At 46.5% G+C, this 60,948-nt stretch overlaps 2 protein-coding genes across 5 annotated transcripts; one reads left to right on the forward strand and one right to left on the reverse strand.

The window, feature by feature from the left end:
* The first annotated feature begins 14,235 nt into the window (after positions 1-14,235).
* On the forward strand, positions 14,236-27,803 carry PPT1 (palmitoyl-protein thioesterase 1). The gene is made up of 9 exons (XM_054998806.1): positions 14,236-14,380; positions 17,746-17,855; positions 19,361-19,488; positions 20,440-20,510; positions 21,142-21,244; positions 21,352-21,442; positions 23,634-23,732; positions 25,047-25,118; positions 26,851-27,803. The coding sequence occupies exons 1-9, from the start codon at positions 14,272-14,274 to the stop codon at positions 26,971-26,973; spliced, it is 906 nt and encodes a 301-aa protein (XP_054854781.1). The 5' UTR covers positions 14,236-14,271; the 3' UTR covers positions 26,974-27,803.
* A 1,130-nt stretch (positions 27,804-28,933) lies between these two features.
* Positions 28,934-58,634, reverse strand: CAP1 (cyclase associated actin cytoskeleton regulatory protein 1). Of its 4 annotated transcripts, none has more exons than XM_054998802.1 (13): positions 58,557-58,634; positions 45,151-45,272; positions 44,261-44,361; positions 43,807-43,884; positions 41,823-41,966; positions 41,165-41,250; positions 40,386-40,491; positions 39,994-40,168; positions 37,208-37,398; positions 34,788-34,911; positions 32,106-32,188; positions 31,782-31,925; positions 28,934-30,383 (listed from the first exon to the last, which is right to left on the reverse strand). In XM_054998802.1, exons 2-13 carry the CDS (start codon positions 45,260-45,262, stop codon positions 30,300-30,302), a joined length of 1,428 nt encoding a protein of 475 aa, XP_054854777.1. In that variant the 5' UTR covers positions 45,263-45,272; positions 58,557-58,634; the 3' UTR covers positions 28,934-30,299. The 4 variants fall into 4 exon arrangements, with proteins under 4 accessions (XP_054854777.1, XP_054854780.1, XP_054854778.1 ...); XM_054998805.1 differs by having other exon boundaries at positions 45,151-45,275; positions 58,557-58,607; XM_054998803.1 differs by having other exon boundaries at positions 58,519-58,580.
* Between the last annotated feature and the right edge of the window lie 2,314 nt (positions 58,635-60,948).

The raw sequence follows: 60,948 nt of genomic DNA on the forward strand, positions 1-60,948 counted from the left end.
GGCTGCTGGCTCAGAAGGGGTGGGACAGCAAAGGTTCCTGGCAGTTTGCACAACTGGAATCTTTGTGCTCCAGTCACCTTCCAAGTATGCTTGCAAGCAACACGCATTCTTAAACTTCTGGCTCCCTTACAGGAGGATACTTGGCTTGCAGTCTTCCAACGTTTTGGGATTGCCCCCTAATACCCATGGCAGCCATGGCATTGGGCATGGCCCCCAAAAGCCCACCACTCCACCTTGGATGCCTCTTAAAGGACTTTCCCTTTCTCCCTATCACACAGCACTGCTGCAACATGATGCGGTAAACAAACTAAACACCTTTTCAAAGGTCTGAAGGGGAGGCACTTGTGGCCGTTAGTTCCTAACAGGCCACAGGCCATCCCTGTCCTGGTTATGGGGAAACATCCAGAGGAAAGTTCCAACCTCAGCTGCCTCCAAGCGCTACCAGAGTTCAGCTGCTTCAGTTAAAGTTAAAAGCAATGCCAAACAACCTTTTGCCCAAACTGAACATAAAAGCAGAAGACTCAATTTACATTCCTTTCTATGACATTCCTAGATTTTGTTATAATTAAAAGAAAAAGAGAGAATTTTTATTGCTGGTTGTTGAGATTTTGTTTGGCATTGTTTTTAGCTTCTCCCTCATGCAGCTGAACTCAGAGCTTCAGTTGCTAGTTTTAGCCAACTGGTGGAGCAGCTGAGCTCCTTTTACAGTAGAGATCTCAAAGAAGAAGGACAAGCTTCATAAAATAGAAAATGAAAAGTGACCTGAAGGAAATGAAACTGCCAGAAGGCTGATAAGATGGAAAAGTCAAGGGGAGAGGGGAGCAGAGGGGCAAAAATGATTGGGGAGATGAGATTGCCCCCTCTATCTAGTCCTCAAAGGTTCCCCTACTACTGTATCTCCTGAAGAGGCAGAGGTAACCCTGGAACTTCCAAAATTTTGGGGCTCCAAACGCAGCACAACTAGACCTCTGCCTCCATCTGCAGAAGGAATGTATGGGAGGAGTGGATTCAGTTTCAAAATAGGAAATAATATAACCAAGAGCCCTATTGAGCAGCCAGTGGGGAGCAGCTGGACCCTAGTCAAGCATTTCTGATCTCTGTAGTCTTTGCAGCTTCCTCCAACACTCACCATGACTGTCCATGCTCTTGGCCCCACAAAGCTTGCACCTTGCCCTTGCAAACATTGTGTTGCTGTTTGTCACTCACAACCAAACTGGAGTCAGCAGCAGTGGCAGCAGTGGAGGGGAACAAGGAAGAAGTGGAGGCCAGCGCTAACAGAGGTAATGGGAAAGTCCTCAGGGCATGTGCATCATTCTGCCAGTCCTGGAAGGTGCTGGTGGCAGTATCAACCCATGCTGAAGCATCTTCCGTCCCCCTGCTCCCCATCCTCAGAGGACCCTGAGGGCTGTGACAGCATTTGGTCTCCACTGTGCTTGAGGATTTGAGTTCAGCTCTTGCACGTGCCCAAAGCAGCCACGGATCACTCTTGCACCCCATCAAGTCCATCTTGTTGTACAAAAGACAGTCCAGCCTCTTGGACAGATAATGGAAACTGTGGTCGAGGCATGGCTTCGGGGCTTTGGGGCCATATGGAAGTTCAGAAATTGGACAAAGACCAACTAAGCAATGAGGCAAACACTGAACAAATAAACGATTTGGCCGTTAATACCAAATCTTTCCTTACAAAGAATATGCATATGTAAATGCAGTTCTGAAGGATCTTTGCCATTTCTTGACAGTAACGGGTGATCAGAAACTGGCAAATGTGGAAGGTGTCTTGAGCCATTCTGGGGCAGTCATTGTGGAGAACCTTTGCCGCCTTCCAGTGGTCACCGTGTCAACCCTTCCTTCTAGCAGAGGTGAGTCCCAGGAGTTCATGACCATGCCACACTAGTTCTGCAGCCAAATTTCGGTAAGAGATGGCTTAGATTTCAGTAAATGTCAAATATGCCCTTAAGTGTCAAGTGTCAGGTTCAAATACCAATATGCATCCGCCTTCCAAGATCCATACTGAAGCAAAGAGGAATGGATGTCAAATAGCATTAAAGATTAGATGGATGTTCAACCCAAATTTCAAGAAGAGCAGTTGAAAGGGGCCATATTTTTGGCTCTCTTCTTGGCTTTTATCACTCTTTCTGATAGCAAACCTCATGGGGATAGTTTTGGGTAGGTAGCCATGTTGGTCTGCAGTAGAACAGTAGGATTTGAGTCCAGCAGCACCTTAGAGACCAACAAGATTTTCAGGGTATAAGCTTGCAAAAGTCAAAGCTCCCTTCTTCAGATACAAAGAGGAATGGAGATCCCTGAGACTTTATATCTCAGTCAAGATATATATTCCAGTCAGGTGGGGTGAAGCAGAGAAGAGAGTCAAGATGAGAGAAGAGAGTCAGAAGGAAGTCAGGATAATTTGGATAGTAAGAAGCTGCATTGTAAAATGACATCCTGACTCCTTTCTTTGCTTCACTCTACCCACCTCCTGACTGGGATATGAAGTAAGGAGACCTGATGCAAGTGTAACACAGGAAGCTGAAATCCTGGTAATTCCCTCCACTATCTTTTAGTTTAGATCCCAGAGAAACCAGCCCATCTATTAACATTTTTTTCTGGGTAGCCCAGAGGGCAGCAACCAGGGAGAGAAAGGAATTTCTCTGTAGTGCTGTGTGCTATGGAACACCCTTCCCAGATTAGATCAGATTCGTTTTATTGTATATGGCCATTGGCCTTCACAATATCAAAACACTCTCGAATGTCAGTATAATACATAATCAAAATGATCAGGTAATCAAACACTTAAAAAACCACATAAAATGCCCTAATAAAAAAAACCTTTAAAATTAATAAAACCTTCTAAAAGCAATCACAGGGAATCAATGGCTGATTCCTTTGCTCTGATCTTCCTAGCAGCTAAAGCAAAAAGCGCCAGTCTTAGGGAAATAAAAGAATCCTTGTCGGAGAGCATCGTGACAATCTTATCAGAGACAGACGAGGGATGTAGAGCAAGCAAGATCTTAGCCAGGAATTTATTCCTAGGTTCTGCTTATAGAGGGCAAGCCAGGATATAATGAGGGAGGTCCTCCACTGAATGACCACATATACAGATGCGTTGGGTCAACTGGCGTCTTTTTATATCGACCCACTAGCATATCCGTAGGCATTGTTTGAAAGTGCAATGAAGTAAAGGTCCTCCTAAGATTATATGCAGTTATGTTGGTTAAGTAGGAGGCCGTATAATGATCTTTTAAAATCATATTAAACCAAGGGGCAAACCTTGATTGAGAAATCAGAGAAGCATCAATTAGGGCATCTTCTCTAAAGGCCCAATCACAAAGATCAAAGCTATTCCCTGAGGGCTGCAATAGATCATCAGGGATAGTATATCTGGCAACCATGTAGTTAATAAATTGAAGGCGAGCATTATCTTTGTTATTCAGTAGATGGAAACTAAGTTTACTGTATGAGCGTTCTTAGCTGGTTTTTTCCCCAAAAGTTTATAATCATCAGGTGGGCTCGAGCCCTCACTGAAGGGAGTCCCAACTCAGCTCGTAAATGGGCAGCCGGGGAACACCCTTCCCAGTCAAACTAGCTTGGCACCACCTTTGTGGAAAGCCAGTCCTGACTGCTACTATTTTTAATAACGTCTGCTTCTTTTATTGATTTGTTCTGATTTTCCTGACAGGTTTGTTTTCTATTTCCCATTCTGATTTCCATGGCTTGACATCATCTTATGGATTTGTGAATTGCCTTGATGGCTATTTTAGCAGAAAGGTGGGATAAAAAGCAAAGAAGCCCTAAAGCAGAGCAAATATGAATATTTGCAGTTTAGGGAAACTCATCTGGGAAAGTGTAGGCTAAATGATAATGGGAAGGTGCCACAACCATGCAGGATGTCAGGCTAGGAACTCTGTCCTAGCTGAGAAAATCAGCTTAAAATGCTCAAAATTCTAGCTACTCTGGCTGGAAAAGTTAGACCTCTTTAGGGCCAGCTGAATGCATTTGGTCACCCCAAGATCCCTTCCCTTGTTGTCCCCACCTGGCCCTAAGGTAGTGTGGTGCACAAGCTCTGTACAACCCATCTTGCAGCAGTAACAGGTGCAGGGTTGACTTGGGCATGCCTTGTGAAATTTCAGAAGTCGATGAGAGGAAGGAAGATGGCTGAAGGCAGAGCAGTGGCTGTGGGAACGATTCACAGGATGAAGTGGCAAGTGAGCAAAGAGGTTATGATGCAGAGTGCAACTGCTCATCCAGCTGAAGGTGAAGGCACAGCTCTCCTGCTGAGCAAATAAGTTGAGAGAAAGAGACTCATCTACTTGAATCTCCCTGCTCCCCAGGGGAGGGGAGGCGATGGATTGAGACAACCCGAGGAGCCCTCTTACCAAGCTTCCAACCATTCCCACGTTTTCCCAGTTATACTTCTATCTTTTTCGAGATTTGGAGCATGTTGATTTTCAACCTAAAACACCTATATAGCAATGATTATTGGACACAACTGTTGTGGAAATAGCTTGTGACATTCTTCAGACTCAATGAAATGGAAGCCTGTTCCAGGCATGATTGGGCCCTGACCTCTCTTCTAATCTAAAGGAAATATTTCTCAGAAAATCAGTAGTTGCAGCTAAGAAAGGGCCCAGGTTCTGACAGAATTGTTGCAGACACCTCCTCCACCCCCAATGTCAGCCAGAGTGAGACATCCTCACACATTGACCTGCCACCTCCACTGAACACAAACAACGGTAATCTATCTCTCTATCCATTTATTTTTATCCTGCCCTCCCTCTGAGGAACTCAGGGCAGAATGTATGGTTCTTCCTTATATATTTTATACTCCTTACAACAAGCTGGTAAGGTAGGATAGTCCGAGAGAGAACAGCTGGTGCTCGATCACCCTGAGAGTTTCACGGTCGAGTAGGGTTTTGAATGGGGTCTCCAAGGTCCTAATCTGACAAAGGAGTTAACAAGGAGCTGGGGAAGGGCTTTCATGCATTTAATTAGAAGAAATTAAGAGGTTTATGAGATTTAATATTCAAAGGAGGAATAAAATGCTACATGGAAAAATAAAAAAAAATTAGAAACTAGGTGGAGAGATGAACTGGATACACTGCAAACCAAGCAGCTGCAAAGCAAATAGTTATGGGCTATGGGGAAAAAAACTATGAACCAGCTTCTCAACAGGATTTTCTGTCTAATATTTAATTAGTATTTACTTGATTAATAGCTTGCCTTTCTCAATGAGACTCAAGACAGATATAAGTCAATACAATCAAAATCTGAAACAAAGCATAGCTATTAATATGACATGCACTGAGAACATTAACATACAATGCACTGAGAGCAAGAAAATGCACACAGCAACAGATAATATCTGTTACATACAATGGCATAGTCCACAGTCCCTTGCCATTGATTAAAACATCTTCCTGAACCATTCCTTTATGATATAGCCCTATTCAATTTGTAGGAATGCCCTCCTGAATCATTTTGTTTTATACTGTTTGTGCAATCACAGAAACTGCCTAAAATCTCACAGTTAGTAAGTACAATCGTGTTCCCTTTCTAAAAACGTCCTCCTGTATATTGAGTTTTGCATACATTGCAGAATGCCAGGAGAGTGGGAGCCCTCCTGACCTCATCAGGCGGGCGATTTCATACAGGGCCGGTGCCAGGGTTTCTGGTGCCTGAGGCTCCTACTTGTGCCCCCCCCCCCCACTAACCAATTTTTAAAACAAGAAATATAGGGAAAATGAAAAGCACAAAACTTGAAACTTTTTACACTTCTAATTTAATTTGCTTGATTTTCTGTTGGTTAATCTCATCAATTGTTTTTCCTTTAGATAAGCGGACATCAAGTTCTTGCCAGGTCTTGTAGGTTTCTAAATGGGCATTACTCTTCTCATGTGAAGACAGAACTCTTCCCACGTTCTTCCACTCTTTTGAACCTGCTTCTTGTAGAGATGATATTGCACCAGTTCTTTTGCCAAACAGCTTACAGCAAAAACAAAAAACCACATCTTTTGAGGTGGAATATAGCCATTCACAGAGCACTTGTTCACCGTCTGGCATCTTCCTCTTGTAGTGCATAGGAGAAAATCTTCTGTTTTGTGAGTCTCTGGGGAAAACGTATTTTACAACCTGCTTCGGTCCCTGTTGTACCATAAGCTGTCGCAAATTATCACTGCAGCTGTCAGGCCAGTTAGCAGGGACACTGTAGCCGGCAGGCGGAACATCATCTTCTTCTGCAGTCCTCTCACTTTCCTTTAAAACCCCTTTTTCATCACCTACAGTGGGAGTTTCAAGGGTAGTCAGAGGAGCAGTTGTAGTTGCAGCATGACTCCTAGAAGCATCACATCCGGGCTCAGCTCCCTCAGTGGGTGTTTCAAGGCTAGTCGGAGGATCACCAGTTGTAGTTGCAGCATAACTTGTACTTGGAGTTTCTTCAAGGGACTCACATCCTTGTTTTTCAATTGCTCTCCATTTACAAAGGTATTTCAGCAAGGCCCCCTGTTGCTTTGCTTGCTCCTTTTCTTTTTCTCTCCTTCGTTTGCGGAACCCAGCTCCAGAGAGCTTTTTTCTATCAGCCATAGCTCCCAAGAGAAATGAATATTTCACTATATATCTCAGTATTTTATATACTCATACTTTTCAAAGCACTGTATTTCAAACTACTTTTTCAGAGAAACATGCACCGATAAATGAATTACAAACTTTAAACAAAATGGTCTACTACTGCTCCAAACATAACATCCCAAATATGCAGTGAACTAGCAAAACGGCACGACAACCACTATAGAACCAAGAAATAGAGCAGGCATAGTGGCCAAGACCTTCCTCTGATGCTGTCTCCTAGCACTGGTATCCAGAGGTTTGCTACCTTGGTATATGGAGATTCCCTTTAGTCATCATGGCCAGATAAGAATATATAGAAAGCCTTCCCCCCCACACATACACACAGAAAAGCCAAGGTGCTCGTTGTGGGTTCCTTAGCTCAAATTATCAAGACCCACTATAGCACACAGACAGTGTAAATGTAAATCTCTTTTGGTCAAACTATCATTTTGAGGGCAAAAAACCTGTACAATTTGCCCAAATACCAGAGCATCCCAAGCGACATCAGTGACACAATGTATGTTTTCTTAACTACACTGCAAAAAATACATAAATTAATTCAAACGCACATTGGGATAATTAGAATTTTGAGCTGATTATAATAAGAAATCTAGTATGTTCCTTGCTATTTTGGACAACTGAAAAAATAATAATTACTAGCTTACTGGATCAGTAGCCAGGTCTAGACCAGGGAAATTTCAAACAGTTGAAAGAGTGTATGTATGCCTTTTTAAATGTCATGGATTTCAGTGGGATTTACTCCTAAGGCAGCTGTTAACTGTTAACTTGATATCGTAGGCTTAAAAATGAGGAATTTTAAACACACCTCCAAAATTATACCTTTTCCAGCTTTTCCAGCCTGCTTTCAGTATTCTTGGTGACTGGGAGGGGCAACAGAAGGGCGGTCATCGGTGTCGAGTTCCTTCTCCAAGAGGTGTTTAGCTGCGGCAGGCAGGAGGCAGTGTGCGTGCACATCCAGGGGGCGGGTGGGGCGGGGGAGACACACACAGGCAGCTGGGCGGGGAACTGCCAGGCGGCGCATGCGCATGAGGGGAAGCAACAGGCACAGCAAGTCCCACCGAGACTGCCCAGTTGCTTCTGTGCTGGTGCCGGGTCAGGAGTGGGGTCATCGGAGGCCGCCACGGCACCTCCTTCAGAGTTCACAGCTCGAGGTGGCTGCCGGCACCGCCTCCATGGACGCACCGGGCCTAATTTCATAAGGTGAGGGACACAACAGAGAGCACACATATATGGGCAGCTGCTGATTTTGTCAATTGCAGGGCGGCTCCTTCGGAAGGCCCTCTTCAGAAGACTGAAGCTGCCATGATGGAGCACAGGAAGAGAGGTGGTCCCACAGATCCGAGAGTCCAGGGCCATGAAGGGCTGTGTACATGATAGCCAGTTCCTTAAGTAAGGGCTGCTAAATAGAACCTCCATGTTTAGAAGCAGTGTATCTCTTGAGCACCAGTTTCTGCAGCGGGGCAGCATCAAGAGGCGGCGGCTTTTGTTCCTGTCTGTGGGCGTTTGGGGGAATCTGTCTGAACACTCTGTGCCGCAGGATGCTGAAGTTGCTGGATATTAAGCAAGATCTGTTCAGGCTACTCTTGATTTTGCTGGATCAACACTCAATATTATCATCATACTCATGAGTGGGGTTGCCGTTTTTTGCACTGTGTCTTTGAAGAACTGCCTTTGGGTAGGCAGAACTCAAAAGGGGCTGCTATTTACAGCAGAATACCATCAAGGATATCTGTCCCTATTGGACATTTGCCTACTGTGGTCATTAAAAGGATGCAGCCTCTGTCAGGAAGACACCTAGCAGCTAAGTGCACCTACATCAACAACAACAAGTAAGGAGCTTGCGAAGAATTAAAAAGGGGAGACAAGTCGGAAATTCCCTCACAAAAAAAATTCCCTCCCTCCAGGATTCTCTAAGCTGGAGGGATGAGAAAGTTGATTTCTCCTCCCATCCCCTTCCCCCCCTGAACTAGCTCTCAGTTCTTCCCAATATCCTACCCCAGATGGGCATGTGCAGCCTGTTTCTTTAATTTTAGTTGAATCATATTTATTTATACCCTGCCTATCTCCTCAGTGGCACGCCAAAACCACTTACACCACTCTTCTCGCCTCCATTTTATCTCTACAACAACCCTGTGAGGTAGGTCAGGCTGAGCATGTATGACTGGTCCAAGGCCACCCAGAAACCTTTTCCATTGCAATGGGGGAGATCCAACCTCAGTCTCCCAGATCATAGTCTGACATCTAACCACTATACAATGCTAGTTCTCTGCATACCTGCAGCAGGGAGGGGGGCACAGAGAGTCCTGTGGGTAGCTGCTTCTGTTACCCACTCAAGGATATTACCTTACACTGAGAATGGTGCCTTCCCTTTTCCAGCACGTGCTTAACGATCTAAACTGAATTTGCAACATTGAGTTCAATACCTCCCAATAACTACACACCTCCCATTCCCCTACCTCCCACCTCTCTCTCTCACATGCTCACTGGTTCCAGGGTCCATAGGAAAGCTAATATACAGGGTTGCACTTACATGTAACTGTTGTTAAGTGTTTTCTGTGCAGGCACACATTGGGACTGTGCAGTCACAGACTGGCTGCGGGGAGAGATTTTCTAGCTCTAAAAACCCACTGGGGGCACTCCACCTCTAAAACACATGCACAAGTGTTTTCCCAAAGAAAGAGGCATAGTCAGGAGAAGCACCCCCCATTCCCTCAGTTCTGAGCTATTGGAGGCAGATCTGAGCTGCCGGAGGCTAAGAGCTAAGGTGCACTCACAGTGGGATAGGAGGGAGGGAATGCGTGCCTGCCTGGAACTCAACAGACAACCATTACAGCTAAGTGCAACCCTGTTTTCTTTGTCACTAATCTGTGCAGTCCCACATTGGGAGTATAGCAAGCTACCTACCAATGGAGGCAGGTGTGTGGATCAGTTGAACAAAGAATGGAGGACAGCCATGCCAACTGCTGATACTTTTCGGGAATTTGTGTTGACAGAATAATGTTTGGTGAATGTCTCAGCTGATGACCAGGTGGCAGCACGGCAGATATCTCTCAGAGGAACTCCACGGAGGAAGGCAGCTAATGATGTGTGTACTCTGGTGAAGTGAGCTGTGAGCACCATTGGACAGCGAACACCAGCTTGGGCATAGCATAGCTTAATTGCAACAATGATCCATACACAGAAGGATAGGTTAGAGGTAGGGAGACCCTTATGGGGTTCAAAACAATAAAGAGAGCCTTGGAATTTCTAAAATTCTTTGTTCTGTGCAGATAATATAATAAAGCTCTTTTGACATCTAGTTTACGCAGTGTGCGTTCTGAGTCTGACACTGGGTTAGGGAAGAAAACAGGTAAGGTAACTCTGGAGCGAAACTTCGAGACCACTTTGGGTAGGAACTCTAAACTTCGACATAAAATCATCTTGTCAGGAAAAAATTGAATGAATGGTGGATCCACTCAGCAGGCTACCAGTTCCCCAACACTTCTTGTTGAAGTAGTAGCTACCAAGAAGGCAACTTTCCACTACAGTAGGGATAAAATACAAGATATCGTGGGTCTGAAAAGAGACAGCATGAGTTGTGCCAGGACCGAGAAGGCTCTACTGTGGAACCAGGATAGGTCCTGGAGAAAGGTGCTAAACATACCGTTTGGAAATATGAGGGGAGAAAACTGTTTTGCCATCTACCCATTTGTGGAATGAGGATGTGGCTGCTAGGTGAATCTTAAGGGATGAAGCAGATAAGCCCTGTCCTTGAAGTGACAGGAGGTATTTGGATACGAGAGGGAAGGGACATGAAAAAGGGGAGTATCCCTTGCTATTTATCCATGTTGCAAAGCAATTGCATTTGTGTCCATAAGATGTACACGCAGACAGCTTGTGGACGTTTAATATTATCTGAGTTACCTCCCTGGAGAAGGTGGAACTCCTGGGTTCATTCACCATGCAGTGAAGTTGAGGGTGACCCCCATTGTGATGCCAAATTTGACCTCGGTGCAGGAGTCTTGGTGCAGGTGGCAGGTGTATGACGCGACCCTGTGCCATGTCCTGTAGATTGGGGCACCATTCTCTGAATGGCCAAAAAGGAGCTATTAAAATAGAGTGTGTTTGGTAGCGGCGGATTCTGTGAAGAACCCTGGGGGTCAGGGGAGTTGAGGGAAATGTGTCGAAGAGGGCATGATCCCAAGGAATCTGGAAAGGATCTCCCAGGGAGTTGGGATTCCTGCCCACTAGGAAGCAAAACCTCATGGCGTTGGTTTTGGAGGAGGTTGCAAAACCTGCTGGAAAACCCCATAACTGGAATATGGGATGGAGGTATTTGAAGTTGAGCAACCACTCGTGGTGGGTGCGGAATGCTGTGCTGAGAGGGTCTGCTCTGTCATTTGTTGCACCTGCTATGTTTATAGCCTGTGGGTAGATGTTGTTCCTTATCACTCATTCCCAGAGTTCTGTAGCCTTGGCACAGAGTGACAGCAATGCCGTTCTCCCATGATTGTTCAGGTAGTGAAGGGCAGTGGTGTTGTCCATGTGTAACTGAACTCTTTTGTTGTGTAACAAACCTACAAAAGAAGTGAGCAATAGATTGCTCAAAGTTCTAAGTTAGTTACATGCATTCTAGATTCTGGCGGGGACCACGTGCCCTGAACGGAAAGGTCACCACAATATGCCCCCCAGCCTAGGAGGGAAGCGTCAGTGTGATGGAAATGTCTGGCTGCTGTATGCCAAAATAGCAACCCTGGAGCAAACTGGGCATAGAGGACCACTAGAGGAAGGACCTGCCCACTCATCTAGGGAAGGCAAGTCAGAAACAGATTATAGTGTTTGACAAACCAATTTTGTAAGGCCCACATGTGCAAAAGGAACAACATTGGCGGTGGATGCCAACCGTCCAAGATACTTTTGGATAGAAAGGGCAGACTGGAAATGGTCGGTTTGGAAATGTAGGGACAGAGAACAAAATGATTAAGCCCTGGCAGGTGACAAAAACACTCTTCCTTAGACAGAATCAACCATAGCCCCAATAAATTGAATACATCAGGTTGGAGTAAATGTTGACTTCTCCCAATTAATCATGAGACCTAGATGGTCTACGGTACGTATCGTGGTATAGCCCCCTTGGACTGCAGCTCTGAAACGGCGAAGTGGGGACCCTCAGAACAGGCTGTTGGGGCTGTGGGCAATACAGATAACTGGGGTAACTGTGAAAAATGCAAATGGTAGCAATATGTAATGATGGCCAGAACCATCTGAAGCAAATTAAAGGAGATTGAATGTACTGGCTGTGGGATAGTCAGTCAAAAAAGAGATTTCTGTCCCTACAAAGTCTTGGGAGACTGGCTAGGTTTGTTTAGGCCTTGGCTTGGACAGTCTTTTCCCTCCCAAACGATGGAGGGCCAAATAAGATCACTGTACCTGGTATGGTTGGTAGGTGTACCCAGTGGAGCGGTGTTTGTAAAGCTGGCAAGTCTGATAGTGGTACCTGAGTTGTTGCTGTGTGGATAGAGCAATGATACCATGGAATCTTGCAGTCTGATGGTTCTTCTTCATTTGAAGAAGGGATTCGTTGGTCTTTTCTGAAAAGAGCGACATGCCCTCAAATGGGAAGTCCTCCATCTTGTTATGCTTGTCCTGGGAAGCACGGTTGACTGTAACCATGAGTGACGTCACAGAACTATGGCTGATGCCATTGATCTTGCTGGGCAGTCTGCAGCAGGCTTTTCCGCTATCGTCTGCTGTTTGGCCAGTTTAGTCGCTTCCCCTTGCACATCGGCCCTTGGGTAGGTCCTCGATGTAATTAGAGTCTTTCCCAGAGGAAGAGGTTATAGGACCCCATTATGGCTTGGAAATTAGAAATCTAGAAATTGAGTACCACAGAAGAATAGATTTTTTGACTCCAAAGCATCCAACTTGCGTCCCTCACTGTCAGCAGGGGAAGACAGTGAGCCGAGGTGGCAATTGGATTGTACCTCTTCAGCCACTAGTGAGGATGGTTGTGGGTGGTTAAATAAAAGCACAGTCTTGTTGTCTCAATTTGTAGTAATCTTCAAACTTTTGGGAGGTGGCCTGGATGGATGCAGGCTGCTCCCAAATGCCATGTTTGATGACAAGAAGGTTCTCGATTGGATGGAAGGTGATAGAAGCTGGTGAATCTGAATAAAGCGCTTGGAGGCTCTCGCTCTTTGTCTTAGGTGTAGAGGCTGATACATTGATCTCAAGGGCCCTTGTGTGCTCCTGTGTTCTTCAGTCTTCGTTGTTGCGCCAGGAATGACGTCATTCCCAGAGTGACAACGAAGGGAAGGCACCTGCATGGCCAATTTTAAGGAAAATATCCCCATGCTCTGGAGCATGCATAAGTACCCTGCAGCATGCCCCACCCCCAGATACCTCCAGTCTCATGCTTTGGACCCTAGTGGATCTGGTAACACTAGATGGTGGTCCCAATGTACAGCGCTTAGAACAGGTCAGTTCCAGTAACTGATGTTTCAGTGTCTCGGGCATGTGATAGGGTTGCCAGCTCCAAATTCCTGGAGATCTGGGGGGTGAAAACTGGAGAAACCTGGAGAAAGTGGGGTTTGGGGAGGGAAAGGACCTTGGCATGGCATAATTCCATAGAGTCCACCCCCCCAAAGTAGGCATTTTCTCCAGCTGAACTGATCTCTGTGGCCTGGAGACGAGTTGTAATTCCAGATCTCCAGTCACTACCTGGAGGCTGGCAAGCCTTTGTGTCCTGCTTGGCAATCCGGTGCGGGGCTGCTGGAGGCCCAAGAAACTCTTACTTGGATCCGGGGTATGGGCCCTCGGAACCGACGTGGGTTGGACAGAATGGGGTGAAGGTTCATGCTCGGCAAATGACTTTGTTGCCGGTTTGTTGGAACCCAATAGCATCTTCTCCCACATGGCGGGAAGCCCGATCACACCTGGCCTAGAGAGTAAATCTTTGGCAGCGGAGGCAGGTTGCAAACATTCTGAGCCTCCCCAGGCAGAGTAAGCAACGGCAATGTTTGTCTGTGTGAGCAATTAAATATTTCTGAGACTTATTGTCCCCACTGATAAGAACAAGTAGAAAGAAAGCTGGAGCAAAGCGGAAAAAGTGAGGGAAGGTGAAAGACAATCGTAAGAACTAGGAAAACGACGGTGGCGAAAGAAGACGGAGGAAATGAGGGGAGGCACTCTTTTCGGTGGGAAAATGCTCGCTCATACCTTGTAGAGGCGGAGCACCACCTAGCAGGTTTCTAGAGGCAGAAAATCTCTCTCCACGGTCGGCCTGTGCAATCCCATTGTGGGATTGCACAGAAGAACAAACAATTGTTCCTAAAGTTTCATGCACCTTTAAAATAAAATCAAGCAAAAAGTTCAAAACTCTCCCTTTCCCTCCATTCTGAGAATAGCAAGTTTGCTTTGCATGCAGCATTTCTCACCCAAGGCCTACTGCAGCTGGTCTTTTGCTTTCCTTCGGAAGCGCCTTTGGAGGTTCGGGCTGGGGAGAAAACGCAGGGCTCAAGAGGATAACTACAGCCCCCAGAATTCTTTGAGGCAGAGGCCAGCTTTTCCAGCCCTCTTTCCTCGAAGGCGGGGATAGCCCCGCCCCTTTGTCACGTGGACCCCCCCTTGTCCTCGCCGGCCGTGGTTTGTGTGTCATATGATTTACCCAAGATGGCATCGATCGGCTTCCCGGTGACTTTGCTGCTGCTGGGCGGATCTTGCTGGCTGAGCTTAGGGAGCGCGGCGGGGCCAGTCCCGCTGGTAATATGGCATGGCATGGGTGAGTGGGAGCGTTGCATTTACAGCAGTCCTGTAATGGGAGGTGCCAGGGATTGACTGGGACCTTCTGCATGCAAAGCAGAGGTTCCGACACTGAGCCATGCCTCTCTTCTGGTTCTGTGAGTGGTGAGAAATTCCAGACGCGAGTGCCCCCTTCAGCTGGGTCCCTTGGGAGAAGGCAGTGCTGGTATCTTCTGCTATCTTTAGGATTTTGCATCATTTACCGATACACAGGTGGAGCACAGGTGGGAGATGCACTCTTGCTAGGCAACTGATCTGCTACTGCGCATCAGATACCCAGAGGCAAGAAGAGGGAGAGAGATGGCGCAGCCAACTAGCACTTCAGCCCGTTGCCCGGCAATGGCTGCCTCCTCTCACTTTCACTTTCTGAATCTTACTCAGAACCGGATAGTCCCTGTCCTTTGCCTGTGGCCTGCCAGCCTCTAGAACAGCGCGCTTTTGTTATTCCTAGCCTTGATGCGCATTTTGCAGTCTCCTTCTGGGTAAGCAAGACCAATTACGGTCATCTGCAGAGCTGAGACCCTTCAACCCCTTCCCCCACTGCTGTTGTCATGTTCGATAGACTGCGCCTCGGTGGTTGCATTTAGATCCACTGTTTAGAAATCCCTAGCAGAGGCTCATAGCTTGTCACAATACAGTTTGTATTGTGAAAGGTTTGTAGCCTGCTTTTCTGCCACAAAAAGCTCCTCAGAGTGGCCAGCAGCATGTTAAATCAGTTTTAAAAGCTAAAAAAATCTCCCCTCCGCACAGTACAAGAGGAGAGCAAATTAGCCTTAGAGAAATATGGAACATTTGCAAGCAACAGGGAACATTATTTTAAAAGCGCATTGAAACAACACTCTTCCCTGTTTTCCAGATCACTCAGGCACAGGGCATTGCACAGACATACCCGGGTTACCACAGAGAAGTTCGTCGCTTGCTGAACCACAGAAACCGGCAGCGGGCCCGTCTAGATGATCTCAGTGTCAGTTAGATTTGTGCTGGATGTTTACTTGTATTCATTGGGGCTCACAGCCAGTTGTGTAGGCATAGGTTGGCTACTAGGGAACCTTGTGACCAGGTGGTGAGCTTTCAGTCACCAACTCAGTATTCTCAACTTCTGCTTTGTGACTGCTCAGGAAGGACAGGTTTGTGGGCAGGTTCTTAATCTGATGTCAACAGGTTTCGACCTGGTAGGGAACTGGCCCAAATTCTTTTGCCCAAAAAAACCCTGGAGTGCTGCGCAGTGCTGGCTGAAGCAGATGGTAGTTGAATGTAGACTTGGGCTCACATCAAGAACTATCCAGTGAGCTCATCTGTCTCAGCCACCTAGCAGAGTTGTTTTGCAGATTCAGTGAGAGAACTCTATAAACTCCTGCCTTTGATTATCTTCAGTGAACAGCGGGATCGGAACATGGTGTAAGAGAGGCTTGGGGCCTGAAATGCCTCCAGTGTAAAATGTTGGCTTGTGATATTGTGAGGATTAAAGCAATGAGGATTGCGAGTGCTGGCTGCAAGGCAACACCAAACTATAGTCTGACATTCCCCAAACATGCCTCAGGCTCTTCCGGTGGTAGGCAGGGCATAAACTGCCTCCAGGTTCAGACCTTCAGCTTGTATTTCCTGGACTTCCTCTATTCCAGCTGCAAATTAAAGCAACACATTTGTGTGCAAAATGAGTCTACCAGGTTCTGTCGCCAGTTTTATTGACACCATCTGTCAGTGAGTTTTGATTGTGGTTAGAGTTATGTGAATGGAGAGCTAATAAAGAACCAGTCAACCTGCCAAAGTCATTTCTCCACCACCCTCAAAAGGGTTACACCAACCTACTACTGTTTGTCAAGCTCCCATGTCAAATGTTCACTTTCTCCCGGCTGGCCTTTTTGACTCTGGGATTTTCCAGGAATGATTCGATCTCTCTCCCTCCTTAAAGTGAAAAATTGTATAGGTATGTGCACTTCAAATACTTTTACCCCTCACTCTTACTGAAAAGTTCCCACCATGGCTTCTCTGCTTCTTTCACATTTATCTATTGCATTTTTATCCTTCCCTGTTTTGGAGGAATTTTAGGTGTCATTTCCAGAGCTCCAGGAGAGTTGGCTGAGAGGGCACCTAATCTGATGGCAGAGCAACTTGCCTATTAAGAAATCTTCCTCGGGGAAGGTTATACATATAGCCTACACCCTTCCTCTAGCTCAGCACCCCTCCTGCCTGGTCTTTTCCCAACTCCCCCTTTGATCCCATCCTGCTTCCCTATCTTCAGTGAAGTTTTAGCCTGGGGGACGGGTGGATAAGAATTCTTGTCTGAAAGACTGTTATTTCTTTGTGAAACTTGTTCTTTTTTGCATGTCTGAACACTACAATGCATGTCATGAGTTTGTCATTAATGAGGCCAAGGTTAGCTGACATTCTGGGCCTGTAAAAAGCAAATATGTTCTGAATGCCCTTTATGGAGGAGGGAACAAAATAACCTCCCCCCGCCCTCTGACGTGTTGCAATTCAGCTGAAGTCCTGCATTATCTTTATGGCTAACAGATAGTCCAAGAAACTCTTGAAAACCTCCAGGTTTGTTAGGTGAGGGGCTGGGGATGGATGGACTGGGGGAGGCACTCTGTTCTTCAGACACTGGTGTGTAGCTCAAAGTATGTTTTACCATACGGTCTGATGTTTTTGTGGCACGCCTATAATTAAGTGGTTTTTTCATTGTAGGCGTTTAAGCAAAAAACACACAGGAACAGCTATCTGGCCACAAATGTTCGTTCTCTTTAGGATATTATTTGCACTTTCAGAATTGTAAAAAGGTATGGAAGTTCTTGCAAAATGCTGATTTATTTTAATTGTAGTCAGCTGGTGCAACCTAGGTTATCACTGCAGGCTAACTGACCAAGAAGGAGTGCATTTGCTGCTGGCCACCCCAGGCAACCAGGGTTTGGGGTCTCCAAATGTTATTAATTGTGAATTTAATTAATTCAGAATTAATTGGAGGTAGTTGTGAATTTCCTGCATTGTGCAGGGGGTTGGACTAGATGACCCTAGAGATTCCTTGCAACTCTATGATTCTATAATTCTATGAATTGCAGTTTTATCCAGCCTTCCTTCAAGGAGTCCAGGATGGCATACTTGGTTCTCACAACAGCTCTGTGATGTAAGTTAGGCTGAGAAAGAGTGACTGGCCCCTGGTGGAGTAGAAGTCTAAACCGGGCCTGTAATATTCTTGTCAAATGTTGGAATTGCTACACCAAGTTGGTTTTTATGATTCCCATAATACGGTCTAAAAAAGAATGGCAGAGCAAAAGTTCAGTCACTAAAACAATGCTGATTCTGATTCTTACTCCTCTTCCCCCATCCTCCCTTTTTAAATCTTAGGAGATAGCTGCTGCAATCCCGAGAGTATAGGTTACATTAAAAAAATCGTGGAGGAGAAAATCCCAGGCATCTACATTCTATCTCTGATGATTGGCAAGAACTTAATTGAGGTAGGGTCAGCTGTTGCTGTTTGCTCTGTCCACAGGCAGAGGGGTGTGCAGTCCCTTCTTGTGGTGGGTCTCAAATTTAACCCCTTCTAAAATTCCTTTCTTTTCCTTTGCTGGGTACAAACCAGGGCTCATTTGGAGGGGGAACGTGCTGGAACGCCTTTCCAGCAGTTCCCCCAGCAGTCAGGTGGCCCCACCCACCTGACTTGAGGCCATTTGGGGGCATTTTACCCTCAATTAGCCATTTTGGGCCCGTTTTGGCCTGGATTGAGGCCAAAATGGCCTGGATTGGATCGGTGCCGAGTGGGGGAACCTTCCCCTGCCTGGCACTGACCCAATCCCGGCCATTTCGGCCCCGATCCAGGCCGAAATGGGCCTAAAATTGCCATTTTGGGCCTGTTCTGGCCTGGATTAGGGCCAAAATGGCCCAGATTGGGTCGATGCTGGGCGGGGAAACCCTCTCCTGCCTGGCACCAACCAGATCCCGGCTGTTTTGGCCCCGATCCTGGCCAAAATGGGCCCAAAATGGCCATTTTTGGCCTTTGGGGCCCATTTTGGTCTGGATCGGGGCCGAAATGGCCCGGAACTGGTCGGTGCTGGGTGGGGGAACACTCCCCCATGGTCAGCTGGTGCCGCTGCGGCCTGCAATGCCCATCCTCCCAGCCTGCAGGCTGGTCGAGGCGGTGCACGGCCCACGGCGGCCTCCAGAGCTGGCATCCGGCACCGCTGCGGCCTGTGCTGCCCATCATCCTGGCCTGCAGGCCGGTCGTGGCAGCCAGCGGCCCGTGGCAATCTCCGAAGCCCGACCTCCTGGCCGGCAAGCAGTGAGTATATCTTCCCTCCCCATCCCCTAGTGTATTTTGCTGGCTTTGTTGTCTATGTGGAGCTGCTTTAATCTGTCTAGAAAAGCATAGAAACACACTGTTCTTGAATGTTACTGTATGACCCCGCTCCCCAGATGTACAGAGTGCACTGGCAACATTAATTTTAATTTAAAAATCTGTGCTTTGCTGGCTTTGTTGTCTGTGTGGGTGTTGCCTTCAGACACACTTCTGGTGATGTCAGGGGGTGTGGCATATGCAAACCAGTTATGCCAATGGGCGTGGCAAATGCTAATCAGTTATGCTAATGAGTTCCTGCAGCTCTTTTCTACAACATGACCCCTGGTACAAACTATCTGTTTTGCCAGTGGGCATGCAGAAATCTTTATATAAGGTGGTATGTGTGCAGTGTGCAAAGATTGGGGCCCTTAGCCCACTGGAAGGCAGCAGGGGAGATTTCTGCCTGAGCCATTAGGAAGGCACATCAGCTGCATATTTCTTTCTGTGTATCTTCATATGTAAAGCTCTAGAAACTAAATTTTTTAGAGAGAGGTGAATATTCAGGTCCAGAGCGTCCCTGCTCCCACCCACCTTGGGCTTAAAGCAGGGTTGAGTGCACTGATGTGAAACCAATTTGGCATGTCTGTAACTTTCCGCGTGTCCTTCAACTCTCTGTTTCCCCGCCAGGATGTGGAGAACGGTTTCCTCATGAACGTGAACGACCAAGTGAAGCTGGTTTGCGGCATCCTTGCGAAAGACCCGAAGTTACAAGGCGGCTTCAATGCCATGGGCTTCTCGCAGGGAGGGCAGTTTCTGTAAGTGTGCAGGACTGGAAGGGGCAGAAACATTTGGGGCAAAGGTAGCCTTAAGCATAGTGGGCTAACGCCCTTCTCAGGCCAGAGAGTCGTTTTGAAATTCAGTTTGGCCCTCTGCCTTTTTTTTAAAAAATGAAGTTGAATTTAGTACCCATCTGCTGTCTTGGAGGGGAGATACGCTCATATCCCATATGCAAATCGCCTCTGCCCTCGTCAATCTGGACAAGTAGAGACAATAGAGCATGTTCTTTTATACTGTCAGTATTATCAGGAGATTCGAACAAAGCACATTTCACCAGTTATCGCGGCCCACCCAGGCAGACCAAGTCAGTTTTATTCTGCCCTCCTCTTAACTGATTGCTGCAAAGAAATTACTGCTAAGGTTGCAAGGTTCTGTGCTCTGGCTAGTGTAATCAGACAGAACGCTATTATTTCTTCTAGAAATTTTAATTAAGATTTTAATGATTTTATCCATTTTAGCACACCGCTGTACTTAATTCTTAGACATGTGTAAATTTTAAAATTAATGCACTTACTGCTTGTTGTATCTTACAGTTTATCTAGATACAAATATTTATCTTGGATTGTTCTAATAAGAGCAGCAGCGTATTGAACAGTATCGACAGTAGTAGTAAGCCGTTACTGAAGGAAGACACAAACAAGACGGCACAATTTTATGGGATAAGGCTGCTAAAACTATTACAACTTTTATTAGGAAATATTTATATAAAACTTTTAACCACGAATGTATATTGGTATCATATTTTAATCATATGCCAATTTTGTACTTTTGGATCATGATTTGGGGTGGTGCGCTTTCCTGTTTCTCTGCTGTGCTGGTCTTTGACTGTAACAATAAAAACTAACTAACTACCCTCAATACAACCAGCGGTTTTCAGGCCCCATAGCTTCTGGTTTGCCCTGAGTCTCATTTTTTTTCTCCTTTCCCAGGAGGGCAGTGGTACAGAGATGTCCTTCTCCCCCTATGCTCAATTTGGTATCTGTTGGGGGTCAGCACCAGGGTAAGCTCAGATCTACTGGTCACCTGTTTTCTAGGCAGTGGGTGTGGATTTATCCTGTGCACTGGGCAGGGGGGGGAGGCTTTAAGGAGCAGCCATGCACACTCCTTTTCCCTTCAAGGCTTACAAAATTTAATCCTCAGTTGCATGGAGGAGAGGAGCCCTTTCTTCATGGCGGGTGCATGCAGGCATGCAAATTCTTCAAGATGTCTTTGATTTAAGTGCTCACGAGCTCTGCAGGGCTGCTTTCGTACATTAACACACTGGTGACTCTGCCTTGTTCCCTCAAAGCCCCTATTCAGGAGAGGAGGGAAGTGGTATGGGGCTGGCCCTGAGCCCCTAAATAAACCTTTTAACTGGTGCAGTGGAGGCTTGTAGAAATAGTCACTTGCTTTGTCGCCTGTGGCAAGTAAGAGTTGCCTTTGGGTGACCAAGCAGAGATGTTTTAAGTAGCAGGAAGAGAGCTGACTCTGGGATTTGGGTCTTTGCTCCTCAGAAGGAACTGATGTAGGTTTTTGTGAGCAGGGGGGCCACCTTCACAAGTGATTTGGAAGTGGCTTGCAAGGCCAGAAGTTCTCCTTTTCTGGCTCACAGTGGTTGAGATTGCTTGTAAATGGCTCTTTTGGTGCCACAGGAGTGTACGGTTTCCCACGCTGCCCCGGGGAGAGTTCACGCCTCTGTGACTGGATCCGGAAGATGCTAGATCTTGGTGCTTACACCCAGGCTGTTCAGGAGCGGTGAGTTCCACCCAAGGAGAGAGACACTGCACAAGAGTGTGAATGGGACCAAACAAGGGCCCCATTGGCTTGTATGTTGAACATGAACTTTTTTTTTAAAACCACAGACTGGTTCAGGCCCAGTACTGGCATGATCCACTGAATGAGGAAGAATACCGGAAGAACAGCCTCTTCTTAGCTGATGTCAACCAGGAACGAGTAAGTCTGACTCCTAAGAATGTAAGACTGGTCTAGTTGGATCAGGCAACAGGTCCGCATCGCCCAACCTCCTGTCTCCAGGAGTGGACAGCTGGATGCTTCTGGAAAGCTCAAAGCCAGAATCCGACTTCCCTGATCTTTTTTCCTAGCATTTGGCATCCAAAAGTATACTACCTCTGAACATGGAAGTCCCATCCCAAATAGCTAATAAAACTGGACAATTCTAGCCCTTTCAGAAAAAGCTGTTTGCATTGGGGCCAAAACAGTAAATTCCACTGGAACTCTTCCGAGGATTTTTTTACTTTCTTTCTGGTTTTTTGAGATCCAGCTCCTTTGGTCTCTGTAAGTGGGATTGGCCAGAGTTAAGCAGCAAAAGTTTGCATGCTCAGGCCACTGTTGGTCTAGTCAAATGTGTTTAAGAACAAGACTGTGCTTAAGAGCATGCCTGTTGTAGGGATGTGGTATTGGCACTAGGATTCAGGTTCCCGTAAATGTCAGATTTAATTTTTTTTTTAATTTCTTGTTCTTTTGCCTGTAAATATATGCTTTGCAAGTATGTGTCCTGCCTTGAGCCTCATTGGGTAATAGGAAAGGAGGAGTAAATTTTTAATGTTTTAAAATGAACAGCAGGGTGGAGAATGAGCTTTCTCCTGCCTAGACAGCACAGCAAACACTCACAGCAAAGAATACATTATGCAGTCAAGGCAAGGTGCCGAGTTTGTCTGATGTATGCAAGCTATCTAATTTGTCATCTCTATGAAGTTGTAGCCGTGGCCTCCAAATGTCAGGTGTAGGCCCGGTTTTCACGGGAGTGGTTGGTCTTGAGTTGTGCCCCTTCAGAGGTTGGGTGGTGGCTCACACAATGGAATGTGCTTCTTTGGGAAGAAGCCCCAGGAGAACCAGGCTGCAGTCCTGTCTCATGAATATTCCAGGCCTGACCAGTACCGGATGGGAGGTGGCTGCTTGTCTGCTGTTCTGGGAATATGAGACAAGCATGGGACCTGCAAGAAACTGCATAGGGCCTCTCCCCCACGATCTCCTCTTTCCCCCAAAGCCTCCATAGCATCGCCCCTTTTCCACTTTCTTCTCTCCTTCCCACCCACCAGCCAACCTATCTTTATCTGCCTCCTTGTCTTCTGCTTTCCCTTTTCCCCCTCCCCATGGCAGCCTCTCCCCGGGAAAACTCTGATCAAGATGCATGGTATCAGCTGAGCTGGGCCCAGTTGAACGGCAGGGAACCTGAAAGGTTTGCACCGGATACTTCGGTATCCTCCCTGTATCCCCTCCCCACACTATTTCCTCTATCCCTTCTCCTGGTAGCCCCCATATCCTCACCTTTCTCTACCTCCTTTTCTCCTTCCCACCAACCAAACAACTTAACTTTGATCTGTACCCCCATCTTCAGCTATATTTATTATTTATTTCTGCCACATATCCTGCCTTTCTTCCCAGTGGGTACCCAGTGCAGCTTACATCATTCTCCTGTCCTCCAGTTTATCTTCACAACAATCCTGTGAGGTAGATTAGGCTGAGAATGTGTGACTACTCCAAAGTCATCCATTGAGCTTCCACAGCAGAGTGGAGATTCGAACCTGGGTCTTCCAGATCCAACTCTGAAATTCCAACCACCATCCAACACTGGCTTTCATGGGGAGGCTGCTGTTAAACAGTAGCAAGCAGCAGGGCCTGGATGAGTCATGCAAGTCAGGTGGTAGTAAATTGCCTGTTGGTGGCTGCCAGACCTGGCCCCAGTGAAGCCTCTTTCAAAGGCCAAAAGAGCCCTGGAAAGGGCCCTACCCCCTCTCCTTGTCTTTTACTGGCAGAAACTAAGCTTGAAGGCAGGCAATACTATTGCAGTTGCCTAGCAACAGCTACCAAGGGCATCTATTTCTTAAATCTTACAGGCACTCCTTCTTGTCATTTGGGGAATTTTTACAAATCCTCCTCCCCTCACCCCGAGTTTTTGTTTGTTTGTTTAGATCGCTCTGCAAATCTGGGGCTTTTCTTAGGTTTATAAAAAGGTCTGTTTTGTCCGTTCATGGCTCCAGTCTCTGGATTTAAGTATCTACACCTCCCTCCCATCAGGAACAGGACTTCGCTCTGGAGCCAGGAGCCAAAGGATTCTGGATTCTGCCGCATGGCTCTCACTCTCACTCTCTCTTTCTCTCCCCCTACCCATCCCCCTTTCTAGTGCATCAATCAAACTTACAAGAAAAATCTGATGTCTCTGAAAAAATTTGTGATGGTGAAGTTCCTCAATGATACCATGGTGGATCCTCCTGCCTCCGAGGTGAGCAGCTGAGGTCCAATCTCAGCATGACGATGGCAAGGCAGAAGATCTGGCTCGGCTGACTTGTCTGGCATCTTGTCCCACTTGGGCTGCAACCCGTGCGAAGAAGCATCTGCACTCTGGTGCCACAAGTGACAGCTCACCTTAGAGGTGGCAGTGGGCATAAGCATAATTGGGTGGGGCCAGATTTTTTGCCTTGCCAACATCCACTTTAAATCTGTGTGTGAGAAAATAATTGCCAGTACTGACATTGTGCTTTTGAGTGCTCAGAGTGCTTCATGGATGTATGCTTATCATTTGCATGACATGTCTGAGTAGAACACCTGCTTTGCAGGCAGGTACCCAGTTCAGTCTTCTGCATCTCCATTTAATGGAACTCTGGCCGTAGGTGCTGTGAAAGGCTCCGCCTAAGAGTCTGGAGAGTTCTGTCAGTCACAGTAGATAAACGAGCGTCCCTGGCAGACTCAGTTTATGGTAGTTTCATGTACGTAATGCTTCCACTGCTGTCTGAAGTGGTGCAGCCCGCTCTGCCACCGCAGGGCTTTACACCACTTCATCCTCCAATTATGTGTAAACTGGGCTTCTTTGTGGCCAGCTTGTGCCTCTGGGTGGCGCTGTCCTTTTGCAAAAGATGATGGAAGCCAGGCTGTGGAAGGGAGGAGATCCTGTTTCCCCAGGTGGCTTGACTCTGCATGGTCGCATCCAAAGGGAGAGGGAGGCAGCCCTGCCTTCCCCAGCTCTGGAGTGAGGGCTGGCAAACTGCCTCCCCTCTTCTTGCAGAAAAGCTTCACGGACTATCAAAGTGTCTCCATTGTCTCAAGAACTTTATTATTAGACAAGTGATATGTCTCCAGATATTGGGAACAAGTACAGTATATTTATGCTGATGGTTGCTCATATCTGTATGGCCACATTCTGCTAAATGTGACCTTCTTTAGTGTCAGATGTTTCAAGTTGCTATGCATGCAAATAGGTATGAGATGCAGGTGGAGACCATTGTTCATTTCACAAAAGGTACTGATGAGCTGTCTGAATGATGACGTTCTTCTGTGTAGAAGAATGTCTACATAGAAAAATACTGCTAACTTTTGCTCCATGTCTGCTCTCTAGCGACAGGGAATTATCCCTTTTCTTCCATGTGACCAAACAGCAGTGGGGGGAGGCATGTGATTTTTGAAGCAGACAGGCGGAGGCAAGAAAAACAATGACGGAACTGGATATAATGTGTCATTGGGCTCTTTATATGCTTGCCTAAACTGGCCCTGCCAACTGGGAGTTTCACTTAGGGCTTTCCCTGTTCTTTTTCCCCCGCAGTGGTTCGGTTATTATCGGAGTGGCCAAGCCAAAGAGACCATTCCCTTGAAGGAGACCTTGCTGTACACAGAGGTAACTATTTCAAGCAGCATGGTGGGAATGCTTCTTTTCCCCTCATACAGAATTTGCAACTGACCTAGTGATCAAAGGGCAACTTCCCCATTTCTTTTTACAACTGCCCAAGGTGTCTTGCACAATCCAGTTCTTATTGCCCAGGAAGGGAAGGAGCAGCATTGCTTTGCAGCCTGTTTGCAGAGTCTGAAATACTTTCAGAGTGAGAAGCAATTGATGGAAGGGTGACAAGAGATCAGGAAGGGGTGTTGAGCCCAGAAAAAGACCATGGAGGAAGGAGAGAATCTTCTATACTGTGAAGCAGTTCTGACTGCCGAGTGCCCTGAACTTAGAAGTTGGGACTTCTTTAAAACAATCAAGACTGCCCTTTTTCTCAGACTTTGGTAGCTTTGAAAAACAATCATGGATTGGATTCCCTGCATCTGTTCCACTAGTTGAGGCACTTTCCTCCTACAGAAGAGGCCTTCCACTGGAGAGAAGCCTCTCTGCAAGCAGAGTGAATATGCAGGATCCAACCCAATAAAAGACTTCAAAGCTATCAGAGGCTGATTCCGCACACATTGGATAATGCACTTTCAATGCACTTTATCAATCGTTTGAGGTGGATTTTTTGTTCCGCACACAAAAAAATCCATTCCAAATGATCTATAAAGAGGATTGGAAGTGCATTATCCAACGTGTGCGGAATCACTCAGAGAATGCACATTTAGATTTTTTCCTGCCTCATGTAGGGGGCAGACGACCTTTTATCCTCTGGAGCAATCTTTCCAGGGTAAGGGTATATGATTTTTGCTCTGCACCACTCAGGAGTTTGAAACTGGTTCTCTCAGGCCTGAATACACACTGGCTGACAACTTGGGTCACTGCAGCTCCCCTACCTGGCTGTGCTCCCAGACCTTTGTGTATAAATGAAACCTATCCCGGCTTAAACTACAACCATTTCCTCTTTAATGTAGTTGAATGTGTCATGTACCGTTCAGAAACTTCTCACTGCTCTAAACTGTTTCCCAGAGTGTTTAGAGGGATAAGCCACAGTTATCAGACTAATGTAAGGCCCAGTTTTTGATCGTCAAGATGCTTCCATTCAAATGTATCATGCTAGTTCCGAAGAAAGTCCCTGCCCCCCGCCCTCCGTCAGTGGGGTTTACTCCCAAGTCTGAAGCCAGTCTTGCCTTTTGATTTTGGGCTTAGACTAAAGCAGTTCCATATTGGAGTGCACATTTAATCTTTCTGTTTGGCAAAGTCTCTTAGTTTGACACGGCCTTTGCCAAACAGTGTCTGACACTGACAGTGTCTTAGCCAGTGAAAGACATGGGTGCACTTTAAACGTTGTGTAAAACCATGGCTTATTTAAAATAACTTTGGTACGATGCCTGTGTCTGAATGCAGGCTTGCTCTACCAACCGTAGTTGGTTTGGTTTAGGCAAACCAGGATCTGAAGTTAGTTTTAACAGCAGCTGGCCTTAACTATGCATGTGCACACAACATTGACATCATCCTGGTGTACTTGAGCTTTAATTCTGGTTTCTTCCTTGGCAACTCCCTCACAGGGTGCAACAAAATTGGCATTTGTTGAGAAAAGGGTTTGAGGTTATTATCTGTAAGATGCACCCTGGTACGCTAACCATGGTTGAAATAAACCATAGTATCACATGGAGGCCAGGTCGATCCTACATGTAGTTTTTTTCTGGTTAAGAGATTCCCCCCCCCTTGTGTGTGCCTCTTTTTTTAGGATCGTTTGGGACTGAAAGAAATGGACAAAGCAGGGAAACTGGTATACCTGGGAGCAGAAGGAGATCACCTCCACTTCTCCAAAGAATGGTTCTTCAAGAACATTTTGCCCTTCCTGCAGTGAAGCTGCAGCTCTTCTTTCCTGTCGTTGCTAGAACTCTCCTTTGGGGACATCTTGGCCTAGTTTGGCATCTGCTGCTTATAATGCCTGGAGGCGTGTGCGTGTTCTTACTAACTCACTAGGTTCCGGTCTCATTTCAGGATTAAGAAAACTAACCAAACGCCACTGCACCACTAGCTTTCCTGTGACTGTGGTTTGGGAGCCATGGGTACATGCCATATAGTTGAAATGGCCATACCCTATCTTCTGATGAGGTGGTCACGTTAAAATACAAACCAAAATGTTGTCTCCCAAATTAACTTTAGCAGTGATTTAAAAAAAAAATCTAGATGTCCCTTTTCCAAAACAGGCAGCTGGTAGGAGAACTCAACTTAAAATGCTATTTGAACATATGCAAGTGTGCACTGACTGAAAATACTCTAGTGTAATTGCTAAGCCTCTGGCAGAACTCTCAGGGAGTTGGGAGTGGGATTTTTTTTTTTTTAAACACCGGAGAGTGTTATACTAAGCAAAGGTGGAGGGGCTTAGGTGACCTTTTGGAGCAGGCGTGTCTGCTTGTTTGGGTTTCTTGGTAGCAGAGCGTTCTAGATCTCAAGCAGTGTGGGAAGGGCAGCTCCAACTGCAGCCAGAGACTGAACAGTATTGCCAAGCACAGAGCCAAGGCTGGACTGGGGTTATTAATGCAATACTTTCCCCATCAGCTTCTAGGGTTGTGAGTCCAACTGTGTGTGGTGGGAAACTGCTGTCAAAGCAAGTTGCACTTTAAGGCATTGTTGAATTCATCACAATAAACAGATGAACATTTGACACATTCCAATAAATTTTTAATAAGAGTGTTGGTGTTGCTACTATAATTTTAACACAGCGCCATGCAAAGAACTCTGCTTCTGCACAAGAGAGAGGTGTCAAAAAGCATATGTTGCTGGTTTTATTCACTTGCATTTATTGCCCTGTTGAAAGCTTGAGGCCTTCCAAAAACGTTTTAGGTACTGCCTTTGGTTGTCGGATACAGAATACAGGTTGCGCATGCCAAGAAAGAACAGATAACTGACATGAAGGTCTCGAGATTGATTAAGTGTTAGAGGATAGCAGGGGGGGACTCTCAGGCTGAGCCACTGTCCCCCCCCCCCCCCATAATAATAACCACCACCAAATTATATACCACCCTTCAGGACAACTTAGCCACTCAGAGCGGTTTACAAAATATTATTACTATTTTCCCCACAACAATCACTCTGTGAGGTGGGTGGGGCTGAGAGCTTTGGAGAGCTGTGACTGACGTAGGGTCACTCAGCTGGCTTCACGTGGAGGAGTGAGGAATCAAACCCGGTTCTCCGGATTAGAATCCTGTCGTTCTTAACCACTACACCAAACTGGCTCATAAAAAATATGGAGCTAGCGGGCCACTGATTAAATGCAAGTTTGTATTCAAGCAGAAACATCTCTGCTTTCACACTGGCATAACTGCCTACAAAAGTCATATAACCAAGCTGCATATTCTTTGTAAAAGAAGATTTGGTGTTAGTGATGTTAGATGCCAAATCATTTACCTCTTCCATTTTTGCATCATTGCTGAGTTGGTCTTTGCCCAGTTGCTGGACTTCAATACGGCCCTGAAGCCGAGGGGGGTGGGGCACATTTCAGGGCCCAACTGCCACCTGTCTAGCCTCAGTCACGTGAAACCTCAAGGAGCTATGTCCAAGAGAGGTGGCTGTGTTAGCCTTTAACAGCAAGCACAACACACTCCAGGGGCACTTTAAGAACAATAATTTATTCCAGCAGAAGCTAGGGGGAGTCAGAGCTCACTCCCTGCCTCTGATGCTGGAATAAAGTTCTGTTGTCTGCAATGTGCCCCGGGGACTTCTGTTTTATCTAAGCCACAAACTCTGTACTGTATATTGCCAATTTCCCTTTTGGTCACCACAGTAGCTTCAACGGGCCAGTGTCCCAATAAGAGTCACCATTTCAATGAGCAACTTGGTATTAACTTTATTCTATCTTCAGTATAATTTTTAAGTACATAAGAAAGGTTTTATTTTATTTCCACAAGCCTCAGGAGAGAAGTACAAGTCACAGGACAGTCTCAAAATAAGAAAAGATTGCATATCTTTTGTAAGTTCCATTTCAGTGAAAAAAGTGAACTTAATGTGGCAAGAGAAGAAACAAGATATGCTATCAAAAGACACCGGGAGTCAAGCATACAGCCAGCTCCCTTTTGCTGCCAATACAGTACCATGCCTACAGTGCCTTAGTGCACCTGCTGCGGTGCTCCTGCTAACACGTCATCTTTCTGCAGAGAGGAGGAAGTCGAGTGGGAAAAAAAAAACAGAAAGCCTGGGTGGGGGGAAGAGGACACAAATCTTCCAGATTCTACAGTGTAAATCAAATTTCAATTAACTACACAACTGATTGCAATAACTGTGTGCTTACAAATCATTAAATACCGGAAGGGGAACAAACACTCAACCCTCCCAAGTGTGAGAGAGAGGTGGGTATTGAGAAAAAACCATCCTGGAAGTCTGAACATACGACTGTCCAGTTGCTCAGAAGAGGAACCCTTTGGGCACAACTTTCCCATGGGGGCTTGAATGGAAGTGGATTAGCAGCAGCTTTCTAGTTGCTGGCCAGACCGCCCAGGAGGAGGGTCTGTTCTGATGTGATCTTGTGGCACCTGTAACCGAGAGGTCTACCCCAACATCATGGCACAACACAGAATTTTTTTACACTGAGCACATAGGAAAGGGAAAATATCAGGGAAGAAGGAATGCTGCACATCCCATTTTTCAGCCTTTGGTCCAGCAAAGCCATTCCTGGAATCTTGGAACACCCCTGATTAGAATAGCAAGATTTAGTCTTGTTTCCTTGTAAGCTTTCCCCCAAAACACACTCGCCAGAGACACTTTTAAATGCACACAGCACTGGGACTCTATACCCTGATACATGTTGTATTCCAAGAGGGAAAGTAAAATCTCTTAAATGAAAAGGCCTCTGAAAGCCAACCATTGTACTGGCTCCAAAGTCAATGAAAAAAGAAAGATCAGACAAATCAAGATTGATTGGTGACGCAGTTTGGTCTGATGTGGGGAGGGGGGGATGCCACACCTTCCCCCACTGATCAATAACCAGAATCAAACAGTCCTGCCACACCCCACCCCAAATCCCACCCTGAGGTAATTTTCAGTGAAGGCAGGCAGATGTCTCTCAGGTAGGACAGAAGCAGATTGAGGGGGGAACGGAAGGTACAAGAAATCTAAAAAGTTATTCCCCAAAAGCAGATTTGTCCCACAGTAGAGGTGGGGTAAGTAGAGGGAGTCACGAGCCAGGTCAGCTTATCCAGCTATTTCCGTCACTGTGGTGACTAGTTTCTGCCCGTTCCACAGCGTCTTGAATTGCTCGGGGATTGGGAACTCGTTCTGGGGGAACAAAATTGTGGGAGTCAATATTCCCAATATCTGTATTGTCTGGAAAAAACAGGTTAAAAGTAGGGTTGCCAGCCTTCGGATGGGGTCTGGAGATCTCTTGCAATTTCAATTGACTTCTAGTCAACAGAGATCAGTTCCCCGGGGAAAAAAATGACTGCCTTGGAAGGTGGACTCTATGGCATTATACCCAGTTGAGGTCCTTCCTCCAGGCTCCACTCTCAAAATCTCCAGCCAACCCTAGTTAAAAGGGTTTCTAAGTGTCCTAAAGTGATGTGTGGAGGAAGGACATCAGTAAACTTTAAAGTTACCTACTGCCACATGGTATGCAAGATGTTCACACCAGGGTCAGACCTTTATGAGTTTTGGGTGAAGGGATGAAGTTCTTCAGGACAATTCAGTACTAAAGTATTTCAGTAGAGACCGTTTATGGAATTCATTGGTTCAGAGACAGCTTTAAAAGGGGATCAGGTGAATTCACAGACTTCTCTGCCTATCCCGTAGATCTCGGCCATGATGGCTAAATAGAGCCTCCATGTTTAGAGGCAGTATATCCCAAAGTACTAGTTGTTAAGCCCTGGCCTGGATAGCCCAGGGGAGCCTGATCTCGTCAAACCTCAGAAACTAAGCAGGGTCAGCCTTGATGAGTAATTGTATGGGAGACCTCCAATGAAGACCAGGGTTGCAGAGGTAGGCAATGGCAAACCACCTCTGTTAGCATCTTGCCATGAGAACCCCACCAGGGTCACTATAAGTCAGCTATGACTTCAGGGCACTTTCCACCACTACCACTCGTTGCTAAAGGGCAAATAACAAGGGAGGGCTGCTGGCTTCATGCCTAGCTGTGGGCATCCTAGGTACACCTGGCTGACTATGATGATCTTTGGTTTGATCCAGCTGGGCTCCTATCTTCTGCTCATCTACTATATAAAAGGCAAGCCATACTGGCAACCACTCACTTTTTATTCTCATGCAGACGCATTGCTGACAACTCTGGCTTTGAGCCGCTGCGAAGCGCCCGCCTGCCACTGGGAGGGGGCCCGCCTAATCAGTTTTCTAGAGTTCATTGTATTTTTTTTTTCACAACAGGCATTGTTACTAGTAGGTTATGTTTTATGAGGCACCCCATTATGCAAGGAAGATAGCAACTAGAAAAACAGATTTAAAGTTTGGCCTCCCCACTCTTGTTTCCTAATCCCAGATGTGGATAAATCTTCCATCACAAGTATGAATACTCCTCAGCCTTAGAGATCTGCCAAGATCCTTCTGGGCTAACTTCCGTTTCAACAAGAGATTGATGATTTAGCCACAGGCCACCAAGCAATTTCCTTCCAACTGAAAAGCTAGCAGAGCCCCACCACCCACCTCCACATGACTGGGAACAAGACTTACAAAGTCGCCGCTGTCTGTGGGAATGAGAACGTTCATCTCTGAAGACTTGGCACTGACGATCTCGCAGTCTAGGGAGTTCTTGCTCAGGTAGACATGACATCCATCCGTCTTGTTGATGGATATGGTTGGCACTTTACCCAATACCTAGCAAGAAGCACAAGGATGATTAGAGCTTTCTGGAGCAGAGAATCACAGGACAGCCCAGGCAGGAATGCAGAATAGCCCTTAAATTTTAAAAAATGATCTCAGAATCATTTATGCTGAAGCCCAAATGGCTGTTTCACATCCCCTTTCTGAAACAAGAGTGCTGAGATGAGCCGTTACCTGTACTTGGACGTCTCGGCTGTTTATAATCTCAACGATGCCCACAACATCATCAAACACCAGTCCCAACTTCTTGCAGTTATCTGCAGAAAGGCAAAAAAAAAAAAGACAAGGTAGAGGGAAACATTAAGGACTGTTGCACCTTACAGCAATAGCGTGGGTTCCATAAACTAAAGTACTTAACCGAGGTTTTTATTCCTGGCAAGTGTCCTGGGATGTGACAGAACCCTGAGATTCAATATGGCTCAAGAGCGCCACCTAGAGCATCTGGGCTCTTGGGTTTTACATGGAATAACACTTTATCCCTCGTTCCACATTGGGGCTACCAGGCCAACTAAATCCTTTTGACAAAGGACAACCAGCTTCAGTCAGATTCGCTTTCTGCCACGGAAGTGCAGAGCCATTAAAATGGCAGGACCATCCTGTAATAGTTCTCTGACTGGCAGCACTAGTCTCTGCTTTGTTTGGGGACTGGTTCGATCTGCTAATCAGTCTCACCGAGGAGACCGGCTTAGGTCAGACTCCATTGCTTTGGATTTTTCTCTGCTTTCAACTCTGGAATATCTGGAGACCCCGAGACACTGGTACTGTAAGGAACTCTGTGCATGCTCTGAGGAGCCTGCTACAACCTAGGTAGCCGAGTTAGTCTGTCTGTAGCAGCAGAACAGAGCAAGAGTTCGGTAGTGCCTATAAGACTAACAAAATTTGCAATAGGGTATGAGCTTTCATGGCTCACAAAAGCTCATACCCTACCACAAGTTTTGTTAGTCTTATAGGTGCTACTGGACTCTTGCTCTTTTCTACTGTACTTAGGTGAGTTACACCAACATTATTACTTTTATGTGAGACGCTGTGTGTTCTTCCCTGTGTTTTGTATTTTGTTCCTTTTCCTACTCCTTTTGAATCCACCCGCTATTTCCCCCTTTTTTTCCTAAGGTAAATGTCTGGCACTTTTTTTTAACTTCCTTTAGTACAATACATTTTTTCTGGGTTATGTCTCTGAATCTCTTCCCCATGTGCGTTACACAGTTTGCTATAAGGTATTTCCCAGGTTTCCACCCTGTTACTTTATTTTGCTAGGACACAACTGGAAGGGCACCTTCTCAGAAAGTCAGTCTAGATGTTCTCAGGAGGTACTTGTTGCCAACGACTATCAGGGTGCTTTCCAGGGAAACATTGGTCTAAAGGCGTTCCCAGCAAGGACAGTCATTTCCCCCTAATTCCTAACCATAACAGGGGATTATACAAGCTCCATCACTATTGGTGGCAGGGGGAAAACACCAGCACTGCGCCACAGCCAAGCTTACGGTGACCATTCACCCCTACTGTTTGTGTACAAAAGGTTGTGCTCTGCCCTTTTAAAGCAGAGGCTGAGAACCAACTCCTCCTCTCCATTCAAGCCTCACCACAATCATCAATTCACTGCACATTAAGTCCACAGGCTCAGGGCCTCTGACTGATATGCGAGAATGCTGAGCTCCTACAGAACTAGCATGATGATTACCAAGATGACGGACATGGAGCACCTCAGTGCTCGGAAAAGTAAACTGAGGATAGAATCCGTAAGAATTAGGTGAACTTAAGCCTGCTGATTTCAAGGTACTTCAGTGCCATTAAGCAGCATGTAGCCCATACATTCGTAAGCAGAGCAAAGGAATCCCCAGAGGGAGCAACCCTCCTGGCTCCCAGGGTTCATATGGTTGCCGCCACTGAAAGGTCTGACAGCACAGGGATTTTGTGACATGGGAAGCAGCCCAGATAATGCACGTCAGGTGAGGAGTGGCTGCTGTGTGTCTTGTACCCAACAAGGACAACTGCTGTATCACCCCCTTCTTGCTCCCCCGGCAGTGAACATTAGCCCTCAGAGATGTTGGATTTTGTTATTTCAATCTAATTCCCCAACAATTGAACTCAGAGGTTTTCCACAACATCCATCTTCCTTTAAATTCTGCCTCAAAGATCACCTTTTTTTCACTGAGACGCAATACCTTCACTCCTCCATTGCCAAGCGCATCCACCCAGCAGGCAGCCCAGGCATTTGCTCACATTCAGGTCCCCTTTCATTAGACAGTGTTTAGATACTAAGCTTCCTGGGAGCACAGATCTGTCCTTTTTCTTCTTCTTTATGAAACTCTAAAGCCCTTCCACTAGAGTCTCATAAGGCAGTATTTTATTTACGTTATTGACAGTTCACTTTTCTCATCAAGACCCAAGGCGGATTAACAGTATCTGTGCCACTTCTTCCTTCCGAGAAGGGTTGCTCTGAGTTGTCCCAGAATCAAAAGTGATTTCTAAACTACAGAGATCAGCTCCCCTACAGGAAAAAGCAACTTCAGAGGGTGGACAACATGGCATTACGCCCTGCTGAGCACCCTTCCAAAACTCTCCATTCACCACCCCAAAATCTCCAGGAATTTTCCAACCTGGAACTGGCTACTTCAGAGGTCAAAACTTCATCAAGATGCTGCGACGAGGCTGGACACTTTTAGCAGCTTCTCATTAGTGGATGGAGTGACCCTTTTTGGTTAGCAGCCTCCAGTTCAGGACTGTACAAGAGGAACTTCCTACTGAACACTTCCCCTTGTTACCCTAGGAATGCGATTCTGGCACGCCTGCCTGTTTGCCTCGAAGCAGCACATGTCCTTCCCTCTCCAGCCAACTTGCGAAATGACGAGAACCTACCCAGTGTGATGGAGTTGATCTTGCCTTTGACGTGGAGTGTGCTGTTCACGCACTTGTAGACGTAGGCCACCTGCTTCAGTTCAGTGTCGCTGATTACCAATTTGGAGGCATTCTCTTGGTTTTCCTAAAGCATGGAAGAGAAGCAGGCTGCTCAATGTCAACTCCCTCAGGAGATCGCTAGGAACAGCAGATGAATCTTGCCAAGTGATATCCCTCCCTCCCAAGTCAACAGTGGCCAACCAAAATGCCCATCCTCCAAATAGTATGCATGTGTGTGCACATGTATGCACACGCACACGCACACGCACACGCACACAGAGGCAGTAACAACTTGGCCCTTTTTTCAGTCCACATCTCACAATTCAGCCACAGAACAGGCGGTGGACCAAATTCAGCCCCCAAAGCAAAGATAATCTGCCTCTGGTGGCCTGATCTCAAGGAAAGTACAGGAAAAAAAAACTTTGCTCACAACAAGGAGGAGCAGCAGCAAGTCAGCTTCTGATAAGTGCTCTCTTCTCATATGCATTCTGGAAAGCCAGAAGGTCTACTACTAATCTGCCTGTTCAGCTGATTCTCCCACAAGCACATTTCATTGTATAGCTCCTGCCTTGTCTCCCAAAATGGACTCCAGGCAGATCTTTTTGGTAGCTCTAACGCTCTGGACCCTTTCCAGTCAGGACTCAGACCAGGGCATGGGACAGAGACAGCACTAGTAGTGGATGACCTCTGTCTGAATGTAGACAAAGGTCATGCAATCAAGAGGAGCATTCCTTATTGCTCCTCCTCAATCTATCTGCAGCCTTTGACACAGTAGACCATGCCATCCTGTTGAGGCATTTAGAAACATAAGTGGGCATCAAAGGATGTGCCCTGGACTGATCATTTCTCATGGAACATACTCAAAGGGTTGCCGTTGGAGATCAGCTATCTCCAGAATGGGAGCTATCTTGCAGAGTTCCGCAGGGCACAATCTTGTCTCCCATGTCATTCAACCGCTCCGTAAAGCCTGTAGGAGAACTCATTCACAGCTATGGAGTGGGATGTCATCAATATGCAGATGACAACCAACTCTGTATCTCACTATCCCGATCCCCACAGGATCGGGATTGCTGCCTGACAGCTGTGTGATGAAATGGCTGAAAAAAAACAAACTGAAATTGAACCCAGACAAGACTGAAGTGATGCTTGCTGGCAAGGCAGAGATCTTGAAACTCCCATTTTCAATGGAGTTTGCAGACTCAGTTAAGAGCCACTCTCTCAGTTAAGAGAACGTCACTCCCATCCTACAGTCACTTTATTGGCTATCTATCAGTTACCGTGCTCAGTTCAAGGTATTGGTTATTACATACAAAGCTCTTCATGGCGTTGGTCAAGAATACCTATGGGACCGCCTCCCTCCCTATGTTCCCCCACTGCGGCTTTGCTCATCTGAACAGGGTATCCTGCAGGTGCCAAGCTCCACATGGCGATATCAACAGCAGCCTGTACACGGGTTTCTCAGTGGTGGCCCCTACCCTGTGGAACAGCCTGCCTGAGGAGGTCAGGAGAGCCCCCACTCTCCTGCCTTTCCACAAACAATGCAAAACCGAATTATTCAGAAAGGCTTTTTACTCAGATAGGAGAGCTATCTTGTATGGATGGGGTCTCAGATGCTTCAGTAATGAGTTAGGGACCACAGACTTCACCACTATATTGCCTTACATATTATCTGCTGCTTTAAATATGTACTCCTATGTACTACCGTGCTTCATGTTGTCTAATATCAGCCCTAAATTGATCATGTTCTGTTTCAGCATTGTACTGGATTCTTGTTAATACTATGTCTTTGTAAACTTGCATATATTTACCCTATGGCATTGTTTATGGAAATGTCCTTGATATTGTACGGAAATGTCCTTGATACTGACTGTACTAATCTCATACTGTGTAATCCACCTTGAGTCTCAGTGAGAAAGGCGGACTATAAATGACATAAACAAACAAACAAACAAACAAATTCATGCAAAAGCCCCACGTATCTGAAGGCCTTCCTATGGGGCAAGGCCAACATCTTAAGAAAGACTGACTAGCAGCAAGAGGATTCAGCCCTTAAAACACAGCGTAGATGCTTGAGAAGACGCATTCCTGAAAGCCAGGGAAGCGGAAGCAGGGCTGCGCCCAAGGACTGCACCAGTTCTGCAGAAAGACACGCTGGGTCATAAAGTGCATAGGCATTGTGTCCATTTGGCACGCTTGCACTATTTATTTCTGCTGCCTCACACTGCAGGGGACAGAACTGGCCAGACACTGCGGCTGTGCCATCTACTGGATGTTTATTCCCCAGCCGCAGCTCAGGCTTCTGAGGGGTCACGGGGGGGCAAGCGCTCCAACTATCCAAACAGCCGCAAGGGCCAGAAGCCGAGGCCTCCCAGGCCACTCACCACTCTCCATTTCTTGCCTTCCAGCTCCAGCACAGGAGGCTCCTTCCTTGGGGCTGGTTTCTGGGAGGGACTGGTAGCGCTGGAGGGCTTGGGAGCCGTGAAGGGTTTCGGTCCTGTCCGCACTGGGCCGCCTTGGTTCTTCAGCGCCGGGTTCTTGTGAGTCTTCATGGCATCGGACACGTGCTTCAAGCCTAGGACACACGGTGCTGCTGTGAGCTCCCAGGACTGGGCCTTAAAGATGCTGGGCAGCAAAGCTGACAGCCCTTGGCCTGAAACTCTTGCTTCATGCCTGCATCTTTCCACTGTGCCGCTCCCACTCTACCACCGCGGAACCGGAGCACTGAAATGCAGCTTTTCCCCACGCTGGATGTGGCTCCTCCCCGTGCCACAGCTGCCATTCCAGAAACCCTCATGTGGTCTGGGGGCTTCCAGTGTTATCTGAGCAGTAAACGGAAAAATTGTGCAACAACTCTCCCCCACCCCCCAACAAAAACTTACTCTAGAACATTCCAAGACAGGTCTTAAAAATCTCTGTACGCCCCTAAATGAAGTCTGCAGCCTTTTCCTGCTGAAAACTTTATATGCTGCTTTGCCTTGCAAGCTCAAAGCAACTTAAACCTTATCAAAGCCATGAATAGTACAGCTGTGGTGATAATTAAGCAGCCGTAACAGCCCCGATTAGCCTGATCTTATTAGGGCTTGGGAGCTGGGCAGGGTAAGCCACGTCTGTACTTGGATGGGAGACCACCAGGGAGGACTGGAGTGACTACGCAGAGGGAGGCAATCACAAGCCACCACTGCCTTGAAAACCCCACAAGGGGGAACTTCATGGGGTCACCATGAGTTGGCTGCAACTAGACAGCCCACATTTTTTACTTTGCTGGGCTCCTAAACACCCACTAAGAAACACTTTTTCTAAAGACCTAAAGGAACAGGCCTTATATGGTACTCCGCTATGTTGGACGCACGGCTGCTGTTTTAGGGGAGGGATTGCATAAACCAGATGTGAAGACAGATTTAAGAAAAAAGGGGAGGGGGCAGCTCCCTGAAGGGAAATCCCGCCCAGCTCCTGCTCAACCAGGCAGCCATCAAGAGCAAGCAGCACTGAGGAACAGCCAGTGATGAGGGTTTTCTGAAAAAATTTCCAATTTAAGGTTTCTCAGATTCAACATCTTTATTCCAGCCTTTGTTTAGTAAACACACAAAATACCCCATGATACTGCTATGCCCCAATAGCAACACATAGTTGAACTGAAATATTTAAGGGGGAAGTAAATCAAGGGAGTTTCAATGTCATGTTCAAAAAAATATAACACTTTATGGGGAAGTTATCTTTCTTGGAATACTACACTCAACTCCTAGAGATAATCACCTGAAAAACGGTATTAAAAGTTTCAAAGTGCCACATCCCTGGGAATAGCATGCTCAATTCTTAAGGTTTAAAGGCTGGATATATTATTGGCTTCCTCCCCAAGTAGTCTCTTTCGTACTCCAGCTTTTCCTTCACTTCCAGGAAGGGAGCCAATGTTCCAAGTGGCACATTATGCGATATCCCCAAATCAATTTCTTTTCTCTGTATTATTTTGGTCATTTTATGGGCATTGTGCTGTCACTTTCAGGGCCTCAGAATCACCACTTGTTCTCTCTGGGAGCAAATGGAATATCTGCAGAACTTGTTGGACCAGTTCTGAAGGCCTTCTATTTGTATCCAGAGGGAATGAGCAGCAATGGTATGGCCTGCTAACTGCCCTGCAGTGTGAGGCAGGTGCCCAGCTGTGTTCTCCACCTGTTCTGAAAACAGACACAACAGCTGCACGCGTGCCCAAGCACAGAACCCTCCCTAATTAAGGGGTTCCTCAAAGGACAACAGGAGGAGGAAAGAGAGATAACTGGTTTAAGGCTGAGATCGGAGCTGCAATTCCTTACAGTGCTGGGGGATTAGCTGAACACAGTACAGTTCCTTTGTTCCTACAACGCAAGTATTCCACCCCCCCCAGACCTGAAAGTTGTATATAATTCAGTGCATAACCCTCCCATCTTCTGATACCACAGAATCAAGATTCTCCCACTCCCTCGGACACTACAATTCCCAGAACCCAAATTCCTCCCACCTATATTACTATTACTCCTTCAAAATAGGCAGCTACCATCCCTCTCTCCCCACCCCATCAATAGCATCTTCCCCATGGAGACAGGATCCTCATCAGCCATGAGAGCACACATCTTGGCCTGTTTGTCTCATCAATGTGGCACAGGGAAGGCTTTAACTGAGGCCCACCCCGGAAGAAGCGAAAGTCTTAAAATAATTGGCTTGAACCAGGTTATAGCTGGCTGCAACCTGGACATCGACCCAATGGAACATTCTGTCAAGTTCAAACACATCCAAATTCACTAGAAGGCGCTTTCCACTGGAGGGAGGTGCCTCTGCCAGCGGGACAAATCTGGGGGATCCAACCTTGAGCCTATTGCCAACTCAGCAACTGAAAAGTTGTGTGAGTTGGCCTTGATAACAAACAACACACACTCTCCCTGCAGAGCTGCTGCAGAACAAATCACAGCTCCAGAGCTGCCAATGATGAAGCTGCAGGTGTGAATGCATCAGCGAGACTCAAAAGATGAGTTTGCAAACCCTCTTTTCTTGTGACCTGGAAGCCATTCACACCACCTCCCCTAACACCACTGTTTGAAACCAACTGTGTATTTTTCCATGCTCAGAAGACTGCAATCCATATCCTAAGCAAGCTCATTTAGAACAGTCATCACACCCAGCCACACCAATTACCTACCAGACGTGATGGCTTCTCCCTGGTTGATTTGGGCAAAGAGCGCGGAGCGGGACACAGAATCATCCGAACCAGAATTCATGAAAGTAGGAGCTGGCGGCCCAGGTGGTGGAGGTGGTGGGATACCGCAAGGAGGAGGAGAAGTACCTGGAGTCCCCCCATCAGTTGCTATAGGTCCCTGGGGGCGGGCAGAAGGGAGGGGGGGAGAAAACCCAGGAATTTCAAATCTGTAAAAGTAGCAGAGTCCTGGAGTACATTCAAGATGAGCAGTTTTACTGTGAGCCCCAGACTCTTGCTCACCACCCCTCTAGAATAAGCACTCATTGCAACAGAACGCTCATACGAAGATGCACGTGCACTATCAAGTCTCGCGGCAATGTGCAGCTGGCACTCACCGTTTTGCTCCAGGTCAGCCCAGTGGTATGATACTCCTTAATGTACGCCTGCAGCTCTGTCCAGATGCTCAAATAAGCTTTCACCCAGTCTACATGCTTCTTATCTCTAGGAGAAAGAGGAGCCAGGCAAACTAATTGGTTCAGGTAAGGGAGGGATATTTGAAACTGTGCCTGCAACTGGAGCCTTAGATTTCCTACTCCCTAGTGTGCAGATGGAGCTCTCTGTACAACCCAACTATTTTGACCTCCGGAACAACGAAACACACTAGCCCACCATACAGGTCCAGTCAAAGTTCCCTCCTTTCTATCTTGTCACCATCCATCTCTTTCATTCCCAGACTTAAAAGGATATTCCAAGTTTGTACTACCATTGGATTTTTCTGCATTTTTATAAAGGGAACGTGGTTGTAAATTTCCTGTGTCATGTCTTATACTGTCTATTATACTTTAAGTTTATGAGCCAATTTTATCACAATATTTATTATGCATCTCATACTGTTCCCACCGCAGTGCTAACGTTTACCGTCTCCCTTGAGTCTCAGCAAGAAAGGCAGACGACAAACTAAATAAAGAAAGCAGAGTCTACTTTCACACAACAGTTAGACTCACCACCTGGGCTATGAAAGGTATCAAGACACTGAACTCCAGTCCTAGGAAATGGATGCCCAACTTTATGTGCAGCTGTACAAACTGACCATCCAGCCAGTACTGATACGAGGCACTTCCACGCTCATGTTTCGTTTTAAAAAGGCAACCAAAAAAACCCCTTCCAAACTTACACATCTTTATATTCCTTGAGGACGCGATTGCTGTAAAACATGGCCGCATCCGTCATCTCCTTCACGTAGGGTCCTGGTTTGGGAGCCTGCAAGAAGAGAACGCAACATAAGAACACAAGTTCTGAAGTTTTACCTTAACTGTAATGTATTTGCCTATGTGCTTGAATGGGCAGCAAACCTTCATTTGGTTTGTACCAACAGTTCTGGCTCCCTCCTGTCAACAACGAATCCTGGGAATTATACTTTGGAATCTTCTGTCAGGAGATTGCATCACGATACTACAGTTCCCAGAGGAGAGTGAATGGCTTGAGCTAGTTCAAGTCCATACTGTGGATACACTCCATTGGAAGCATGATCCCACCACTCCTCATCGACAGTAAAACAGAGTGGAGGGTCTACAGAGCATAATGCCACACAGCATTCACCTTCCAGTGAGCACGCATAGCCAGGAAGTGTGCTGCTTTAAACCTGTGTGCACCCACTGGGCGGTGAATGCTGTATGGCCTTATGTGCTGTATACCCTCCAGATGCTGCTAGTATGTTCTGGTGTCTCTCCATCCAACTGCTGGTGCCTCCTTAGATGACTATCACACCCTTTGAGACTCTGGCTCCAATGTGGGGAGTCTTGGATGGAAGGGACCCGGCTGTCAAATCTTACCATGGCAACCCAGCCTAGCGCAGGGATGCTCTCGCTAACAGCCGAGAGGTGATTGAACAGTTTGCTGCCGCGGTTCTTCTCCCGGAAGCTCTGGACCACCTGGATCTGATCTGAGATCGGCTTTAGCAGGGATGAGAAGTTGTTCTGCAATGGAAAGTTATTATAGAAGTTAAGCCCAACCCCAAGAATACTTAAATGGATATTCTTGCCCTATGCTTCTCCCCTTCCCTTTCACTATTTAAATGGAGCGGGCGGTTTCCCGTGCCAGAAAGAACTACATCCTTAACTTAAAACCAGAGTTGGAACAGTGATATTAGAGCTTAGATTCTGAGAGCTTTTAGTGCTGCCGCAGGGCACACTAGCTTATGCATCACAATAGCCTCCTACAGAGGTGGCTACCCACTACATCTGTGCATGAGTCATTACTGTGGCACAGGCCTCCTCCCATCAATCTCTGCTAAAGAGCAAGTAGCTCTGCCCCGTGCCTGCATCAGGGGAGACTGAAACATTTAGTCACTCCCAGTACAGAGATACAATAGAATAACCTGCCCTCGGGAAGGCTACCTGCTAAATCTCTGCATGAGTCAGTGCTCTGGGCTTTTTTCCCCAGTCAGCAGGCACGCCAAGAACGGTGACTCACAAAGACACACAGGAACAGTGGAGCAGAGGGGGAACCATGACTCTCCTCTAAGGGAAAGCAAAGGTATCTACTCTAAAAGAAAACTCCCTTCACAATCTAAAGGAAGAGTGCTTCCAATTTTAATTCGGAAAACAGCATGTCTGTCAGTCCTAGGGTGGCAGTCCCTGGCAGTTAGATCTCCCTCACAGCAGGCAGGCAGGTGCATTGGTTGAAGAAACTTTATTTAGAGATCTATTCAGTTCAGGTATGCACTCACAGGTAGAAGTTGGCAGAAGTGATTATTCAAACAACAGGACTACTGATATAGGGCCCTTTGCATTCAGGTGTGAAAACCCAGAAAGTTACATGGGAACAAAATAGTTTAGTCTAGACAAAGTACAGAGTGGAATCATTCCCTCCTGTGAAAAGATACATTTCAGTACACAGCTGCAGCTTTGGCCCAAGGCCACTCAGAAGTGAAAAAGCATATTTCTTAGAGATAACAAAGAGGCCACTTGCTCCTCTAGAAATTAATATTAGCAGGCTAGACACCCTCAAGTGACATATAAAATGCATTAGATGCAGTACTTAACTTTGGCATTATATCAGTATGAGTTTAAGATGCAGTGTATTATGAAGAACACACTAATGGCATGGATGCATATATTACTCTCAGTATAAAATGCAGAATACAGCAATGGCATGGATGCTTGTAGAACACAGCAATGACATGGATGCTGGCATACATGACAATGCCTCAGCCAGCAGAAAACTAGGAAACAGAAGAGATGGAGGTGATATTTGTGTAGTGGCTAGAGGGCTGCACTACAATCTGGGAGACCCGGATTCAAATCCCCACTCTGCCATGTAAACTTGCTGGGTGACCTGGGCCAGTCGCCTACCTCACAAAGTTGTTGTGAGGATAAAACAGAGGAAGGGAGAACGCTGAAAGCCACTTTTTGGGTCCTTGCTGGGGAGAAGGGTGGGGCATAAATGAAACAAGCAAAAACAAAATTCCTATAGGCAAGCTGATACATATTCCTTGGGCTGAAATCTACAGTCCAGCAGAAAACTCAGCAGCTATCCACTATCCAATCTCTTATCACCTATTTGGTCAGAGAGGAGCACTGGATGAGTCTTGTGGAATAGTGACCGAATGAACATCAGACCTGGTATACAACTATCTAGTAAATTATGCTCAGCAATGACATAAAAACTATGCTGTGGTGTCCTGGAGAATGATGCTTGGCTTGGAGAATATATGGTATTTTGACATAAAAGGTATGGGGAGGAGAATATGCCTCCCTCACGTCACAATTCCTCTTGAACACCACTGTCAAAACACGAAGGTTTCTCTACACTTACTGCCGCTGGTTGCTGGCACTGAGATGCCTTCACCAGAAGCGCTCGCTCCGTTATCAATCCTGAGTGTACCATCTCAGCCTTCAAGAGAAAAAGGAAAAGCGTACAGGTTAGTTAGAGATACTGAGGAACAGATTTTACATTAACAGAACACCAACAGGAGCCAACAGGGAACTGGGATGTACCCAACTATATATGATCAGTGACATTTCAACCATCACTGCAATCCATCAAAGCTGAAAGCCGCAAGTGAAAAATCAGAACAAAACTTGCACACAGTGTGAATGAGGACCACTGAGCAATAAGTGGACACACCACTGTCACTGATGCCTCTACCATACTCCGGAGAAAAAAAACACCACCATTCCAATCTTCAGCATCAGTTTTCGACTCTCCCGTCTAGTTTTTTTAAGCATTTCAATAACACGATCTCCAAAAAAGTAAGTCAGAGGCTTACGTGTATCTGGACATCACCGCCAATTTCTTTGCTTATCTTCATGTATTCGGCTACTGGACCAGCCAAGAGAGAGTCAAAAGCTTGCACATACTCAGCTACTCCTGCAGAGGGAAACAAAGGCAAGGCAAGGCAAGGAGAATGGGAGAGGCAGCAGAAGGGCTCAGTCTGAAACATCTACAAATGATATTCTTAGTAAGTATCTTCTTCCCCCATCCACATTCTTTGCAGACTGCTTTGGAGTTATCAGAGTCATGCCCATTCTGAAAACCAAGACTGCTGCCACTTGAGAACCTATTTTTCAAAAAGCCAGCAGCCAGCTTCCCAAGGTGTGGGAGGGAGACACCAGCCGTTGGAAGTTCTGTGGAGAGACTAATAAGGTCCCTAAGGTTTAGTGGTTGGGGAGAAGGGCAATTCCCTTCCTCATCGCTGTTTAGCAGGAGTTCCCAATCTTGTTGAGCCTGTGGGCACCTTTGGAATTCTGACACAAGGTGGTGGGCACAATCACAAAACGGCTGCCATGGGAGGCAAAGCCATCCACACACCCAGAGAAAGTTTAAGCGCAGGGGAGAAGAGGAGTTATTTAAACAATACACTGGGAAAGAGGGGTTACAGACAGAACAAAACCAACAGCTACAACCAAAGCAAAATTATTTTCATCTGCATAGCCGATCAGAAGCTCTGCTGGGCCTTACCCATTTTCTAAAAATGCTTGGGGGCTGCTGGGAAAGGTGTTGGTAGAATCACAGGACCTCCAGCCGCCATGCTAGAGACTCCCACTGTACATCCAACTCAGGCTGACACCAAGGCAGCTGCCTGCAATGGCCAATGTGTTAAGCTTACTGTCATTCCTCAGGAATACAGGGAGATGGGTCAGCCTGGATGTCTCTTACCTTTCTGAGAACTCTCTCCGTAGCCGCCGTGCATGCTAGGGCCGTGAGACACCACCTCCAAGCGCCCCACAGCTTTCTCCAACCGCTCCACTAGGGTCTGCAGGTCTGTCATCTCTCACCACCTGCTGAAGCAAACCACACGTTAAGGAGTGGGCTGGAAGCTGACAAAGCCAGTATGCACTCAGTATGCACTAATGGCCACTTTATGCCAATTAGAGGCCAAATGTCAAACTTAAGTTCGGAACGGATGACTGCCTTTCCCCTCATGTCAGAAACTAGGGATCCCAGCTAGACATTCAGATGAAACCACCCAACAATTTCTCTAAACTGCAAGCTAAAGCAGTCTTGGGGGTTTGCTTTCTTGGCGGGCCACACTGCAAGCACCAGAACCAGCGCCCCACCCTGTAGAGGCCTGATCCTAAAAGACGGTCCTCCACACTCCCTGAGAACTAGACAGGTGCCAATCTTAGTAATTACAACTTCCCAACATAGATCCAGAGGAGTTAGCCATGTTAGTCTGTAGTAGCAAAATCAAAAAGAGTCCAGTAGCACCTTTAAGACTAACCAATTTTATTGTAGCATAAGCTTTCGAGAATCACAGTTCTCGTCGTCAGATGCATGGAGGGCAGAAAGAAACTGGTCAAATATAGAGGAGGAGAGGGGGGGAAGGGGGGAAGGAGGGATGTAAACAACTCCTTTGATATGGAGATGCAAACAGCTCCTTTTGATGTGGGGATCAGTTTGCTTGTGTAAAGGTTCAAAGGAGTTTGCCGTGTTAGTCTGTAGTAGCAAAATCAAAAAGAGTCCAGCAGCACCACCAAGACCATACAATTCCACTGCAGCACAAGCCTTCGATAACTTCCCAACATTGTACTAAAGAAGCGTGTTCACCTGCACACACGTGCAAAAATAATGGAGAGGAGTCTTTGCTGGGGATTTACAGCCCCATCACTTGACTTCAGCCACCAGGTTGCCCAGTTTGTTCAGAGGGGTTAACTTGACACAGGAATCTGAAGCAGCAGAATTACACACGAGTACATAGTTCCACCGGCCCGGCACAAGGCCAAATGACCCAGAGCCAAGAGATCCCCACAGGTCATTCCTAATATGTGATCCCCACCACCAATACAACTCCCCGGGCCAGAGTCTACCATCAGGAAAAGTTATATCCATTTCAACACTAACCAGCTTGAAATTTTCATTAGCACTAATCATGGTGTAGCATTTTGCCTGCACTCTAGTTAACATGGACAAGGGGAGGGAAGAAAAGAATTTCTGCAGAAGAATTCATGAAGCCAAACCTACATGTGGCAAGTTCCCTATTGCTATGCAATTGCTAAGAGACCAGTACTGCATCAGCATGGCATGCGGGAGATCACAATAACCATTCACACCAAATTTTGTGAACTCCCTTGCTCCTGCAGTATGAAAACCCAGATGAGTTGGTCTGGGATGCTACTAGGACACATCTTAGGGACCAGCCCTTAAAAGCCCCTCCGTGGCACTTTGTATCATGTGGTCTCCCATTCCCACTTCCAGAAACCTGGCAACTGATCCTTAATATTTCTATATGAATTACTGCCACTTGCCCAAACAGCCATTTGGGAATCCTGATCTATAACATGAGCACACACCCTAAAAAAGCAGTTGAAGGTGCATTTCACAAGTCCTGTGCACGCACGCACACATAGCTTGCTCTTGAGGACTAGAAAGCACAGAGGATAGCATGTACTGTCAACAATATGGACGGGGGGCTGAAGACAAGTTCAGATCATCTGCCTGTGCTGGTGGCAAACCATGGCAAGAGAAAACAAGCTTCCCCTAACACCCCCGCCCCTGCAGCAGCTTCTAGGTATAACAGAATGCCAGACAGAATTCCACTCCCCTCAACCACTTCCTTTCCCCCACAAGAAGAAAAGCAACTTCTAAAAAAATCCTGTCCAAAACCTTAAAACCTCCAGTTCTATTTAGAAGACTCAGCTGGATGAGAGAAGGGGCCAATGTGTGATAGGTGAAATGTGTTGGATGCTGTAGAGACACCCAAGGCTGCAGCAGACTCCCTTTCGAAGAGAGAGCTCTCCCCTGCTCCCACCAGAAACAACCAACCGCTGTGCTTACCTGAGGCCAAGCAAGCAACCACAGAGCCCTTTAAACAACCCCAGCCCTGCGGTGGCAAGAGTTAAATTAGCACGCCAGGCCCGAACACGCGCCAAGGCAAGCAGCTGCCCAAGATAAGGGAACAATCGTGCCCCTGTTTGTGCCTCTTCCCCCACCCAGGATCTTGTTTTCCGAGGGATGCTGAAGAAAAGAATCAAGGCACGTGAGTTTTCTTAGCTGCCTGCCTGAGAGGCAGCTAACAAAGCCCACCATTAGCCTTCTAAACTGGAGACCATTTAGAAGCTCGCCCACAGCAAACTAAAGCCAGGGGAAGGCAGGGAGGGGCTGGCCAGCCACTTTCTTTTAAATCACAGCAGTCATCTGGAGGATGAATTGAAGTGCCAGGCAAAGAACAGAATTCCCTTATATCGCCTAACAGCTCAGAACTGAGCCAGCCAACATTTTTGCTTCCAATCACTGGCAGCAGTGCTGGGCCTGAAGAGGCAAAGTGCCTATTAAATTAAGCTTCAAGCTCCTTCAAACTTTGAATTACAGGCTGCAGACAATGAATTGCACACAAATTTTGCAGCATCCATGCAGTGTATGCGTGGGTTTCATCGGCCCCTGGAGCTCACTGGCAGATCTGGAATAGCTCAGCTGCCAGCGTAACACCTGGGCTGTGTTTTTGTTTGTTCTTCCTGTCTCCAGGTATACAGTTTAGGCACAGCCAGAGGTGCACGCCAAAGGACCCTTGGCTCTTAGCTCTGGCTTATGCTCTGTGGCTTTGGACAGAGGACCAGGCCAGCATATACCTAGCTATTTCTTGTTTCATTCAAGATTGTACTTTTAAATTCTTTGGGCTTTTTTTTGGTATTGTTGTAGTTCACTGTGATCCCTTCAGGATCCCTTAAGCAAGGAATAAATATTTTAAGTCTACCCACAGTTCAGACTGATCCACACTCAGTCACAAATGTATGAAAGCCACTTGCTTGCCCTGAAATATAGTTCCATGCTGCCCCAGGGATGTGTCGTATGAAGGAGCCACATGGGCAGAAACCATGTTATGATTCCTTCCAATGCACAGTCAGACAGCCAATGGAAATGAAGCAAGTGTGGAAATGAAACATGCAATTCCCCACTACCACCATAGACAGACTGCTGGAGCAGCACTGGATTGCAGTATAGAGAAGCATTTCCTCAGCCCCAGTGTACAGTATCAATGAGCCCCTGAAGGTTCCATAGCCCCCCACCCCAAATTAGGTACACAACATCTCGCCAAAATACTATGCAAAACTAAAAGGCCAAGCAAGTTATGCTGTTTGCATTATGCTAGAAATATTCTTCAGAGAGAGAGAGACGCACACACACACAAAGGGGTGTTCCACATACACAGTAGTATTACTGAGTTACTGTTATTTCTGACTATTCTTAAATTAAAGGAGACAGCCAGTCTGAAGAGGGCTGCCTGATGCAATGTTCTGCTCCCACTCAAAGAAGAGGAAGAGAACCGCTTCCTTCCTGGAACAGACGACTCTTCTCAGCTTCCCCTTTTACAGAAAGGCCAGCAGCTTACTTACTCAGAGTTACTGCTGTGCTAACTCAAATGAAGATCCACTGCCTTCCCCTCCACTTTCAAAACCATGTTATTCCTACACACACACCACACTCTGACACGAGGCCTTCGGTGTCCTTTCAGAGCAAGAATCATCCAGGCTCACAAATGTGGCATCAAAAGATTCATGGCACCTCACATCAATACGCTTTAACTTGCATGCATCCCTGCTGCTTGTTCACACAGCAGAGGGCAGAGAATTAGATGCAAAGACACAAGCACAGAAGCGTCTCCACAGCTGTCACACACTCCTTGGATCTTGCCTGTCAAGAAGAGGAATCCCACTCAAAAGTAAAAAGGTTAAGCAATCGTCAGAGTTCTCGTCTAAACTTAAGCGCTTGGATTCTCAGCCTCCAGTAAGTTGTTAAGAATTCCAGTAACAACCTTTCAAATCTTCTTTCCCAGCACAGCAGAAATGGAGTAATCTCATGCTATGCTCTGCTTGAAAAAAAAAAGAGGCAAAAAATGATACAATAGCTTTCTTCTTATCCCAGAACTTTTAATCCAGAACTTTTCCTGCAAGCCACCCTAACGAGGCTACCATAAACCTGGCATTTCAAATGCACAGCCCAAATCTCGGATTCTGGAAGAGGAGCCAAGCTTTGGTGCATCTGTTTAAAATATTTATATCTTGAACGCTCCTTTAAAATACACTTTAGACAGATTACAGCAAAATTAAGAAATCGCAGCATAAAAATAAAAATATGCAGTACATAAAAAACCTCTGTTTCTTCTGACAAAAGCAGAGCAGAAAAAGAGCTAAATATACGTAACACAACAGAAAGAACTAGGAAAAAGGGGAAGGGAAAAAATCACTATTCAAGGTACCTGGAGAAAACACGTTCTTATCTTAGCACCTAAACCATCATGAATGTTAAGTTGGGCAACAGCAAGGCAACACTGGGCTTACAGATGTCCACATATGGTGATGGTGTAACCAACACCACAGGCAGCTTTTTTTTTTTTAAAGGAATTTGAAATTTCATGATAGCACAACCGCAAAACACATCCACAAAGTTTTATACCACGTGACCTGAATGTGAATGGCCTGAAAGCATGTCTTCCAATTCACATCAGCTTTTCTACCCAGAGGCAATTCCTACTCACCATGGCCAGTATGTATCTGTTTGCCAACTCGATGACTGGAATTCCCAAATTCAATCCTTTTCCTGCTGTGAGTACAGAGGCCTACACTGAGGAACCCGCCTCTTCCTGATTTATGTGCTCCCACTGTTATTAGGCCACTGCTGAAAGGGCAGGTGTGGCAGTGGGTCTGTAATACTGGTGTGTTATGTACATGCATGAGTTCTGTACAAAGAGACCAGCGTTCAGATCCCTGGATGGCTATGAAGATCACAGGAGGGGCCTGTGCCGGCAACTCCTCTTCGCACCATCTAGCTGGCAGAATTTTTTGGGAGGATAAAACAGGATACCTCCATGTAACCACCCTTGAAGAAAGGCTAGGGTCAAGCTTGCAAATCAGCCACTCACCAGCAGAGAAGAATTATTTCCTGGCAACAAGGCGGCTACGCAGGACTAGAAAGTAGAGGAAGTAGCTGGGATAGTAGGCTAGTGTCTTTAGTTTTTGCAAGGCTGGGCAGGATACAGACATGGATTAATAAATAATAAATGAAAAGGGGGGGAAAGAGAAAAGGAAAGTTTTGAAGCCAGTTAGGTTACAGCAGCTGGCCCACTTGAAAACATCCTCCATGTTCAATTCAATACAAATTTGCGAGACAGAACAAGACAGCGAGCTTCCATCTGACAACCTGAACTGGTAAACACTCTCCATTTCCAAATTTCTATATTTGACTACTGAGCAACGGAGAAGAGCTGTTACAGAACACACAAAGGAAGAAGGTGGTGGGGATAGGTGGGCTGAGGTAGTAATTATATCTAATTCTAAACAGAGCCAAAAATGTGGATGGTTAAACCCACATATTAAAGGCTACGTTCACAAAAGCAGATATTCCTACAAGGGGGCAGAGCATGGACACCCAAACAATAAGGGGAGTTTTAAAAAACAAAATGGAAAAGCATCATCTGTGTTTAGTGGATGACGCCTGGAGGGGTAGGCAGTTGTGAGAGTGGAAGTGTGGCAGTGTGGGATCAAGGCAGTGTGGGAGAGTGGAAGTGGTGAGCTGCAGGACAGGGGAGCAAGGAAAGAAAGGTGGCATGGGGAGAGCAAGACAGAAGGAGCAGGCAGGAGCAGGAAGGGAGAAGGAAGCAATTCTGCCGGGCAGGTGAGTGAGCTGGGCAACCAGCAGCAGAGGCAGATAGAAAAGAGCCAGCACAAGGGAGCAAGTAAGGCAGCAGCAGTAGAGGTGAAGGGGGAAAGACAAACGTGAGAAAGTGGGGGAACGTGGGGGCAGAAGGCTGTAGAAGGAACCGGGATCAGAGGGAGAGGAATTTCTCCACCACAAGTTCTGTTGCAAGTTCCCACTTGTCAGTTCTATTCTTTTGCACTCATCTGCTTGAAAAGTCCATGACATGGCAGACTGTTGGAGCTATAAAGATAAAAATCTAAGCTTTGAATTAGAGGAGGTGAAACATAGCTAACCATGGCTGTTACGGATTCTTCCTTGCACTTGCAGAATCTGGCAAGTCACTACAATTTTTACTGAAGTATTTTGAGACTGCTTCCGGTTAACGGACCACGGGCTATGGTGCCATTCCGAACCACTGACCTCGCTGCTTTCCATATGGGGCTGATCGGATTAGAGCACCATCAACCTCTGTCTGATTGCATTTCAGATACAGGGATTATTCACAGCCTGAAATCCCAGACAGAGAACAGCTTCTAGCTGTGCAGGCATTTAACAAGCTGCTGCAGGCCTGGCTCCTAGTGTAATGCAGGACTTCCTAGGAGCCGGGCCACAAAGAACATGGCTCCTGAACATTAGGAAGCTGTCTCTAGAATGTCAGATTTCCCAGTTGCCTTGTGGTCTGGCAAGGAAACCCCATCTCTCTCTGAAGTAGATCTTGCAATAACGCAGGACTTGGTTGAAACACTCCTTGAATCTCCTTGCTACAGGTGTTGACCCATGTGAAAAAAAGCTCTTGTGTGCTTACAGTCACTGGCCTTGCAAGCTCCATCTGAAGATTAAGACATTTAGAAACATACTAAGCATCCTGTGCTGCCTGAACCCAGCTTAAAATCCTATTGGTACACTGAAACCATGGTGAAACAAGTCCTCACCGTGCCAAAGGAGAAGCAGAAAAACTGCCTTATTGAAAATGGTTTACTTAGTGGCAATGCAACATCTAAGTGTGATGAATGCATATCCTGGTTTGAGACCAATCTTGAACCATGGCTTATGTATTGTTTAGTTATGGCTAAGGGGAAAAAATGTGCTAGAGGCTGCAGACACTGTTATGACACTCCCTAACACACAACATTTTATTTGTCCACAATGCGCTGCCTTCTTATAACAAACCCATAAGCCCTTTCTTCTTTGGGAATTAAGGTTCCCATCCACTCCAGCTGCTGAGTGGCTTTCAGACAAGTAGTTTCTACATCAACACACCACCTGAAGTGTTCCTTGTTCACTGTTAAGTGCCTGAAAAACAAGACTCGCTTTAGAAGAGTTTCTGCCCATGGTTCTCTTTTAATGGCAGCTATCTTAACTCAGACTAGTAAAGGGGAAGTGAAGTCAAGCCACTCAGATTCTGTTTTTTTGTCACTGCACATTTTACAAGAGACACTTAGGGGTTTCCAAACTATATTGCTAAATTTCAGGCAGACAACCACAAACGAAGTGCTCAGCAGTATTCTACACCTCAACATTAAATGAGAAGCCGAAGGCTATGAGGAATCACAGGAGAGGGTCAGCAATTTGGAAACCCACCCTCCATAAAAGCCTCCAGGGTTCTCTAAACTGTCAGAGACTTTGCTGCCTTCCCCCCCCCCGGCCCCCATTTTCCAGCTACTCTCAACATTCCATCACTTCTGGAGTACACTTAGCCCCCCCCCCAAAGTGACAGCATCCTTGTGGCAGCCACGAGGATGCCACTGCCATTTTACAGTCGTTTAAAAGTACTGCAAGGGCCTGGTGAGGCCAGCAGCAGGCTTAGGCTCTTTTGTCCCACTCCCCCCATCTGATGCCAAAACAGCCACCACTTCCCAGCTGCAGCTGTTTCGGCAATTGAAAAGGTGCAGGTGGACAAGAGCACTGTGCTGCTGGTCCAACTGGGCCCTCACAAAATGGCAGCAGCACCCTTGCAGTGGCCACGAGGTGCTGCCACATATACTTTGGCCCTCACCATTCCATTCTCTTAGATTTTCTTTGCTCCATTAGTCTACGAAGCCTATTTCCCTGCATGTCCAGGGAGCCTTCGGACAGGGAGAGATCCTTTACTTGCCTGTACATGGCTCAGTTTTGTTGCTTTTGTTATCTACCATGAAGCCAATGAATTTACTATTAGATAGAGAAACAGGGGCGGGGGGAGAAGCCCCCTCACCCATCCCTGTAACTTCCCATCTTGTTCTGCCTGTTCCTCCATTCCCCAACCCAAGAAGTGTTGATTTGTTTTGGCAAGCTCTGTACATGCACAGGTGTTGCTTTATGCTTCCTTGCGGTTTTTAACTTCCAGTGTTTTTTGAAGTTTTGTTATCCCATGTTTGCAAAAATATGCCCTAGTCCTGGGCAACCTCCCAGCTTACAGATTTTTTTGGTCTGCATGGAAGAACCATCCACTGCTATGAGATATATATTTTATTAGCATGTATGTTCCTGGTGGAATGATACAACTGCACCCCTTCACCGCCCACCAGCTCTTAATGTGGTGCTATAAAAGACTTCGCCCAGCCACACTATTTCCACTTGGCATGCAGCCTACCTTTGCTTCAGCTTTATGTCCGCTGAGCACAAAGGCTGCAGAGCCTCCCAAATGCACTTGATCCAGACAGACACCAAAGGCACATTCTGCTGCCAAAATCTGTCACGGGCAGGAAGGAGTGATGGAGGAGAAGAGAATTGTAACAAGAAGCTGCTACTCAGAGAGAGAAGGCAACCTTTCAGCTGCCTTTGAATGCCATTACTTGATCACTCTTTTGGCACCAACGTGTGGAAGCCAGATGCTCACCGGAGCCAGCAACAGGAGCCAGTGTTGAGAGCTTCGGTGAGTTACTCAGGAAGTCCTTATCTTGTTAGTCTACACCTGCAGCTTGCTTGCCAGTAGGCCGACAGTCAAGCTCTAAGGAAGGCTCCATTCTAAAAGAAATACTTTTTGTGGGGAATTCACACATTGAACAGCCAAAATGAGCACACTGTTTGATGCCAACTGAACAGAGAAAAGGAGTGTGCAAAGGTATTACTGATATATAATGGGCCACCTACTTGCGGCATATCACAATCACCCTTTTATGAGGCCAGTGTCAGCCATGTATCCCAACTGGAGTAATCATTCTGCCTACTAAGATGACTTCAGCTATATAAAAATGGCCCCAGAGGTAGCAAATGCTTTGTGACTCCGTACAAATTAAGCAAAAGCACACACATCTGTGGCACAGGGACAACCTGACACACAAAAGAGAAACTAACTCCCTTTCAGCTGACAAATTGCTTGGTTGCCCCAAGACGATTCTTGTTTGCCACAAATGATCAGGTGCATTCACAAGCTTAATTCTCAAGTCAGGAGCCTGGTGCTTAGAGGCCAGATGTGGTATACTGGCCTGGGCACAACTGGTCATGAATTTATCCTGAGCAAGCCTCACTGTCTTAAATGACACAAGAGCCTCATCTGTACAGAACTATCAGCGCACATGGTGCTTCAGAGTGACAAAAGGAATAAAACAACTGTCCCTGCTCTGAGAAGCTTACATCTAAAATTTTGCCATTTGGAGAGGAGGGGTAGATGTAACAGAGGAATTATATAAGCATGTGTGGTTTTGTTTCAGTTGAATACAAGGACCAACAGGGTTAAGCCAACAAGAAATGGTGAGTACTGATGAGGAATGTGGAGGTGAAACTACGTAGCTGTTGCGGGGCAGGGTTCCAGGCATAAGAGCAAGAAAAAATGGTTGGAAAAAAAAAGAATGAGCACAAAAGGGCCAAAAGAATCATACAAGAAAAGCTCTCCAGGAAGGAGGGGGGGACAACATTTCATCAATGATGTTTACTGTAGGGCGCATCCCACCCTTTCTCCAAAGGCCACAGCCACCTACTCAGGGCGCTCTTATTTTATTTTAACCACCATGGAAGACACATTAAGTTGAAAGGTAACAAGGAACATACTGTCACCTAACAGGTTTTGTTTTTACATAGCTTTATCACAGGCTCAGCTCACAGGCTCCCACGACGAGATGCATTTAAAACCATGTTTTTAAACATACAGATAAAAGGCAAGGCGAAGCAGTCAATGGAACTATTGACAGGCTTTTCCTTAAAAGGAAAGCATTCGCCAGCCGCCTCATGCAATTTAAGAAAGACCTGGCCAGACATGCCTCCCCAGGAAGTGAGTTTCAAGAGAGAAAATGCCACTACAGTACCTCAGCAAACAAGAGGACTCTTAAGAAAGCACCAATCTCTCAAGGCTCAGCAAGTATTCAAACTCTTATGTAAACTACCTTCGGCTCCCATCGGGCAACAGGTGGGATGTATATGGAGTAAAACAAAAATAAAATATAGCAGCGTGCATTGCCTGGTGGATGGTTATATAGAGAAGCTGCAGTGTTCTCTTGTCTGCTGCTCTCTGCAGCATTCGGATAATGAAAAGGCTTCTCTTCCAAAATGCTGTGTGTTCCAGTTTAGTTAGAAATGGCTGGATTAGCTGTGTGAGGTGCATGCTTTCTGAACTTTGCACAAACAAGGGGTGGAGGGAACAGTTTACTTCTGGCATTTATTCCACTAGACTTAGCAGAGCTGAGTGAAAGCCAGTTATTTAGCTGCATGAGAAGCCGTAACTGTTCCCAGGTGCACTTACCATGCTCGATTTAATATGGAGAGCTTTACTTACAGATGTGCTCCATTAAGGCAGGAAACAGAGGCTTGGGCCTTTCTGACAGCTTTCCTGGATTAATGGTTAGAAGCAAGTGATAACTCTGCACTCTTTAAAATGCTGAGCCAGGATGGCTCATTCTCTCCTTTATTGTGTCTTTTACAAACATTGGGGTGGGAGAACCCTTCTTCTCCTCCCTTTTATCCTTATAATAACCCTATGAGGTAGGTTGGGCTAACAGTGTGTCACTGGCCCAAGGTAACACAGTGGGCTTCAATGGCAGAAGGGGGATTCAAACCTGGTTTGCCCAGATCGTAGTCCAACATTCTTAACCCCTACACCATATTGGAGATCTGTTGAAGCAGAGATTCAGGGTTTCAAACATGGAGCTCCTGCCACGGAGGGGGCAGTTTAATAGAAACTCTTCTATGAAATACAAGCAAAACATGAAGGTGATTGTCCTCATTGGGCTGCCTCTGACATCTTGATACCTACCTGTACTGCCTCTGAACATGGAAGTTCCATTTAATGATTATGTGACATGGCTGTTGACAGACTTTACTTTATCTTCTTAAAAGGCAAAGCAAGCAGCCATCATTGCATCCTGGAGTAGCAAATCCCCTAAGTTATTTATGCTGTATGTGAAATAATACTACTTTATCTGTATGCAGAATCTACAGGCAATGCATTTCACTCAGCGATTCCCAAATTCTCAGAGGGTGAGGTGTCTCTACTGACAATTGCATGTGTGTCTTTCTCTGCTAATTATTCAGCTGCACTTGGCATGCATCAGCCATCACATCCAAAGGATTCTGCCTATGCCACCCACCAAGAGGAAATGGCAAGACCATACAGCCACTTTAGCTAGCAACTGCCATCTCACTTATGCACATGACTTCTTCCAAAGCCCTTGAAGCCCACACACAGTACACTAGAAACCGCCAACTCACACACAGCAAACAATGACAAAACTCGTGAAAAATGTTGGGAAGATCTTCCACAAGAAGCTGGCCCCAGCAGCCTGATGCACAGTCTCACGCACAGCTACTAGCTAAAAATCTGCCCACCACCATGCAGAATAACTATCTGACACCATCATGCAGTAGCACCAGGATCAGATAGTGTCTTCAGTCTCAAAAACTCTTCCTATATCAGGCTAAACTTCGTAAGTCCAACTTCATCACTGCCCTGTTCAGACTGAACATTGTTTATATTCAGAGACAAACGTTTTTTTATAAAACCAAAGAAGTATCTTTTTATTTCTATCCACTAACCAGGCACCCACCACCTCTCCACATTGCATTCCTTCTATCATCTTCACATCAAACTAGCCCTCTCTTCAATTCACAGTTTATCGAGGTATGCAGTATAACTGTGATGGCAGCCAGATCCTAAGGTAAACCTTTGTGCCCACTATTTTTTTTATGAGATGCCAGTTGGCTAAGTAGCAAGCTGCCTGCTCAAGCAATGCCTCCTCTCCTTTTTGATGGATCTTCCTCTCCCACGGTGCATTCATACACCTTTCCCTCCCATATGATACACACACTGGCTTTCCTAATGCATCATATAGTGTTATTATATTCTCCCCCACTAAAATGTTCAGCATGCAAAAACAAAGTCTTCCCTCTTCACCCACACATCTCACATTCAATCGATCAAAATCATTTTGCATCACTCGTTCTGACTCCTTTCTACTCCCCCCCCACTACAATAAATAAAATGGCTCCAAGCAAGAATTCTATAGCTGCTTAGGTTCCCAAGTTAAAGATGTACAAAAATATCTGCGGTTCCTCAAAGCTAAAACAATCTTACAGGAAGGAAAGTCCTGCCAGTAACTAAAAGCATGCGGTTATATGTGTGAAGGTTTAGTTCTGAGTGCTGCAAAACGTTCAGGTGACACTGGCCATTTTTAAACTGGACTGAGAAGCCCTGATAGGCCTGCAAACGTGGTAGACCCCAAACTCTTTATGCATATGACCTTCTGCACAAACGAAGAGCTTGCAAAGTCACCCTCGGCCCCGCCTGACGCAGCAATACTAATTTGATGATCTAACAGCCACAGAAGGCATATACCGGCAAAGGCTGCCAAGACCTGTTTCACGAATGCGCCTGTCAAGCACGTGGCAGACTGGAATCGCCCCTCTCTCCCCCCACCCCACAAGCATCGTTCCTCTGAGGCGGGAACAAACCTGAGAAAGAGGAATCTCCATGCAAACGACCCCCATCCCTTGCACCAATCAGGAAAAGGAAAACAAAATTCGACTTCTTACCCCCTCCTCCCGCAGTGACACTATCGTGCCGGTCGTTAGAGAAAGCCAGCCGTGTTAGGTCCAGTGGCACCTTCCAGACGCACACAATGCACAGAATTCCAGTAGAAACTCGGGCGTGTATGTGTGTGTGTCAGAGCTTCCTTACTCAGAGGCAAGCATGCCAATGAGTGGTCAACTTGGGCAGGGCCTTCCCTGCAAAGTGCATCCCCCCACAGCCAACGACTGCAATCATTAGGATTACTTTTAACACAACCAGGCGACCCCCCGCCACACACACACCCTTCAGAGGCGCTCCCTCTCGCCCTCAGTCTGGACATGCGTCATATGAACCCCTCAGTATTCAGGCTCCCCCCGCCAACTCTCTCCCCCGATCTAACTCGCCCGGGAGTCCAGTCACGGCCGGCTCAAGGGGAGAGAGGGGGAGGTCGGCCCCTGGCAGCCCCCCTTCACCTCAGGGCGCGGCTCCTCCACAGCCGGCGCTCGCTCACCTCAGCCCAGCTCGCCTCTTCCCGGCAGCTCCACTTCCGCCTGGAGACGCCCAGCAACCCTCGCCGCTCCACTTCCGGCCTGGCCGGAAATACGAGCGAGCGCGAGGGCTTCGGAAGAGGGGGGAGGAGGTGCGCGAGGAGGTCGATTAGCCACGCCCCTCTTGCTTGGGGACGCGGGACGGGGGTAGGGGGCGTGGTTTGGCAGGTGGAGGACCCCCGAAGGGGCGTTGCTTGGAGTGGTGATGGACAGCCGCCGATAGAACTGTGGGCGCAAAGGGTAAGGAGAGGGCGCTTCTCTAGACTGCCTGAAATGTAGTACAAGTTTTCTGCCCGGCACGGATAGGCTGCACCTGCTGAACTTCTGCCTAGCATGGAGAGACAGTGACAGTGTGGAAAGGGCAGCACGTACTGAACTTAGCATGGAGAGATAGGGTGGGAAGGGGCTGCACCCGCTGAATGTCTGCCTGGTATGGAGAGACAGGCATGGAAAGGGTTGCACCCGCAGAATTTCTGTCTGTCGTGCAAGGTGTGCAGGACAAAGAAGTCTAGTTTTGAGGAGGGCGAAATAAAAGATTGGCTGTTTCAGGCAGTTCGATCTGAGTTTCCTGAGATTTGTGCCTCCATTGTGAAATTGCACTTTTTGAATGCTCAGACTGCTGGATCAAGAGTCAACAATAATGGAATAGTTAATTCGGTCAGGCGCTGGTGCAAGTCAGTATCTGTGTCCACGTCTTTAAACGGAAAGGATGAGATCTTTGCCATGTTTGTCTTTGCAGTAATCCTGATTATTGCAAGGATAAACATTAGGAGAAAGCTGTGCATTTCCAGAAGAGATTCAGAGGGAGAGCGACTTGGGGTGTTATGAAGATAAACCTTGTAATGTACTTTGTTTCAATGCTAAGTAAGGTAAATTCTTCTGACATCAACAGGACTACATCTGATTAAGATCAGGCTGCAAAACCCAGATGGATCTTTCCAGAGAAACTTTGCTAATTGGTCCAATCCTAGGCATCTATGCCTGTGAGCAAGCATTGATCAACAGAGTGGGACTGACTTCTGAGAAAAGTATGCATAAGACTGTCTGTGCAGGAATTCCTTTCACAAGAAAAGACTACCTGAGGTCAATACCCCTGAGGAATATTCATTCATTCTTCATGTATGTACACCCTGCTTTCTACCCTAATCACCTCCCAAAGCAGCTCATATATTCAATGCAAGTATGCTTGGCTAGGAGAGTATATTTCCTACGCAATGAAATATGCCAATATGGGAGCATTGGTTGGGCCTGGTAGGCCACTAAGAAACTGGGACTGACTATCAATTGCTGGAGAGGATCCAAGCGCAAGCAATCCCCTATGTTTCTGCTCCATTCGCATGCATATGACTGCTTTGGCTTCTAATTGCTGGGCTTTTACTGTCTCTGCCCCGTGATAAGGACTTTCCTTCTGCAAGTGCGACCAAGCAAAATTAACTTTACAGCACAAATGACCTTCCTCACAAAACATTTCATGTTGCCAACTCCAGCTTAGAAAATTCCTGGAGATCCTGGGAAGGTGACATGGGTGGGTGGAGTTTGGGAAGGGGGCACAGCACAGATGTGGTGGCATAAAGTCCACCATCTTCCAGGGGAGCTGATTAGGAGATCAGTAGTAATTCTAACAGAACTCCAGATCCCACTGGAAAGTTGGTAACTCTATATCCACTAGCTGAAAAGGTCTGAATGTACATGCAGTGGCCCTAACTACATTTTACCAGTCTGCTCCTGTCAAGCAGACATGTGCTGGGAGTTCCCAGTCTTCAAATGTGCAGGGCCCTGATTCAGATCACGACTGTAGTGCACAGGGCTTTTTTTCAGCGGGAACGCAGTGGAACAGAGTTCCGGCACCTCTTGAAAATGGTCCCATGGCCGGTGGCCCCACCCCCTAATCTCCAGACAGGGGAGTTTAGATTGCCCTCCGCGCCGCTGGAGTGGCATGGAGGGCAATCTAACCCCCCCTCTGTCTGGAGATCAGGGGGTGGGGCCACCGGCCATGGGACCATTTTCGCCGAGGGCAGTTTAAACTTTAAAAAACTTCCCCCTTGTTCCAGCTGATCCAAAGTGACATCATCGTGCGGTCCTGAGTTCCACCACTGAGTTCCACCACCTCTTTTCCCAGAAAAAAAGCCCTGGAAAGGAGGCTTCAGTCTTCCCCTGTTATGCCATTTTCCTGGCCCGAAATGGCCCCAGGGAGCCACTGTTCCCCTTTTAGGGAAACAAATATCCATAAACATGTAGCAGCAACTGTTTATAATTAAGAGCCAAACTATGTCAAATTCAAGCTAAGAGGTCAACCAAGAGCCAGTCTAAGAAAGTCCATCTGCAAAGCTGACAATATACAACTTATTGTTACTT

This window comes from Eublepharis macularius, chromosome 15 (assembly GCF_028583425.1).
Source record: "Eublepharis macularius isolate TG4126 chromosome 15, MPM_Emac_v1.0, whole genome shotgun sequence".
Taxonomy (NCBI): domain Eukaryota; kingdom Metazoa; phylum Chordata; class Lepidosauria; order Squamata; family Eublepharidae; genus Eublepharis; species Eublepharis macularius.

What these genes read in the sequence shown, in the direction of transcription:
- PPT1 (XM_054998806.1), top strand. Translation starts at nt 14,272, where the DNA reads ATGGCATCGATCGGCTTCCCGGTGACTTTGCTGCTGCTGGGCGGATCT. An exon ending in TCGCAGGGAGGGCAGTTTCT is followed by an intron (nt 19,489 to 20,439) that starts GTAAGTGTGCAG and finishes CTCCTTTCCCAG; the next exon opens with GAGGGCAGTGGTACAGAGAT. An exon ending in AGACCTTGCTGTACACAGAG is followed by an intron (nt 25,119 to 26,850) that starts GTAACTATTTCA and finishes CTCTTTTTTTAG; the next exon opens with GATCGTTTGGGACTGAAAGA.
- CAP1 (XM_054998802.1), bottom strand. Translation starts at nt 45,262, where the DNA reads ATGACAGACCTGCAGACCCTAGTGGAGCGGTTGGAGAAAGCTGTGGGG. An exon ending in GGCTGACCTGGAGCAAAACG is followed by an intron (nt 40,169 to 40,385) that starts GTGAGTGCCAGC and finishes GCCCGCCCCCAG; the next exon opens with GGACCTATAGCAACTGATGG. An exon ending in GCCGAGACGTCCAAGTACAG is followed by an intron (nt 31,926 to 32,105) that starts GTAACGGCTCAT and finishes GCTTCTTGCTAG; the next exon opens with GTATTGGGTAAAGTGCCAAC.